Source organism: Tachypleus tridentatus, chromosome 4 (genome assembly GCF_004210375.1).
Source record: "Tachypleus tridentatus isolate NWPU-2018 chromosome 4, ASM421037v1, whole genome shotgun sequence".
NCBI lineage: Eukaryota > Metazoa > Arthropoda > Merostomata > Xiphosura > Limulidae > Tachypleus > Tachypleus tridentatus.
The window spans coordinates 39245523-39317611 of NC_134828.1; the positions used below are offsets into that span (position 1 = coordinate 39245523).

The following is a 72089-nucleotide window of genomic DNA, read 5'->3' on the forward strand; positions in this document are numbered from 1 at the left end:
CATTCCAAACAATATTCATACTGCGAATCTGATAACAGATTATATGTCAAAATTCCAACAAAAGTATAAATTATTACTTTCATGGTTGTTTGTTTGTTTGTTTTTAATTTCGCGCAAAGCTACACGAGGGCTATCTACGCTAGCCGTCCTTAATTTAGCAGTGTAAGACCAGAGGAAAGGCAACTAGTCATCACCCTCCCTCCAAATGTTGGGTTACTTTTCCACCAACGAATAGTGGGATTGACTGTTAAATTATAACGCTCCCATGGCTGAAAGAGCGAGCAAGAATTTAAGAAAGATTCGAACCCGCGACACTCAGATTATGAATCGCACGCCTTAACTCACCTGATCATACCTTCCTAAGATTTCTGTAGTTTGAAATTTTAGATCATTTTACATTATTTTATGAAGTTTTTCTATTTAATTGATATCTTGTCTTACAAATCGAATGTTTTTGTGTCACGTAATGTGTCAAACAATTAAGAAAAATGAAGAAAATAATAATTTTCAGCACTATAATCAGACTTTACAGTTTATTTTCTCTGTAGTAAACTTATTTGGAAAAAACAAAATGTACCAGGCATGGTAATGAGTCAGAAATTCCAAGTGTAATATTTTATATACAAATATATACAACACAGGAATAAATTTCCAAGTTTTTACATTCACTCTTCATCGCTGTAAAATATTAGAAGAAAAACACGAAACATGAATTTGGAAGGATTTTGACAGCAGGCGGCTCGACATGGCCAAGCGTGTTAAAGCGTTCGACTTGTAACCCGAGGGTCGCGGGTTCGAATCCCGGTCGCGCCAAACATGCTCGCCCTTTCAGCCGGGGGGCCGTTATAATGTTACGGTCAATCCCACTATTCGTTTGTAAAAGAGTAGCCCAAGAGTTGGCGGTGGGTGGTGATGACTAGCTGCCTTCCCTCTCGTCTTACACTGCTAAATTAGGGACAGCTAGTGCATATAGCCCTCGTGTCGCTTTGCGCGAAATTCAAAACAAACAAAGAGACAGTATACGTAATATAGGGGACCTGATATGTTTGTTCAATATAAAGGATTTGGACCACATGGTTGTTTTTCTGATTTCCATTATGAATGGCGACATTTTATTGTTTATTTCTATCTAAGTTTTATAGATAAATAAATATATTACTGGGAAGGAAGTCTGAGCAAAATATGATCTGAAAAACTGGAAAAGAATTTGTTTATTTAATTCAAATGCGAATGAATTTTTTTATATATTTATATTTACATTAAAAATAATAATGATATTTAATTAAAAATTATTCTCGGTATATATTTCCCTCAGAAAAAAAGTAAAATATATATATTGGATTTGCCAAATGAGGTTTTGATTTTGGTCAGTAGTCCTACAGATGATCCGTGATGACAAGAAAACCCGCTTGTAGAGAAAATTATATATGTAAAAACGGCTGGTATGAGCAGAGAAAGCAAGGTGTAGAGGAGCGAACAACGTTTCGACATTCTTCGGTCATCGTCTTTGTGAACCTGACAATGACCAAAGAAGGTCGAAACGTTGTTCGCTCCTTTGCATAGTGCTTTTTCTATCCATATCAGCCATTTTTTACATATATAAGTTCTACAGATGATATGGACTCAGAAATTTCTTTTGATCAAACTTTCGAAATTCTGAATAAGCTCACAAAATAAAGCTGAAGGATAGAGGTATCGTTTTTTGTTGTTTTTTTTTAATTTCGCGCTACGCTACTCGAGGGCTATCTACACAAGCCGTCCGTAATTTTGCAGTGTAAGACTAGAGGAAAGGTAGCTAGTCATCACCACCGCCAATTCTTGGGCTACTCTTTTACCAACGAATAGTAGGAGTAACCATAACATTTTAACGTCCTCACAGTTGAAAGGGTGAGCATATTTTGTGTGACTGGGATTCGAACCCGCGACCCTCAGGTTACTAGTCGAACGCCTTAAATCACCTGACCATGCCGGGCCAGAGGTATCGTTGAGCTGATGTTTTCACAGTAATATTATGTAGAATTCTATTTAGATAAAATTTGAAAGGAGTTTGTCAATTTAAAAATGTTACTTTTTCTCACTAAATAATAGGTCAAAGTAGATCTAAGCTAAACAAAAATTGTACGTTTTTAAATTTTTTAATTTATATGAATGCTACCGAAGTACTCAGGTAACGGCACTATTTCACATTTACTGAAGTCTGACTCTAGGCATAATTCAAGTGTTTGTCTGTAGTGTTGTTGTTTCCAGCGGAACAGTGATAAGTTTACGGGCTTACAATGATAAAACCCAGGGTTTGATTCCACTTAATGGCTACAGAAGGTAGTCCGACGTGTTTCTGCTATAAAACAAACAAACTATTTAGCTCTGTTATAATAAAACTTGTTTGTTTTGAAGTTAAGCACAAAGCTACACAATGGGCTACCTGTGGCCTGTCCATCACGAGTATCGAAACCCGGTTTCTAACGTTTTCCGTCCGCAAACATTCTGTTGTCTCACTGGGGGGCATAAAATTGGAGCTCTATTTTTCAATGACACCAACTAAGCTCTCCAGTAAATATCGGAATATGGAACGCAGATTAAAAAGCAAAATCAACACAATGAGTCAGTCGTTGACAGACATAAATCTTACATTAATTTAGTTTTATAGGAAACCCGTCTGGAAGTAAAACCTTTTAAGGTTTCAGAAATGTGGTTGAACTATAATGTTGTTAGACCCTACTTATCTTTCCAAATAATAGATTAAACACCACGTTACAAATGTATATATTTATTTTATTTTATAGGTCATATCTTTATATGTCCTCGTTTCAAAACCATAATTATCCAGTTTTGTGGAAGCAAGACATTTAGAAGTTTGTTTGTTTTTATAGCAGAAACACGTCGGACTACCTTCTGTAGCCACTAAGTGGAATCAAACCCTGAGTTTTGTCATTGTAAGCCCGTAAACTTATCACTGTTCCGCTGGAAAAAACAAAACTACAGACAAACACTTGAATTATGCCTAGGGTCAGACTTCAGTAAATGTGAAATTGTTCCGTTATCTGAGTACTTCTATTAATTGTATAAAGCATTAAAACGATGTTATAGTGTTATGATTTTTTTTACTTCTCAGAAATATGACGAAACAACAAACTGATTGCTGTTTAATTTTGTTTAGAATACTTTCAGACACATTTTGTTTATTAAATTATATTTGAAATACTAACATGCACTATCAAAGTCACTGCCCTCATTTTAATTTGTTTACTTGTTAAGTTTTCACTATAGTTATGGTTAGAAATTGTTAGAATCGGTTTATTCAGGTGTTAAATCTTAAGCACTAAAAAAAGTGACATTTCTGACACCAGGTGAATTATTTTAGAGCTCATAGACTCTAAATGTACGAATGAACAATTGTTTGTTTGTTTTGAATTTCGTACAAAGCTACACGAGGGTTATCTGCACTAGTCGTCCCTAATTTAATAATGTAAAACTAGAGAGAAGGCAGCTAGTCATCACCACTCACTTGGGTAACTCTTTTATCATCGAATAGTTGGATTGATCATATCTTTATAATGGCCCCACATCTGAAATGGTGAGCAGGAATGGGCAAGATACTAAATAGGCATAATAAAAACATGTCTGCTAAAAAATCAGCAATGATACAGTTTTACTTTGTTTCTCTATCCAACAAGCCCAAAAAGAAAGATAAGAAACCATCGCTGATATACCAAACCAGAAACTGCCCAAGCCACCAAGCTATTCGACTTTCTCCACCATGTTTCAATGGAGATAACTCTACAATTGTTTTATTAGTAATGTCAGTTTAAACCTAAATTTATTCATTGTGTTTCTGAACAATACACGATGTCATCATTTAGTTGTAATAACTAATAGTAGTTAACAAAAGAAAAATTATAATTCTAGAGTAAACGATGTTGTCATTTCCCCTTGAAGTTAATTTTTACAGAAGTTTGGTATTCCTTTAAAAAGCTTAAGTACATGGTAAAACTGGAATTACGTTCAATAACAGAGTGATATTAGATTATTGTTACCTGTATAACACATGTAGAATGCTCATTGTTTCGTACAGCAGTGTCTTTAGGGAGCTAAACTCTATGTAATATTTATGGAGTGAAGGAGCATTACCTAGAAGAGTGCAAATATATATACGGATGATTCAGATATATTGGGTTGAGGAATAATTCGTGAGCGTTTTATCAAGTTAAAAAAAATATATTCATAAATGAAACGCTTTCGCATGTTATTTCATGTCATTTGGTAGATAATTTTTTGCTCTAATAGATGGTGTGTTTGATTTTCATATGTCTTTAATTTTTGCTTTCATTTTCAGCTCATTAAATGGAATGTCAAGTGGACAGAATCGAGCATTTTCGACACCATCTGCTTTTCGCATTTAATTTCTTGCAATTTCGTTTAAAACAATGCATACTATATACCTAGGTATTACATGAAATAAAGTATCATAATAAATGTTTTGGGTGTAATGTGTTCATGCATTGAAGTATTGTATAGTCTTGCATGTAATGCTTGAATGAAATTATTTAAAAACGCTCACGAATTATTCCTCAACCTAATACATAGACTAATATTGCTTCCAATATTAATATTTAATGTTACATTGTAAAATGAGTATTTGACTTCAATATCACTGCAGTTAAAAAAAATAAGTCATATATTCCTGTATGATATTACGGAGTTCGTTTATTTATCTTAAGGGCAAGGCATGGCAGATGGTTAGGAGTACTCGACTCGCAGTCTGTGTGTCGCACGTTCTAATCCCCGGTTTGATAAATTTATTTCACCTACACATGAAAATCAAAAATTAATTAGTGATTGTAAGTTTAGTTCTTAAGTAAGATTACATTTCAGTCTTATTTAAAGTAAACTAACGCGACATAAGTGTAATGAAAGAATATTTCTCAAGTAACATTTTAGCATACGTTTGACAAATAACAAAATGTATGTAGTTTTTATGAGCTATATGCTAAAAACAAGTTGACAAAAGGCCTGGCTTGGCCAAGTGGTGAAGGCGTTCAACTCGTAATCTGAGGGTCGCGGGTTTGAATCTCCATCGCACCAAACATGCTCGCCCTTTAAGCCATGGGGGAGTTATAATGTGACGGTCAACCCCACTATTCGTTGGTCTTACATTGCTAAATTAGGAACGGCTAGCGCAGATAGCCCTAGTGTAGCTTTGCGCAAAATTCAAAACAAACCAAGTCCGTTATCTTACCACTGACCCACATGAAACATTTCGACTTCAAATAACTAATAAAACTGAAACTAATTGTAGTAGACCAACTCAGTTTATTTCACGCTGAAACAGTTATTATTGAAGTAACTAATGATATGAATGACATCTGCCTGGTTCTCCCCGGTGGTGAGTGAAGACAGCGCTGTGAAAACATCTAGTGAGGGGTTTACATAAAATAATCTTAATTTTCTTATAGATCGCTGTTGATCAACTTACTTTTGTATTAGCATAATATACTTCCATATATAAGTGTTAAAATCTCTTGGATTTGTTTGTGTTTAAGCTTTGTGCTTAATTCAGAACAACAACAACAATATTGCTGGGCCTAATCCAGAAATCATGTATACAGTTTTGACATATACTGGATTCGATGCAAGTAATATAAAAAATAAACTGTTAGCGGTATCCTACCAATATACAGTCATGTGAAAAAGTTAGGACATCCTATGAAAGCCTGTATATTTTTGTAACATTTTTGATATATAGATATTTAATCTCAATATTAACAATACTGAGAGATTATAGGAATATAACTAAACAATTAAAACTGAAGAAAAGACTTTTCAAGATCTTCTGTAAATGTAATTCACCAAACATGCTCGCTTTTTCAGCCGTGGGGTCGTTATAATGTGACGGTCAATCCTACTATTCATTGGTAAAAGAGTAGTCCAAGAGTTGGCGGTGGATGGTGATTACTAGCTGCCTTCCCTCTAGTCTTACACTGCTGAATTAGAGACGGCTAGCGCAGATAGCCCTCGAGCAGTTATGCGCGAAATTCAAAAACAAACCATCGTGCAAATTATCTCGAGGACATCTGTGCTAGCGTTTTCTCAGTTCGTGCCGATACGTAAGAGAATCTAATCAGTTAATAACACTCACTGACAGCTCCTGTGTGGGACTGGTGGACGACAGCGGTCTTTTGAACGCCGTTTATGGGCGTCTTGAACAGTTCCATTTGTTTCAAGCTTATCTCTATGCGAGTAATCGTGAGTCGCGTAGGTGGATCTATTTGAAACTCCCTTCTAAACTATCTCTACACTTCAGCTATGTTCTCACACTTCCAGCAAAACTTTAAGATACATTTCCTTTTCTCAAAGCTTAGTCTTGCTTTCACCAATACTTCAAATCAGTTGCACCTGTAAAAGAAGAAAGTTTGAGTGAGTTATGATCATTCAAAGTGTATATACATGTTTTTGGGATACCCTGTAGATTTAAAATTTGAATTTAATGTTATTTAAGTTTTTAATTCAAAAATCAAACTTTGCTTTGCTTTAACGTAATTATTTTTTATAAAGTTTACTAATTTTATTTTAATTTTAATTTTTTTACCGGTTATTTGGTGCAGATAGCCAAGTTGTTTTGCGCCATAAAACGCTAAGCAACCAACCAACCATACATTCATGGAGAGCTACAAGATGAAGCAATATAGGATTTTTTTTTGTTTATTTATAACAATTATTAAATATCATTTCATTATTGGTTCTTACTTTTACAATAACCTACTGTTGTTATCCAAAGGAAAATATCTTTCTTCAGAGTGTTTAAATGAATTTCGAAAAAAAAAAAAGAAACTGTTTACGAAAACAATGTTTAGAGCTCGGATATCTCCACGTTTCATACATCAAGGCCTGGCATGGCCAGGTTCGTTAGGGCGTTCGTCTCGTCATCTCAGAGTTGCGAGTTCGAATCCCCGTCGCACCAAACATGTTCGCACTTTCAGTCGTGGGAGCGTTATAATGTGACGGTCAATCCCACTATTCGTTGGTAAAGGAGTAACCCAAGAGTTGGCGGTCATGACTAGCTGCCTTCCCTCTAGTCTTACACTGCTAAATTAGGGAAGGCTAGCGCAGATAGTCCTCGAGTAGCTTTGGGCGAAATTGAAAACAAACAAACAATCCTTCATCAAAAAACCTACTCCAAAACTGTCCGTGTCTATTTTATTTCATTGTAGGTTTACACTGAATATTTTATTGTTTGGAGAGTGGTCTATATTTATATATTCCCTTGAATGTACGATGACGTTATGAGTGTTAGTGTGTTTTCTTATAACAAAGCCACATCGGGGTATCTGCTGAGCTTACCAATGGGAATCGAACCCCTGATTTTAGCTTTGTACTGGTGGGGGGGGGGTGACGTTATGAAAAGAAAAACATTTTACACAGAAAATCAAAGCAGTAATCGTAAAATAAATGGAAGAAAATTTTCAACTCCACTTTTAAAAATGTTATCCTATCTATTGAAAATTTGAGTTACTTTATAAAAATTTATAGTGGGAAGAATAGGGGAGAACGAAAATTGATAAAAATTACAAACTTGTATTCGTCTTTCTTATAGCAAAGCCACATCGGACTATCTGCTGAGCCCACCCAGGGGAATCGAACCCCTAATTTTAGTGTTGTAAATCCGTAGACTTACCGCTGTACTAGCGGGTGGCATTTGTATTCGATACGTTAATAATTTTTTAATTTGCGTTATTTCTTATATAACTGTAACTGGATCCTTATAAACATGTAAATTGTAGCTTTAAAATAAACTAAGTGATATGTGTTCTAACGAAACTTAAATATATGATGAATTAAATGCTTCTACGGAATTTACTCCATTTTCTTCGAATTCTCGCCTGGTAAGAAAACAAAATAAAATCCTATTCTTTTAACTCTTATATACATTTACAATATTCAGCGCGTGTCTCGTTCTTGTAGAGAGAAATGATGAAACTGTTCGTTAATTCCTGCTGAGGACTATATTTTTCATTTGAAACATCACCAAAAAAATTGGGGACTCTTCAATTGCACGAGTCACTTTGTGATTACTGTTGTACTTCTAACGCTGGAGAATAGGGAGTACTAGAAACGTTCATAAAGGTTCTATCATTTCACTGGGATTACGCCTTGTATTAATGATTCTCGTTGTATTGTCCTACGTTTATCAACAAATTTCCTTGTTACTTTTACAGCATATTTGTATATTGTATAATCAAACAGACCTTAGTAAACCATATAAAATGAAACGGATGTTTTCATATTTAAGTCATTTAGAAACTTGCAACGTTGTGTGTCATCTTAATAGTCACCGTGACACTTCTAGTTGTAAGGAACAAAATATTGTAACGTACAACTTAGATTCAAAACACTTTCCAGGATTCAAGCCACGTTACAAATACCTGTTGTTGCACGAGGTGCATGTTATTGGAACATTTCACGCTGACCTTAAGAACACGATAGAATCGTGAGTACAGTTAGATTATAGAAGAGGTTTCGATCAAAGTTTATTAACATTCATAATTGGCTTATTTTGTATGAAACAAGCTCTTATTGAAGCAGATTTGGAAAAAATTTGTTGGCTTACGAAAATGACTAAAATATGTGTGAGCTCAGTAACAACCAGTAAGATAGTTTGGTCTTGTATTATAATGATTTGCGTACATAATGTATTTTTTTCTAGCAGATTAGGTTTCCGTTTTATTTTTGACTGAAACTAAATACTTCAGTAATTACATTCTACACTTGCAGTTAAGTTTTTTTTAAATATATTATTTATTTCATAACCAAAATGTAAACAGAGTCATTGTGATACACATAAAAAGATTTCAATTCGTCTTAGAACTCGGTGGCTTTTTTTGTCATTTGGATTCTTTATTCACATTGTACAAACTTTAGGGCTGTGGGCAAGCTATACGAATGACGGCTAAATCCTTATAGTCGATCAGAGAAAAGTATCTCAAATGTTGGTAGTGAGTAGGGCTGATTAGCTACCTTCCCTCCAATAGAGTCCTTATGCATCTATAATAGAAGACCTTAAGCAAATAAATTTTTGAACAAGAAGTCTGAATTTGAAATGGTGATGTGAAATTTGTTAAAAGAAATAACAACAAAACAAAATACACGACATTGCTACTAAACAGTCAATGGTTACTACAGAGTGAAGTCAATAACCCATCTTTAATGTCATCTTATTACTGAGTTTGTCAGAGGTATACCAGATCTGTAAAGGTAATCCTTTCCTTGAAGGTTGCTCGACGTAAATTTTATTACACTATTCACTTTCAATTGAGTGAACGAAAATAAATTTTAGAATAAAACACTTGTGTATTTTTAATAGATATGTTCAACATTTACTTACGGTTGTAAGACAAATAATTACAACTTTTGGTTTAACACATGTATCAAAACCTTTCCTTGATTTTAACTATGAAACTCACTGGCAACCAAACATGTCATTTACTTAAATGTTTATGCATGGTCCGCCATCTTTGTTTTTAAGTTCAAAACTACAGAACAGATTACCTGTGTGCACCCACCGCATGTATCGAAACCCAGTTTTTTGCGTCATAAGTTTGTTTTTCTGGTAAAGATTCACTGTATATTTTTAAGGACTTAATTTCATTTATTTTTACTAGTTAACTCATAAGTTAAGTAAACTTCTATACTGATGCTGGTTTATTTATTCATTTTCTTTAGAACCCCCCTCTGGTACAACACTAAAATCAGGGGTTCGATTTCCCTCGGTGGGTTCAGCAGATAGCCCAATGCGGCTTTGCTATAAAAAAGTTTGTTTTTGGAATTTCGTACAAAGCTACTCGAGGGCTATCTGTGCTAGCCGTCCCTAATTTAGCAGTGTAAGACTAGAGGGAAGGCAGCTAGTTATCACCACCCACCGACAACTCTTGGGCTACTCTTTTACCAACGAATAGTGGGATCGACCGTAACATTATACACCCCCCACGGCTTGGAGGGCGAGCATGTTTAGCGCGACGCGAGCGCGAACCCGCAACCCTCGAATTACGAGTCGCACGCCTTACGCGCTTGGCCATGCCAAGCCTGCTATAAAAAAACACACTTCTTTTGTTTACCATCAACTTTGTAATCTGCTGAGAGTAATGACTAAAATGTAACACTGAGAGTACGTTCGTATCGATATATTTATATTTTAAGAAATATTACGATAAAACATATTGGAATATACCTATTCAAAATAAAGTATATTCAGTGTTGTACATGTTAGATTAACAATAACAGTGGATAAGAGGTAAGGTTACGGACGTACAAAGCAAAACACAGGGTTTCGATTCCTGCGACGTACAAAGTACAGGTAGTCTCACTCGTGGCTTTGCGCTGAGAGAAAGATTTATTATGTAGTACAAGGTAAAGAAGTAAAACTCTTATACAGGTGGCAAAACCTTTGACTGATCTAATTCTTCTTTATTAATTTTAAAACTCTTGAAATACACTCATAATGTTTGTTTTAATTTGTTATCAGTTCACACTAATATAATATAATAACATAAGCTTACCTTTGTGAAATAATTTAATTTTAATTTTTTAAGTAACCTTTGATACCACCAAATAGTCCTTTCTATGTCACTGCGCAAGGGAAATTACTTGAATTTTGTACTAATACATTCGTTTCCTTAAATGTTCCCTTGCCGGCGCAGCGGCAGGTCTTTGTATTTACAACGTTGAAAGTTAGGAGCTCGCTTGTTCTCGGTGGACACAGCAGATAGCCCGATGTGACTTTGCTATAAAAAAAAATAAGAATATACTGGTTTAATAAATTAATTAATACTAAGGTAAGAACTCTAGTTCATGAACCATGTGAGGAGCGTTTGTTCATTGATTCGTCCCAAAAAATTCTAAGGTTTTCCCCTTCAAAATGGTAATACTTATACACATGTTCCTGCTACCCTTTCGGTTCACTTAAAGGAAACATACAAACATCTCAAGCTACTTCTTAATACGGTTAAATACACAGAATATAATTGGCTGCTTTGTGAAGTCTTAAAAGTCATTTGTATATTGTTGGGTCAACAATCTGGTTACACAAAGTTTCCATTGTTTTGGGTTTATGGGATACCAAAACACGAAATCAGCACTGGATAAAGAAGTAACAGCCACGCAGAGTCAGACTGATACAATAATAGAAAAAAACTTGAACATGAACATTTGAATGACGTAAAAATGTCCCATTAGCTCCACTTTACATAAAAATGGGCGTGATAAATCAGTTTCTAAAGACCTCAGAGAAAAATGGTGATTGTTTTATGTGATTCCCAGCTATTTCAAAATAGAAATTTAAATAAGAGGTTTTTGTTGTATCTCAGTTTACAAAGTGGTCTTCCTGATGAATAGTTTGAAACTACAATAAAGAAAGTTGAAAAAGAACCATGGATTGCCTTTAAAGATGTTATTTACAATTTTTAAGGAAACAACATTGACCCATATTACGAAAATATTTTCAATAAGATGCTCGATAATTTTAAAGAGCTGGGTTGTAATATGAATTCAAAAGTTCATTTCTTACACTCTCATATTGACTATTTCCCTGAAAATATCCGTACCGTCAGTGAAGAGCAAGGGAAAAGGTTTCATCAAGACATTAGGAAAATGGAAAGAAGGTACCAAGAAAGGTGGAATATTAGCATGATGGCTGATTACTGCTGGTCATTCAAACGAGGTGCTCCAGATGCATTACATAAAAGAGAGACTAAAACATAGATTTTACACACAAGATCAGGATGAATGAGGATTCATATTTATTTGGCATCAATGTGATTTCCTTTTCATAAGTTTGTTTGTATTTTTGTTAATACATATAACAACACCCCTATGGCACAGCAGTATGTCTGCGGACTTAAGAAAAATGTCATTTAACAGCTTGGCACTACTTCATGCGGATGTACACCCTGCCGTATAAAAAGGATTGTCTAGAGCATGATAGTCAGAGTAGAGTTAATGAATGTCTGGTGATTGGGAGTTATATTAGTTTGGACAGTTGGATGTGATACTTCGTGCTGGTATAGTTCGTTCGCTATGCTTTCAGTTACTGCCTTTCTATTGTATTGGGAGTTGGAATGCTAACTCCAATAAGTTTAGTAAGGTAACTTACCAATAAGGTAAGTTTTAATCTTACTTACTCCCAAATGGTAATACCTTATTTCCTTATTTTATTTTTATTTCAATTAATTCTTTATTTGGGAAAGCAGTCACCTTCCCACAACTAATTTCTATTTCTAATTCTTTATCTATTACTATTCTTTATTTCTTGTGTGAGACTGGTGAATGGAGGTTAAGACTGATAGATAGTGTATCCCCACCGCTATGTGAGTACTACCATATAGTTACCTCCAAAACCTATTATCTATCATTGTGGCTTGTAACTTGGGATATTTTAAGTTGATGCAGTGTTTTTAGTTTTATTTGTTTTTGTTTCGGCTTGTTTTTGAGTTAAAATAACAAATTATATAAATACTTAGAGATTTGGATTTACTGTTTTTAACGCAGTTCTTCCTTATGATTTTACTATTTAACTTCATTAAAATCTAATTAGTTTCACTAATATATATGTATATACATATATATGGCCAGTACATAGCATCGTCAACACATTTTTCTCGATACGATATATGTGCAAACAGGTGGTAGGTTTGATCTGAAAAGGTTTATTATGTTGGCTTAACGTTAAGCCTTGTCCTGATGAAAGGCTTAAGATCAAGATATGGAATGAACTGACATTTAACGATTTGTCAGCCAACTCCTTTCTGTCTGACAGATAAAAACGATAAAGTTAAACTGGCCAGTAGTTTGTGAACTTCCGTCAGAAGAAGAAATAACTATATTGATAATACATATTTGATTTATAAAATACGATCTAAACTTCCGGTCTTTTATCTGACCTGTGAGTCCTTCACTGGATATAATTCTGTTGGATGATCTTCAGAGGAGACAGATATAAAGTAGCAGAACAACTTATCGTAATACGTATGTCCGAATATAATTGTTAAAGTGTTAACAATATTTCAATAAGAATATTAACAAGTGTTTAAAAACGTACAAAATAAGGAAAATTTAAGTCTTACAGTTATGTCATTTATTTGCTCAGCAGGTGTAATAATAATAATAATAATTTAAGTAGCTACTGACTATAATTAACTTTAACATTTATATAGCTGTAGTTATATCTCTTCTTTATTATCGGACACCCCTCGAAAGTTTGATGTTCGTAATGTCATTTCCATTATGTTCCAGTGGATTTTTGGTATTTATGAAAAGGTTCTTTTTCACTTTCTTAAAGTAACTATATAGTAAAACATCTGTACGAATCTTGGAGAGTTGAATGTGATACTCCAAGGCATCATCCTTAGTTATAAGCACTCACTATTTATCTTATGGCCATTCAAAAGCGGAAGCACTTAGGATAAACAGTAAACAACAAAGACATATTTTTACCTAGGACTATATTTCCCTCTGAGTATCATCAGAAGATTTTTTTACGTCTTCTACCATTGTGGACCACTTTATAGTGACACTTGAATCTAAACTGTTCAGAACATTACTTCATACATATTATGCAGTACGACATGGTAAAAAGAAAATGTTAATATGCTACTTCCAATGCCACACAAGTATACAGAGATATAGGAATAATTTCATACTCTGAGGACTAGTAGGAGTTACACACTTATTCATGGACTACTCATGAATTTTTCATGATTACTGTTCATTACTGATACAATGTGTGTGTTTTAAAGTTATCACTCTATATAAATCAGTAGAGGTTAATTATGTTTCGACTTAAATGTTCAATTATAAAATCTGTGACACTTTTTTTACCGTTCAGGAATTTTATCATCCTAATTTAATACGGATATAAATTTAATCAAGCACTTGTAGTAGAGCTTTTTTTATGTGAAGAAAATGGCCAATGTCAGCGCATCACCCGGATGTGATACATGTGCAAACAAGTAGCGTGAAATAAATATATCACTAGCATCATTAAAGCATAACTAGTGAAAATTGAACACACGATGATTTTAATTAATCCTGATGTATTCAGATCGTAAAGTTGTTCAAGCATCTTTAGCACAGCAGTTACTGAAAGTGTTATTCAGCAAATAAAGTAATAATGGTCAGCCTAGGAAATGAAACACATTAAAGTCTACATATTGTAATAAAAGGGCGCATCTGTTAGCTTGCGTGTATGTTTGAGCACTATGGCTCAAAAAGGAAAGAACCTAGAAACCTGAAACCTGCACCCATACTAAATAGACCCTAAGAGTGTGCAGCTGGGTATTATTACTTGTTCATGTTAGTGCGCGCGTGCGTGTGTGCATCTTTTTATGCGAAAAACACATAGAAAAGAACTGTGATTGCTATAGCCCCAAGGAGAACCTAGAAACCTGAAATTTTGCACTCATACTAAGTGGACTCTGAGAGTATTTAACTAGGTATTACTTATCCTCTCCACTTACGTGCACACATGCATATGAGAATGCTTTTAATGAGGCAATCTAGCAAAATCCACATAGGAACTAAGTTGTTTATATATACAAAAGTCAGTGCGTTTCGGAACAACATATTCCAAATATTTTATGTCATGTTGCTTAGCAATAAAAATATATAAGTTATACTTTTATTCTAATATGGTTCAGAATACATACACTATCAATCTAATAGCCCCACGCTAGTACAGCGGTATGTTTCCGGATTTACAACGCTACAATCAGGTGATTCCCATCACTGGGCTCAGCAGATAGCACGATGTGGCTTTGCTATAGGAAAACACACACACACACAGACACACACACATCAATCTAATAACCTGAGTGAAGCGAGTATACAAATAAAACAGAAATGTATTTTCATACAACAAATAAAGTATTAGTGGGATTTTAACCATACTGGCTAGCTTCAATATTTGTTATAGTGAGCTCTCAGGCTACTACAGTTGGAGGAAAACATTTATATTTATCACAAAAAATAAAATAATAATGTTAACACTTTAATGTTGAGTGAAACCGAGCCCTGGAATAGTATTTCACGGATTTTAGATTACTCATGCTAAAAATAATTCCAACCATACGTATTCAAGTGAAATAAAAAACAAACTTAGATCAACTTGTACATGTCTATACCACCTCTTGATGTGAGTATTACCTAAGTTTAGAAGGACATGACACGTAACAGATCTAAACACGTATCAGCACTACATAGCATAATAATAATAGTGCGTAACTTTGTCTAAAGTAGATTTAAAAAAATTACCCCTTTTATTTCTATGTTTACGAGTATATCACTAATTGCAAGCAGAACACGTAAACGAAAGTTTAGAATAATTAATTAATGAACTGAAATGTGTATTTTTTCTTATCATCTTACTTCACAATTCTAAAGTTTTCTCTATTCACTTAAACATTTTTTGCTCTCCTAGTAATTCTGTAGTTTAAAACTATAACGTTTTTACTAAGAGGAGAACTCAGTTGCTATGTTTTATTTTTAATTAAAAGTCTCATAGCAATACATGTATATGTAAAATAATAATAATTGTTTGTTTTTGAATTTCGCGCAAAGCTACACGAAGACTATCTGCGCTGGCCGTCCCTAATTTAGCAGTGTAAGACTAGAGGGAAGGCACCTAGTCATCACCACCCATCGATAACTGTTGGGCTACTCTTTTACCAACGAATAGTGGGATTGACCGTAACATTATAACGCCCCTACGGCTAAAAGAGCGAGCATGTTTGGTGAGACGGGGATTTGAACCCGCGACCCGCAAATGACAAGTCGAACGCCTTAACCTACATTGCCATACCGGGCTAAAATAATAATAAATCAGATTTTAAATAGTCACAGGAGTTAAATGTGTATAACTATGACCGATAATAAACTGTTGAGATGCATAAAATATATAATGTAAAATTGAAAATATAAAATACTCATTTGATATCTAGCTACAGTCTGTACTATCTATAAAAATATACGAGCTAATGTCAGTCATGAGTTTCTACCTGTATCAATAAAAGTAGTTAACTGAAATACTTATCTGAGGTGAATGTACTGAAAACATTTCAGTTTACTGTCGTATATACACTAAGAGCTAAAAATATTCTACAACTGCCGTTCGGAATTTCACCCAACTTCCAGTGAAGGTTATAATATATTAGGGTTAATAATTAGTCAAAGAACATTACATTTCATGATTACATTGACTGGAACGATAACACTGTTTCCTTCACCACTAAAGAAAATGAAATATAAAACATCGATTTTACGTACGAGAGAGAAAAACACATTTGCTCAACATTGTCCTACATAGTGTACTAGAATACAAAATTAAAATAACAATTACATATGTGTGTATGTGTGTGATAGAAAGAACAGTTATTCAGCTTTCAATGAACCACAAAAAGTTCACTAACAACTGCTTATATATGTGTATGAGACAAAGAGAGCTGTTCAAATTTGACAATAAAGTGAGTGGACCATAAAAACAAAGAGAAATACGTTTATATGAGAAGGGAAAAAGTTATTCAACCTTGCCAATAGAGTGAGTGGACCATAAAAACAAAGAGAAATACGTTTATATGAGAAGGGAAAAAGTTATTCAACCTTGCCAATAGAGTGAGTGGACCATAAAACAAAGAGAAATACGTTTATATGAGAAGGGAAAAAGTTATTCAACCTTGCCAATAGAGTGAGTGGACCATAAAAACAAAGAGAAATACGTTTATATGAGAAGGGAAAAAGTTATTCAACCTTGCCAATAGAGTGAGTGGACCATAAAAACAAAGAGAAATACGTTTATATGAGAAGGGAAAAAGTTATTCAACCTTGCCAATAGAGTGAGTGGACCATAAAAACAAAGAGAAATACGTTTATATGAGAAGGGAAAAAGTTATTCAACCTTGCCAATAGAGTGAGCGGACCATAAAAACAAAGAGAAATACGTTTATATGAGAAGGGAAAAAGTTATTCAACCTTGCCAATAGAGTGAGTGGACCATAAAACAAAGAGAAATACGTTTATATGAGAAGGGAAAAGTTATTCAACCTTGCTAATAGAGTGAGCGGACCATAAAACAAAGAGAAATACGTTTATATGAGAAGGGAAAAGTTATTCAACCTTGCCAATAGAGTGAGTGGACCATAAAACAAAGAGAAATACGTTTATATGAGAAGGGAAAAAGTTATTCAACCTTGCCAATAGAGTGAGTGGACCATAAAAACAAAGAGAAATACGTTTATATGAGAAGGGAAAAAGTTATTCAACCTTGCCAATAGAGTGAGTGGACCATGAAAACAAAGAAAAATACGTTTATATGAGAAGGGAAAAAGTTATTCAACCTTGCCAATAGAGTGAGCGGACCATAAAAGAACGACGTGCATATGAGAAACTGTCAATCTAAGAGACAAGGAAAATTGTACAGAAATTATATATATTTATAATAAAGATACAGTTTCTAGCAATGATAAATCAAGCTAATTGAACCTTAAAAGTTCGAACAACAGCTACATAGATACGTTAAAAGGAAAGAGATATTTTATACCACATTAGCAAAGTCCAGTGCTATGCAAACTTCAAACAGAACTACATATGTGTGCGGAAAAAGACTTAGATTTCATCTAATGAAACTGTGTGAATCATGAAACAGAAAATAGAAGCGAGCAGGTAACCGTATACGAGACAGACAGGTGTTCAAGCTTCTGCCTGTAAAGTTATGGAATCATAAAAGTGCTGTACAACAGCTATGTGTGTTTAAGATAAACACACGTTCAACCTTCATCAGTAAAGCTCAGTGGACCATACCAATTAAAACAGATTTATCAAAGTTTTCCACAAACTAAAAGCGAAGATCCTTTTTTCATTGTCTTTGCTAAATCTGTACGAGTGGTTTAGACACACCTGCTAGATCAAGATAACTTCTAATTCACGTGCAGCTAAAGTGATAGTAAAGATAACTAGGAGAAAAACTATCTCTATCCACACATGTAATTAACACATATCAGTTTTCGATAGCAGAACAGCGTGTCATATAAGTAAATAAAACATATACATATATATAAATTTAACATGCTTTGGTACCAAAATAAGAACTGTGGAAACATGTTTATTTGAAACGATCGAAATGTTCGATAATTTTATGGCTCCAGAGTAAACGCACCATATTGAGATTATATTTATGTAACAATATTTTTCTGTTGTTTCGTCGTTTTGCAAACATTATTCAATTGGCCAACATACTTTCAGTTCTAGTCAGATTGGCTTAAAACTTGGTATGAGTATTAGTTGTTCTAATATACCCGTTTTTCATTTTCGTTTTCTTTGTTTTGGCTTTCCTAAGGATATTATGTGTCAAGAGTTAAACAATCTAAAAATGTAGAACACTTAGCGGAGATACTAAACTGACAAACTGTGAATAATGGATTACTGGAGGCACACAACAAGGCATGACGAGTGAAGCTTCCTTCTGCTGATAGAATAAAACATTTAGTAAAATAACAAATAAGATATTTGACTCGGATTTAGCCCACTGTTCGAGGTGATGTATTGGTGTACGAGGTATATTTTCCGACAGTGGCACAGCGGTACGTCCGAGTTTTGATAATCGTAGCTGACAGTGCCTAAATAGCCCATTGTGTAGTTTGGTGTTTAATTACAACAACCTGTAGGGGAACCTTTAAAAGAATCAACAAATTTCATTATTACCGATCATATTTGCTTCATATATTTCTATTTTACTGTCAGTACAGATGAGATACGACGAATCAAAATAAGCTTCTACTCACTCGTTGTCAACAGTTCACCCTGAAACTGTGCTTTCTTTGGTCAAAGAATGGTGGCTTTTGAAGTGGCTGTAAGATATAACAGATTTCTTTTGCAATGTTTTTCATATAACATTATTAGAAGTACTTCAATTCTCACAACTGAAGGAGTTTACCAGTGGTAAATATGACAATTACACTTTTTCTGTAGGTGATCAGTCAGGTTTGTTTGTTTTGTTTTGTTTTTTAAGTCTCGCGCAACGCTACACGAAGGCTATCTGCGCTGGCCGTCCCTACTTTAGCAGTGCAAGACTAGAGGGAAGGCAACTAGTCATCACCACCCACCGCTAACTCTTTGGCTACTCTTTTACCAACGAATAGTTGGATTGACCGTCATATTATAACGCCACCACGGCTGAAAGGGCGAGCATGTTTGATGTGACTGGGATTCGAACCCACAACCCTCAGATTACGAGTTGAGTGCCTTAACCATCAGTCAGGTTACAGTTTGATAGATAAATTAACGAATGACTACTGAAGGAGTCTGGCAGTGGTAAATGTGGCAACCAGGTAGAAATTTGATTGCTTTACTAACCAATGGCAAATACATGCTACGATTAAACAGGCTGGTGGTTAGGTGCAATCATGAGTTCAAATCATCGTCATTTAAAACTTCAGTATTTCATTAGTGAAAGCGTTACTTTCACGTTGAAATACTTTATTTATTTATAAAATATGATTATAACTTCATTCTTCTGCTTTTCTTCTTTTTTCAAACAGTTTCTCAGTATGAATAAAAAACATGTGTGCAGTTCTTCACATTTAATGTCCCTGTGTGCAGTTCTTTTTTCACATCTAATGTCCCAGACTTGGCCTGGTTTATTGGAGCTTTATTTAAAGAAGTTTTTTCCAGAACATCCGCGTTTGATATTACGATTATTCTATATTCGTAAGGTTGTCATCAGGAGAGACAACGTATTTTAACGTCAATATAATCAACGCAAGGTTAAAGCATTTTTTATTGTTGTTTGCTATTAAGCATAAAGCTACATCAGTGGGCTATTTGTGTTTAGTCCATCTCGTATTTAGAGTAACTAGATTTTCTTAGTGTTATAAGCTCTCAACTTGCCTCTGAGTCACTGGGTGCCAAAATATTTGGTGACTGAAGTAATAAGACAATAGAAAAGGCGAGTTCAATGTCATATTTAATTAAATGTATCCAGATTGAACGTATAGTGAAATTCACACAACAAACATTTTAACAATTGCTACGATTCATATTCTATATGGTTTTCAATCATGTTACGTACCACACTTTCAGCAAATACACACTACCTGGTATCTTATAATGTATTTCAGATCTGTCCAGATAGAGGGCGCTTTACGGTAAACCTAAGACCAAAAATAAATAAGAATGGGACTTGGTAATGTCCCTAGTCACGTGCGTGAAAACATTTTGCTGATCGTTATGTCCCTGAGAGTGTGACCAAGTACTGTGATAAGAGTGAGTGCATGAAGTTTGTTTCATTCAAAACTCCTTTTCTCTGAGGAATATTTCAAATTAGATCAGCGACTGTTCTTCTTTGTTCACATCTGTTTAACCTCATCATCATAATAGTTCGATGTTTACCCGTCGACATCACCTTGATGCTGCAAAAGCGTTGTTACCATGGTTGTTTCAATATTTTATGAGAACAGTTAAAATGTTCAGGCATAAATTCGCAAGAGTCATAATACTTTGTGACATATCTAGTGCTGTTTTTTATACAATTCCATCATATTTCCTCGTGATGCGAATCATATATTACATCAACTGGTTACCTCAGCTATCAAATGTTTTAGCTTTATGATAGTTTTCCACGTTTTAACAGTAGATTTGTAGGCAACTTAACTTTATAACAACCCTATACATAACAACAAGCTAGAGATATTTTTATTCCATTAGACAAATAAACATATAAGTGTGTAAAACGTAAGAAAACTCAACATGTAAACAAACACAGTAATTACTGTAGTCTTTAAACTACTTTTTAAACATAAGCACTCGTGTGTAATTAACATGTTTAGAAAATAAACACATATATTTAATTGTTTAAATAGAGAAGAAATGGGGCTTTAAAATTACAGTAATTAATCATTTACAAACATTATTTTAAAGATATCAAATAAAGCACATAATCCAATACACACAGTTACACTAATTGCATACTAATTGTTAAAATAAACATTGATCTTCTGTTAAATATTCTATCTCAGTAAGAGTTAAACTCAAACATAAAAAGATACATTTACATGTGATTGTAGTAGACTATTATACGTTATCTAAAATTTTCTATTTAGATTCATTATAAAAGAATATGTAAAAACATGACTAGAAAGTCGTTGTACTCCATACTGGAATTATTAGGTAGCATGTTTGCAAAGTATTTTGTATACAGTATGGAATAGAAGTAAATATATAAGCTCCGAATTATTAAAAAAAAAAACACACCTAAAAATACAACTGTCATCCGGAAGTGTGATATTTTGTTTTAAAATGAATTGATGAGTACAAGTAGAATTGACTAAATCTTTCTGAGCATTAATTTATCAAATAACAAAGCACTACATTCCCTCCATATTGTTGAACCCCGCTAGGTGAGAGGTAAGTTTACGGGCTTATAACACTAAAATCTGAAGTTCAATTCCCGAAAATGGACAGTGTATATAGCCTAACTTTTGAATAACATCACTCGGTACTGTTTTCTCTGCTGCTTGAAGAAGTTCCATTTTGAACAACGCATGCGCTTATGATGTATGAAAGTTTGGGAGATATCTCGAGAGTCTCACTACGTTCTTAACGAGCTAATTCAAGACTTCATTCTTCACGTGTATCTGACGGTGACAACCAGAAAGTATCAATGTCCAGAAATAACGTGTTTAAGATATGTTGTCCTTAAATATAAACGTGTAGATATTTAGAGATGAAATCAGGCTATAAGAATACCTAGTGTGCCCAGTTTTCATTCTCAGATATTGTGAGGACGAATACCTACCTGACTTGATCCACGAAGAAAGCGAGCCATCAATAAAGTCATCGCTAGTTTTGTGTATGGTCGTTTTCTATGTCGTTCTGAGTGTCAAAATGTTTGAAGTCGAGTTGCAGTATATACAACAATCAGTTCTGTTGTTTTTCATTGGTCAAGAACTAAAGCTTCAGAAAAGTGAGATGTCTTCACACTGAATCTACTTGGAATTTCTTAAGAAGTAAATTATTTGACTTTCATGTTTTCTAAATCTTTCGTTTAATAACAATGACTGTTAAAACTTTAAAAAAAACTTTCAAGATAAATATAAGTACTGTGTTTTCTTGAAGGTTACCAGATACTTTTGTAACGATTTTTATATTCAGGACTGCAAGTATTCTAATGATTCCAGAAAAAAGCATCGACATGTTAATCTAAATGTTATTTTAGTAATTTATTTTGGAGCCCGTGCTCACGTTAAACGGTTTACTCTTACAAAGTGACTGGTTTTAAAAAATCGTAACATATTTTGTATTAAAATTGTAAAATTAACTGGCTAACTATGAAATGTACAAGGACGTCTTGATGAATAGGTTATTTCTACATAAACATTAAGAAACTTGAGTTATCTCAGTGAAAACTATTCTACGACATCAGTAATGTCTTTCAGGATAAATATATTTCATTTGCTGGGAGACTTGAATTATAAGAAAAGATGTTATTATTCTTTTGAATGAAGTCAGTTAACAGGGTTTTATTATGTAGATTAAGAATAAACTTAATCAGAAGTGTCTTATAATTATAATAGTTTCACATTCCATTTCTTCTTAAAAGACAAAATGTGTTTATGTCGTATAGAGTTATGAAATAAACTTTGATTTGTTGTACATTATTTCATAAGGATAAAAGAAGCAATGTAACAATATTTGGATTTTGAACGCTATACCTGAGAGGACTTAAGATATTGATTGAGTGAGAGTTAATTAAACTTATAAAGTGAATCAAGTGGTAGACAAGATGAATGAAACATCACTAGGATTAAATAACGGACTATCGACAACAATTTCTATCTTGGAACTGATATCCACAGGTGTGGGTATTACGCTATTAAGTGCGCTAGGGATAATCGGTAACATTATATCTCTTCTTGTATTATCTCGACCTCAGATGCAATCCGCAATCAACTGCAGTCTTCAAGGCTTAGCTATTTTCGACACAGGAGTTTTGTTATGTGCGTTAATAATGTTAGGCTTAACAACATTAGGGAAATTAATACATTGGTTACGTTTCTATACCTGGATTGTCTTTCCGTTTATAGTGCCAGTGGTTTATCCAATAGCCTTGATTGCTCAAACTGGATCAGTGTGGATGACGGTTGTTGTGACTATTGAACGATATGTGGCTGTTTGTCATCCATTCAGAGCTAAATCTCTCTTCACATACAAGCGTTCGAGCTTTTACAATATCATTGTAACTGTGATTGCAGTGTGTTACAATATACCTCGCTTTTGGGAAGTTCAAAGGATAGAGAGATGGGATTCTTTCACAAACTCAACAGTGTATGACATCCAGCCATCATCATTCCGCGAAAATAAACTTTACTTTGAAATTTATTACATTTGGATGTACCTCCTGATGATGTATTTCCTTCCATTGCTTACTCTTGCCATCCTCAACACTTTTATCTGGCACACAGTGAATCAAGCTAACAAAGATCGTCAAAAACTCAGCTTTCGGCAGCGGAAGGAGATTAGCCTGTCTATAATGTTGCTCTGTGTTGTAATTGTATTTCTCTTCTGTAATATCACTGCATTCTTTGTGAACATTCTGGAATACTTCGACGTTTACTGGGATTCTTTGGCTCATTGTTCCAATCTCTTAGTGACACTTAACTCTTCTGTTAACTTTATTATATACTGCATCTTTGGACATAAGTTCAAACAAACGCTATTTTCCATATTCTGCAAACAAAAACTACTGCGAATTCAGACTTTATCGTCAGATCGTGGTATTTCTATAAGACTTCAATCCAAAAGATTTCGTCAGTCGCATCTTCATGCTTGTCATCAAGAAAGAAGAAAAGAAAGTGCGGAGCTATAATAATGGCGAAGCCTAAAGTAATCTTTTTTGTACGTGTTTATCATCAGATATCGCCAGTATAATAAACCCTAGGGCTAAGTAGTAAATATTGTTTTGTTTAGGTTTTCATCAAATGTTACCAATCACTCGGATGAGGACACTGAACCAGCCCTAAAGTAATATCTTCATTCCTTAATTTGTTTCAATAGGAAATTTATTCAGTAGTTATTTATTCCATGAAATAACTCATGGAAAATTACCGGTGGATAGATGAAATGGAATACCACTAGTTATTTAATATTCAGCACTTGAGTGTCCAAAACGTTGCTTCAGATCTTGAAATCAGAATCAGATAACTGCCATTATAATGTTCAGTGCTTGAAATATTGGCTCATATTACACGTAATTTTTTTTTTACATGTAAACAGACGGCGTGCCACTTTTACCAAATGTTGATTCATTGTAATACAATGAGCTTTTGTCGTGAAACTGATTTCCATTGTTTTTGGGTAACACATGGTTGTATTATTCTTTGAATAATATCAACCTCTTTTTTATTTCTCTAAAGCTGTATTATGGATAACTTCAGCTCGAATTGTATCCTATTCTAATTTGACAGACAAGTTAGAAAGCTCCTGGAAAACAGGCTTAGTCATCTCTAATTTAAGGATGATGATCAGAAGATCAAAAAGTGATATTGATCCTTCCGTTCTTCAGTTCAAAGTACAGGAACGTCAAAACCACGTGTAAGAGGAACAAGTTACACATTGATCTATTATAGAACTTTTTTCTGCTAATCCTGAAAATCGTGTTTACTATGAAAACATAAAAGTGAAGACTAATCTATCATTTCATCTGTCATTATATCATATCGGCTTCAAAGAATTGCACACTTTTCACTAATCCTGAACAAGGATAAGTCGGAAGAATAAGGCTAGGATTCGTTTATTGGTGGAGTATATAATATACGTATGGTGTTTTTAAGTATCTTTTGCCTGAAAATTTTATGTAAATACAGGATTACTACATGAGTAAAAGACATTTAAAAACTGCAAACATGTATTCTTATTTAAGTTTCACCTGGCATACAGTTATATAAAATCATTATTTGAATTGCCCCCTGTGGAGCAGCGGTATATCAGAGGACCTATAACGCTAAAACTGAGTTTCGATACCCGTGGTGGGCAGCTTTGTGTGGCTTTGTGCTTAATTCCAAACAAACAAACAAAAAATATTTGAACTAGAAGCTTAGTTGCTTCTTGGTGGGACAGCGGTAAGTTGAATAAATTATCGCTAAAATCTGGGGCTCGATTGCCCAAGGTGGCCACAACAGATAGCTCAAAATGAGTTTGATCTAAAACAAACAAACCAATCACAATTCATTTACGAAATATATTTTTGTTTTCGAGTGTGCTCAGTTACTATATTTTTTCTTATTTGTCTAATAAGGATACCCAACATTGGTTAAGACTTTCGACTCATAATCCGAGGGTAGCGGGTTCAAATCCCAGCCACACCAAACATACTCGCTCTTTCAGCCGTGAGGGTATTATAATGTGACGGTCAATCCCACTAGTAGCCAAAGAGTTGGTGGTGAGTGGTGACGACTAGCTGACCTCTCTGTAATCTTACACTGCTAAATTAGGGACGGCTACCGTAGATAGTCCTCGTGTAGCTTAGCGCGAAATTAACAAACAAACCAAAAAGGATATCAATTCTGAATACTTTCTATGTTTGAATATTGTGAACAAATAATAAAAAATTGACAGATAAACAATGTTCTAAAAATTATAGTGTTTCCTTTTCGACTCTAGAACTTTATCAGTAATTCGTATAAACAAAATAACTGAGTAAACTTTTGAGTATTTTTAATGAAAATATCTAACATGTTTTGCCCCGATCTTTTAAATTATATACATTGTTTTGTTTGAAATAGGTATGAAATGAAAAAAAGAACTATGTTAAGAGGAAATAATAGGGTGTTTCATTGGGCACAAAGTGGTTGATCTTTGTTTTTACATCGTTAAAGGTTAGTGGAAATTTTACTCTCGTGCTGAGCACGACCGAAAATCAGTTAAGCCTAACTGGGATAATTGGTCAGAATAACATTGGTTGACAGCACAAAAATCTGAAGCAATTTAACAGTAACATAATCTTCATAAACTATGAAAATAAGACGGAAAGCCAATAAATAATACCAGGCCTAAATAAATATATTAAATGATATTTACAATTTTCCACAGCAATAGCTATGAAAACTTTACAGTAACTTACAGATTTGAAATTCTAATTACCAAGTGGGACTGGTTCATATTTTCTTAGCTACTTTTTATCATGAATATAACATACTTTTTTTTATCAAAGTGATATTTCGAAAGAATTTACAAATTGATAATCCTGTATCTCAAGACAACTGATACGGGGTTAAAACTTTTATTACAATAAAGTACAGAACAACGTTTCGACCAGAGGGGTGGGGGTTAGCTTGTCAATGGTACCTGACGCTTCAAAAACTCCGTTCACGATGACCAGCAACTCACTTAAAGTAATAACGTCTTCATTAGAAGGTTGGTACGGGTATTAAAATTTTAACTAAAATAAAGTACAGAACAACGTTTCGACCTTTTTAGGTTACCTTCAGGTTAACGAAGAGAGTTTGCAACTGACTGTTGCTGGGCACTTGGTCGAAACGTTGTTCTGTACTTTATTTTAATTACAGTTTTAACACCCATATCAACCGTCTTATGAATACATTGTTACTTCAAGAACTCTTCTAGCCTTTTTTATATCTAAGTGATAAGATTGACTCTCACTTTTACAGAGAGACAACGGACAAATATACTGAGCAACAACGTCACGAAAGTCTTGAACTTGCAGCTCACAAAGGCTAACTATTAGATAATGCTTAGCCTTACACTGATAGTATAGAGATAAAATATGATTAATATATATAAGAGCAGAGTCAGCTGGTTCAATGAATAGAAAAATCAAACGCTTTGACTAAAAAATGTTTAAAGATATTTTAAAAAAATCATGAAGCATTTTTACTATCAGATATTTTTTGTGTAACGTTATTAACATCAAAATAGCTTACAGAGAGGAAAAAGAGTTTTGAATCTTCTGATTGATAAACATTGTAAAAGGTTTGTGTATATTTTATTTCTGACAAGGCTGTTAAGGGTGTCTGCCACCGTCTCTAATTTCTAATTGCTAACCAGACTTATTGTACACTAAATTTCTTGCTGAAAGATGTTATTTTAGTTTGTAAGTAATTTTGAAACTAGTGAAGCACTTTACTTTAAAAACAATAAGTTATCATGCTTAAATGTGGACCTAAGTTTCCGTGGTCCGCTTCAAATTAACGCAATGAAACTGCGCGTCGCACTTATGGCTCGTTAGTGAGTTATATAAATGAAAGCCAAGTTTACCATTAGATTAGTAGCTCACGAGCTAAGCCACTTGAAAATTAGGGACAACTAGCGCATACAACTGTTCTTAGCGTTTATGAAAAATTCAACAAATGCAATGAATAATCTAAAACACAGTGCTAATAAGAGGCAGTATTCCGGATAATTCGAATCATCCACTAGTCTCTTCAGAGTTCTATTGTACACAGATACGTTGAACCACTCCTTGACTTTAACGCCAGGATAAGAATTGATGTAACATAAGAAAGTCGCCATATCAACATTCATTTTTATTCCAAGTACCCTCACTATAATATTGTCATCTGACCTTTCTTCATCTGTCCTATGACCTTGTAGAATATATTTCCATTATTATTTGTTTCTATCGGGGTCTCAACCATATAAACAGCTTCTGTTCCTGAATACAGCATATTTAGAGCACACTTATCCACAAGTGTTTTCCATTCATATGGAACTGTGTTTTACACTCTAATTAAGTTTTACTCATCAGCACAACCAATAGTATCAACGAATATACTTTGATATACAGATTTCGATCATTCTGAATAGACATTTCCTAACGTAAGATCTGAATTTCATAAGGAAGGAATTTTTTTCTTATGAAATTGTCTTTCCCTACACGCTGCTTTGCATAAGTTCAGAATTTTAGTAATGCCTCAAACAACTGAGAGTTTTTGTTTAAAAAGGGTATTCTTAGCTTTATAAGCCTTCGGGCTTACAATTATTGAGGGAATCAAATATTGATATCTGATACATTCAGATGTTGCTTCTATGCAGGTGGAACTCTTATAAATACAGCACTATGTATATAAAACATAAAGTTCTCATTATCTACGAGTAATGGCGATCAGAATGTCGATTATACACTGAAAGCACTAGATTCCTTTAAATTGTACGTTTATGGTTTTAATTTGCCGTGTTTTTATTTAGATAGTTTCTGAATGTGTCAAACAAGTCATGAATTTTATCACCTAGTATACTTTTTCAGAATTGCATTATGGATATTTTGAATTTTAATGCTAGCAGTTAAAATGCGTTATGTGATACTCTTTCATAAGATTCCAGTTTAGATTACTTAAAAAAATATTTGTTTTGAAGAACGCTAAGGCATCATTATCTCATGCTGAGTAAAATTATGAGTACCCAAACATTTAATAGGTTATTTGCACTCTGTTAACAAGGATAAAAGAAACTCCGAATTCTACCATAATAGTTTACATATTTATTATGCTAGAATTTGGAGTTTCTTATATCCTTGTTAACAGAGTGCAAATAACCTATTAAATAACTTAGCATAATAAATATGTAAACTTACTGGATGAACTCTTACTCTGAGAGAATACGTAACGAATCTACAGAGTTTCTCTACAACATTTACTTATCTCGTGCAAATAATATGAAACATTAAAGAAATTTCTAGATCTCCCGTATATTGATTTATTCCATTACGATGGATTATAATGATATTGGAAACAAAACTTTGGAGATGAAAATTTTTGGGTTTGGCTATCGCGAGTGATTAAAATTGGATTACACTAGCCACCTACTTACAAAGGTGTATTATTGAATTTTATCAACGAGAAAGATAATCCTTTAAATTGTTTTAGAGAAAGGATTAGCTCGGCATATAAGCTTAAATTTGTTCAGACTGTACAGAAAGCATGATAACTGGCACACGTATATATTTTTAAATTTTTTTTTTTTATAAAATCAAGATCCATCACTGATTTTGACCCAAACTGGAGCTAACTCATTCCGCTAATGCTAATTGAAAACTAGCATTGTCAAAATGCTTCAAATACACAAAGTAATTACTTTTAAGTATCTAAACTTTGTCTTATAGAGATTCGCGTAAATCAAGGTTTATAGAGGACGTTTTTCAGACAGCCGCCATATTGAATTTTAAAACGTATCTCATAGAAAATTAGTTTTTATTTTGCAAATTTACGCTATGAATGTCATTTTAATAATTAAAACCACATGTTCTGGCTAGAAAAGTTGAATGAAACATTTAACTTAGTATATGAAGCTTTCTATTTTGCAACTTGCTAGTAGTTAATGAGTCCAGTAGACAGATTTCATCACGTGACAATAAAATCCCAGAAGACATCATACTTAAGACTTCTAAAAATATCCAATCTTTACTGTAAAATATGCTATAAAAATTATATGATTTACTATTATTTTAATACATTACAGTCTACATCAATGTGTATAATAAACAATGTGAAATATTTCAACCATCATGAGCTTTCAAAACATTAATATTGGTGAAATTTTCCTGTTCAGAAACACACTGTGGTGAAGAACAAGTTAGTCATGCGGCATTTGGTGAGATCCTTATGTATATTCTTACAAGGGTATGGATGAGCTTATTGCGAAGATTGACAGCCTTTGGTAGGGTCGTCTACAAAGATTGACCCATTGTTGGTTACATAACGATTATTCTCATATATAATAAGCTTGGTAAGCACATCTTTTGTATGCTGCTCAAGAGCAGCCTTTATGGTGCTTGGTTGGCCTGGCTCACGTTACTAATTAGGCCAGTGCAAATGTAAATTAACGCAGCGAACAATTCAATCGATGTAATGTCCTTCAACATGATTTCTCGTGATATTTCTGAAAGGTCTGTAAATGCTGTAGTTACACCAATAAGCTGCCTTCCAAGTCTCAAATGCAGATTGTTTCCATCATTTATCAAAATTTGACACAGTATTGGAGCCAATAAAAGCATTGGAATGCCATCATTACACATTCTTCCAATTCTAAACCAAATCTAAGGGACTACGCATTGATATAATAACACTAAGTCAATATATAATATGTGATGATAGTGATAGTGTTTAATTAAATAACTGAAGGAAGTAATTAGTTATGAGTGAAGCGGTCTCTTCAGTTATTATCACCATCTGCTCAGAAATGTAGTTAACGCATTTCCTGGAAAAAAGTGTGGTGACGTTTTGTTCTGTATGACATCTCTGACATTTTTCATAGTTAATAAATAATATCATTTAATGTTCTAATTAGTTCATAGTCAACTGGAGATGAACATCCGTTCGTTTGTTAATGGCATGTAACAACAATATCCTTCAGGCAGTACACCAGAAATATATTATAACCATTTAACCTAGAGTTCCAGATTTGTTAGTACTGTCCCAACATTCTAAGCTTTCGTTTCAATGGTACACAATTACGACATCAGATATTAGGCTTTCATATTATTAACAATATTCCTGTTATAAAAGTTCTAGATGAGGTTTCCTATACAGAACTGACGACGTAATTTGGCGAGATTAGCAAACAATCACAAAACTAGTTATGAGAAGAAAGTGTAGGTTTGTTTGTTTGATTTCGGATATCCTCTCAAAATTACTCCTAAGCTATCCGCTTCATGGTCCCTTATTTTGTACTAGCAGACAAGAAAGATGTCAATACTATTTTCTGAAAGGACTATAAGATTGAATTATTGTTCTAGGGAAAAAATCAAAACAACTCATTAATACATTTATACATTATATTAAAATGCGTTTGAATATGACAATCAGGAAGGTAGTTTGACAACCAGTGACGACATAAAGTCGTAGTGGAATAAAATATATCAGAACTACACTTTGATACTGTTGCCATCGAAATTTGACCAGTTTGGGGAAGATATGCAATGCAAAATATTCATGCGTTAAGATAAAAAAAGATTTGTTCAGTTTGGTGATTTAGAATTTTTAAGACGAAAATATCTATACCTTATAATTAATGGGAATGAATGATAAAGGAATGTTGAACAAAATCAAGACACGAAAATTATTTACAAATGTACATGTAACAGCTCATGCTCTAACCATTACAAGAAACGTGTGATATCTTGAAAACTGTTAAGCACAAAAGTCTGTGACAGGATCCATATACATGTTCCAGGCAACATTACGTACATAGCGAAGAAATATCTTAATCTGAGAAAGCAACCTTAGTTAAAAGTACACAAGCTGTTTCCACAAAATATCTGTCTACCCATTGCTGGAGAAAGAAGCAAAACATAATGGTCAAGTTGTAATTTTGTGTGATAAGACTGTTGAAACAGTCGGTTGGAAACTGTCGTACTCAAAGACTAATTGGCTTATAGAAGGACATCAGGGATGGTAGTGTGCTTTGGACATGAAATTTTTACTGCAGAATCTTTTTCAATGGAATCTATACTTCAGAGCTATTTTCCTAGCACGTTCATCAAAAAAGGTAATGATATATAATATAGAAACATAATTGCATGTAAAATGTAGGGAATTCTAAAATTAATTTTTTGTACAACTGAAATTGTTTTTCCTTATGGAATATTACAAACACAAATTAATTTTTTGTAGAACTGAAATTGTTTTTACGTGTGAAATGTTACAAACACAAATTAATTTTTGCAGTACTGAAATTGTTTTTACATGTGAAATGTTACAAACACAAATTAATTTTTGCAGTACTGAAATTGTTTTTACGTGTGAAATGTTACAAACACAAATCAATTTTTGTAGCACTGAAATCGTTTTTACTTCTGCAGTGATTTTTTAAAAATTTCAACATTCACTTATAAGCATCATAACTAATACTAACTTATTGTTTTTTAATGTAATCATAATAAGAGAACTTAAGTAAGCTTAAAGTGTGATACAGAACAAATTACGTGCTTTTTTTCTGAAAACCGATATAATTTCATTTTATTTTAAGGGTGTTCTCTGTTTACCTTTCAGTCTTTTGCTGGAACAGCGATAAATCTACAGATTTACAAAGCTTAAATCATGGGTTCGATTCTTCTAGGTGGACACAGCAGATAACTCGATGTGGCTTTGCTATAAGAAAACGCACACATACATGCTCTTACCTTTACACAATTATTTCGTAAGTTTCTTTTTATGCTGTTGGTTTCCAAAATTATTAACTAATATCATCACCCACAGCCAACAAAATGTTTTTTTTTGTTTCGTTTTCAACCCTGGCATGGCCAAGCGTGTTAAGGGTCGCAGGTTTGTACACCCGTCGCGCAAAACATACTCGCCCTTTCAGCCGTTAGGGCGTTATAATGTGACGATCAATCCCACTATTCGTTGGTAAAAGTGTAGCCCAAGAGTTGGCGGTGGGTGGTGACGACTAGCTGCCTTCCCTTTAGTCTTACACAGCTAAATTATGGACGGCTAGCGTAGATAGCCCTCGATTAGCTTTGCGCGAAATTCAAACAAACAAACAAACAAACAATTAATCTGCCAACTGTTCTGGCAAGTATCGGAAATTTTTCTTGTAATAATGAACTTCCAGCGAGACAAACAACTAGACAATTTGGCTGTATATTTAGACATTAATATTAAGTCAATGACATTTGGATGTCATGAAGGAAGAGTATTTTTACTTGAAACAAGGATGCATGTCAGTACGTCATTGACTTTTACTGTATCCTGACAATAATTTTACTAAATGTATAGTTGAATGTAAAAAGATTGAAATGAATTATTTTTAATAATGTTTCTAAAGGATGTTAAAAAATACAAAGAGAGAAAATCTTTTTTTACAATACAAACACCAGAACGTTATTTAAGGTCATTTTAATCATCAAATGTTGAAATCATTTTTCAGGCACATTATTTAGTCATATTTAACAGATTAATTTCCAAATGACCACTACTTATAAAGAAAATATTTTCAACTTTTACCTATAGCATACACACATGACCTTAACCATTGAAATGTCACTACTGTAAGCCTGTTGTCTCTTAAATGCTATTTAATATGCTGTCACATATTAGTCTATTATTATGGTCAATACAGCTGGTTCAACAAACTTATGTTTAACTAGAGAAATATAATAAAGCAGATCATAGAACGAATAAAAAGATAAATGGTTGAGGAAAGCAGGCCAATTTATATTATACAAACTAAACGAGTTAAACAAAACTAACCAACGTGACAGCTGGGAAGGGGCTTGGGCTAAAGACTAGCGAGTTTGAAGTGCAGACCTGAGTGTTCACAGCTGCCACAAAAACATGATCCCCACAGTGGGGAGGGAGAAGAAGTGGGCTATAGAGTGACAGTGAAATGTCACTCTTCTGTGAGATCAAAGCAGCCCTAACAGTGAAATCTATTAACAAGCTGTCAGAGACGGTTATGAGCAGCTAATTCTTGTGTAGGTTTGTGCGACAAAAGACAACAACATTAAAAACAAAAAAAAACAAACAAGTATCAAATAGTTAGACATCCGAATACCAGGTGTAGCTTTGGCAACAGTACAAAAGGAATTCAATTTCCGTAGTTACGAAGTTTATAGAACCGAAAACAATCATCACCTTCACTTAAAATTAAGTAGCTCAGACAATCTTTATGTTAATATGCAAGTGTGATATTTAGGACTGAAGTGATATAATTTGTTTGTTTCTTATGAATTTCGCGCAAAGCTACTCAAGGGCCATCTGCGCTAGCCGTTTGTAATTTAGCGGTGTAAGACTAGAGGGAAGGCAACTAGTCATCACCACCCACCACCAACTCTTGGGCTACTCTTTTACCAACGAATAGTGGGATTAACGGTAACATTATAACGCCCCCACGGCTAAAAGGGCGAGCATGTTTTGTGCGACAGAGATTCGAAACCGCGACTCTCATATTTAGAGTCGAACTTAACCCAACTGGCTATACGGGGCCATTTTAAAGAGTTTACCAGATCCAAGGTTGTTGTAAAGATGTGTGTGGTTTAATGTAAGTAGGCTTTAGATTGATCGGATTACGAGCATAGTTAAGCATGGTAAAGAAAGATGTGCAACTCTAGACAAACGCCCGGCATGGCCAGGTTGTAAAGGCACTCAACTCTTAATCTGAGGGTCGCGGATTCGATTCCCCATCTCACCAAACATACTCGCTCTCTTAACAGTGGGGGTGTTATAATGTGACTGTCAATCCCACTATTCGTTGGTAAAAGAGTAGCCCAAAAGTTGGCAGTGAGTGGTGATGACAAGCTGCCCTCCCTCTAGTCTTACACTGTTAAATTAGAGACGGCTAGCGCAGATAGCCCTCGTGTAGCTTTTCACAAAATTAAAAAAAAACATAAATAATATGCCCGTGTACTATTTTTGTTTTTTTATTAAACTTTACACTTTTTATTTTTATTACAATGTCAATATTCACTACGTTTATTATAACAGTTACGCATTTAATCTATTATCATTTTGTATCTTCCCAATTGTAGATTTTTAACTGCTTTTTGGTCAGTCCTGCTACCAGTCTTTAGGCCCAACATAGCCGGATGGTTAGGGCGCTCGACTTGTAATATGAGGGTTGCGAGTTCGAATTTCCGTCGCACCAAATATGCTCGCCCTTTCAGCCGTGGGAGCGTTATTATGTAACAGTCAATTCCACTATTCGTTGGTAAAATGTAGCCCAAGAGTTCGCGGTGGGTAACGATGACTAGCTGTCTTCCATCTAGTTTTACACTGCTAAATTAGGGACAGCTAGCGGAGATAGCCCTCGTAAAGTTTTGTGCGAAATTCAAAACAAACAAACCAGAGTCTATAGTTAAACTGTAACACGTGTCGCAGCATTTTGTTTCACTTGTGAGGCTGTTGTGAAGTTTCACTTTTGGAACCCTTTACTGAGTTTTTATTGATTACAACAAGGACTGTGGAGAACTGTGCCACGCACTTCAACTACCATTAAATCTACCACAGTACATGAAACAGAATGTTATTGTTTATGTGCTCCGTAAGTAATATGTATTTTGTTCTTTCTTGACTGTTATTTTCGTTATCAATATAAGTTAAAAAATTTACTATAGCTGTTGTTATAATGTTAAATTATATGATTATTAGAATTTTATTACATAGGTTATTATACATTATTCGCATAATATGTCGATTTAGAACTGATATAAATCTCCAGAACTTGTCCAATCTTGGAAAATATTATGACCGAAAGTATATCTCTTACAATAAGGGCACTCACCTGTGAAACAATGTACTCCAATCTTTATAAGTCAGAGTGCAAAACCAGTTAATTTGGTTTGCTATGACGAATACTAGATTTAATTTTAGCTATGATGTATGTAGTTGGCTTTGATCAGCAGGAGAGATTAATTACATGTTTGTGTGAAGTGTAATATTCTTACTTTCATCTCTCACCATCCCTGATACTTTTGTTGTTACAAACGATCGATTTATTGTCAGTGGTCTTCAACTCTTTGCTAATGGCCAAAAGCTCAGATATTGTTAATACGAGCATAAACGAGTGCCGCTTTGCTCTGGAGATCATTGGCCTTTTCGTGACTTACTAAGGCCTCAATGTAGCAATAAATCTGCTCTGTTATTTCTAACGGCTGTTATAGTTATTCCAAGAGGAATTATTTATTACGAGAACGAACAAAACCCTGTTATGGCACCTGTCCATTGCTAGGAATCGAGCCCCAGAAATTAACGTTGTAAGTTCCTACGGTTACTGATGATCATCCGGGGGGACGAATATTTATTTTCTTGTTTGTTCTTTTGTTTTTGATATTCGCGCAAAGCTACTCAAGGGCTATCTACGCCAACCGTTCCTAATTTAGCAGGGTAGGACTAGAGGGAAGACAGCTAGTTATCACAATCCACCGTCAACTTTTGGGATACTCTTTTACCAACGAATAGTGTGATTGACTGTCCCATTATAACGCTCTCACGGCCGAAAGGTCGAGTATGTTTGATGTGATGGGGATTGGAACCCACGACCCTTAGATTACGAGTCAAACGCCTTAACCGACCTGACCATGCTGGGCCATTTATTTTTTCTAATAATAAGTCAACCCAACTCGTATTGCACAGCCCTTAGTGAAAATTATATTAATGCTAATAAATATTTATATACATAAAGAACCATAAACTACAAAAACAAATATCTGCATGTCAAAAGGTTTGGGATTCGAGACCAGATGTCACTGAACACACTTTACACCTTCAGTGATAATCCAGTTATTCGGTTAAAAGTGTTAAACAAAGTGTTTTTGGTGACGAATGCTGCTAGCCAGAAAATGAAATTAGGGATGGTATAAACATTCTATTGACTGTTAGCTTACATTCAACGTTTTGATAACTTATCTATATCTTAAAGATTGCTGTTAAAGTAGGTAGGGAAGGGGGTTTCGATTTTATGGAAACCAGATTTCCCCGACAGTATAACCAGAAGTTGTTACAAATCGATAAATAAAACGAAGGGAAATGAATCTCGGCCATATTAACGCACGCGCATTATATTTGGTACTGATAAGTAGAATTCGAATTGATTTCGCAAGTTGTTAATATAATTATGACATAATAAAATGGTAAATCACTGAAGAAAGATATTACTGAAGTAAGTATTACCTCACATGTGATAAAAATTAATAAAACATGGTGTTCTGTTTGTCATTAAGTACAAAGCTACACAAAAGGCTGTCTGTACTTTGCCCATCACGGGGATCGAAACCATGTTTTTAAGTCCACAGACATACTGCTGTGCCACTTGGGGGTAACATGTTAAGTTATACATACATCCATTAACTTGTTTCTCGACTGTCTCAAAAACAAAACATAAGTATTTTGTTTGTCATAACTTAGTTCTTTGTAGTGGTTTCTAGCGTTGGAATTTCTGAGATATATCGCTGTACTATTTGAAGAGGGAAGCCGAGTTAAACCGGGAGATTTACGTATGAATATAATACTATTGAAAGAAATATTTTATCTACGTTCACTTTGGAAATACGTTCACGATAGAAAAAAAAAATAGTATTTTAACAATTATAATTTATGAATCATTAAATATTTCGTAACTGCGTGAGACGAGAGAGGCTTAAGTTGATTTGTTTGTTTTTTAATTTCGCGCAAAGCTACACGAGGGGGTATCTGCAATAGCCGTTCCTAATTGAGCAGTGTAAGACTAAAGGGAAGGCATCTAGTCGTCACCACCCACCGCCAACTTTTGGGCTACTCATTTACCTTCGAATAATGGGATTGACCGTCACATTATAACGCCTCCACGGCTGAAACGGCGAGCATGTTTGGTGTGACGGGGATTTGAACCCATATTGTTAGATTGTTTGTTTAGAATTAAAGAGTGGCTTAGGATTAGCTCGTAAACCATCTAGTCAAGAAACCCGGAGTTCGAAACGTAATGCGACTGAACACTTTGAACCAGTCAACTCTTACGATCGTTTCAGAAAGTGGAACAAAGTTCTTGTGACGAGTGTGAATGATTTCGACTGATTTTCTATCAATAGTTCAAAGTTATGAGCAACAACAACAACAATTAGGTTTGTTACTTCAGGTGCTGAACAGGTTCAAAACCATTTCTAATTTTTAAGTAAAGTGCATTTGAAGACTTTGTCACATAACAAAGAACGAGAATTCTTTTAACATAAAATCATTGCAAATGTCTTCCGGTTCGTTCAAATATTTTGTAACTCTGCTACAAAATAAAACAACGATAACACAATATAACAAATTTTGTTACTGGATAGTATGTGTTATTTCTTAATTGCCTATGTTGTAAAAGTACACAAAATGGTCATTATTCCCTTCAAACTATGCTTTTGTAACCTGGATAATGAAATTTAGAAATTAACCTATTTTCTATGTAAAAACGGGCAAATTTGCACATTTTCATTTATATAAGGTCTGAATAAAATAACATATATATCAAGATTTAGATGTATTTATGCTAAATGTATACGAAAATGAACAAAAATGTTTGGAAGTGAGTAGTTTTCCAAGATTTGCGACTGTAATGTAAATCACTTTCACGTATCAGCCCTCGAATATAGTCTCCCATCATGTTTTCGTTATACACTTCTTGGTAGCGACGTTCAAAGCTCAGTATATCTTGGTGGAAACGCTCACCTTGCTCCTCTGAATATGTTCCCATGTTCTCCTTGAATTTATCAAGATGAACGTCAAGGATATGGACTTTCAGGGACATCCTGCAACCCCTTTTGCCGTGGTTCTTCACCAGAGCCTCAACCAGTTCCACATAAGTTCCGGCCTTGTGATTACCCAAGAAGCCCCAAACCACAACGACAAAGCTCCCCCAAGCTGTATGTTCCTTCCTACTGAGTTTTTGGGGAATTCTGTTCACTCCAGGATCTTCTTTATTTGTGGCCCAACGAAGACATCAGCTTTGACCTTTGCCTCAGACAGCTTAGGGAAGAAGTCTCGAAGGTACCTGAAGGCTGCAGACTCTTTATCAAGAGCTATGACAAATTGTTTCATAAGGTCCACTAGTGGCCCACAGTTGACATTGTGCCTCCCCACAGAGAACTCAGTCCGTTGTGGCAAGTGTTTTCTGTTGTAGTGCGCTGCGGTGTCCCTGCTGTCTCAAAGACAAAGATAAAAGGGAAACGTGGTAAAGCCTTTTTGGAGACCCATCAGGAATACCATCATTTTGAAGTATCCAATAACCTCCCAACCATACTAATCATACTTCAAGACTTCTAGCAAGGTATTGATGCTGTTGTATTCTTCTTTGAGGTGCACCGAATGAGCCAGGGGAAGAGACGGTTACTTATTCCCGTTATGGAGCAGCACAGCTTTGAGGCTTCTACAACATTCTAGAAAGTTCTTGGAAACTCTTGTAAGTTCGAGAAAATTCTCTATCAGCTACTCAGCACTAAATCTACCTGGAATGTTCTGGAAAATGGGTAAATTTGAAAATTTCATTACCCAGGTCACAAAACCAAAGTTTGAAGAGAAAAATAGGTCTTTTCTATTTACTTTAGGCATTAACAATTGGGAAATTATACTTTCTGCCCAGGAACAAAAAAAAAAAATAAAACTTTTGTTACATAGTGTAATATATGTATGTAAAATTTAAATATAATAAGTTTTTACTATGTATTTTTGTAATACATAGACAAATGCTACTATGATTTAGAAATAAGATAATTCTAAATAGAGATGTTTTAATTTTGAGCCCAGAGACAAAAAAAAAACTTCTTTTGCACAAAGCCACACAAGGGCTATCCGCACTTGCCGTACCTAATTTAGCAGTGTCACACCAGAGGAAAGGCAGCTAGTCATCACCACCCACCGCTAGCTCTTGGGCTACTCTTTTGCCAACGAATAGTGGGATTGACCGTCATGTTATGACGCCCCACAGCTGAAAGAACGAGCATATTGTGACAGGGATTCAAATCAGCGACTCTCGGATTACGAGTCGAGTGCCTTAATCGCCTGGCCATGTTGGATCTAATCCAGAAGAAGTCAGGTTGAAATAGCTTGTTAAAAATTTAAATAAATGTCAGCTACCGACTTTCCTCACATACTACATTATTAATTCTCTGATTGCGAGTCGAGCGCCCCTAACTACTTAGCCATAATAGGTCTAATAAATACTGAAGGACCATTTATTTCTTAAGCAATTTATATATACCACATATTTACGATTTAGGAATTAATTCGATAGATTGATTAAACATTAACTGGTCGATGCCATTAATGAATTTTTACATAAAATGCAAAACCTATTTATAAAATAATGGAACTAAAGCTTGGATGATTTTCAGACACACAAACATAATTCATATATACTTACAAAAGTATTCAAATAATAAACGAGTTAATTCTTTAACGTTATTGACACTGAAGTTTAAACTAAATCTAGAAAGGTCCTGTTTATATGTAAATTATCCAAAAGTTATGCAGTAAACACTAAAACTAAATATGTTAAAGATCTGATAAGATTGGGACGCTCGTAGGATAATCTTATATAAACTATTTTCGTGGTGAAACATAAAAAAAGAGAACAAATCCCACGGAAAATGCGACAACAGAACAAAATAGGTTATTGATAGATCTTTACTAAGCTGAATTTATCATGATTTTAAAACAGTTCATTCAGTTATTAACTCAGTTTGTTAAATTAAATATTTATACACGTGACTAATATGTTAACGTATTTAATTTCTTTTATTTAAGTCATCTTAATAATTTTGTTAGCTTCACAAATGCACTTCTTTTTTACCACTTTTGTTTTTAATGTAAATGTTTTAGTGGATTTTTCATAGGAAATAGGAGTCATTTAAAAATTAGGTTTACAGTAATTTTCTTCTCTTGAACATGCGTAATCTGAAGTTTATATTTATTTATTTGTTTCTCAACAATTTCACTTGCTTCGTGAAAAAGAAACATTTGATCCGACACATTTTGTAATGTACAGTAAAAATGTATTTGTTCTCGCATGCGATGTGAAGCCTTACCTTCTCATATATGCTTTCGATATAAAATATTTTATTTTGTTTTATTTCTTTGTACATAAATCGTGCTTACTTTTAGTCATGCTATTTTGAAACGGTATATACGTTCTTTAAATTTCTCCCTGTTATTAATAAGGTTATTTCACTTTTACACTATGCTCTATATTTCACACCAGATATGTAAAATGTATGCCAGTGGTTAGTTTTCCGTGATGAAAATATTTTAAGAAATGTTTACTGTTGAGTAATTTTTGAAACATTTCAGGCACTTAAATTGCCAAATGCTTTACGCCAGAAACGTTTGTTTGTTTTGTGAATTTCGCACAAAGCTACACGATAGCTGTTATTAATTTAGCACTGTAATGTTAGAGAGAAGGCAGCTAATCATCCACCCAGCTCCAACACTATAACACCTTTACAGCTGAAAGAGCAGTATATTTGATATGACGGGGATACGAACCAGCGACTCTCAGACTACGAGGGAAATGCCTTAACCACCTGGCCATGCCAGGCCTCGCCTGAAGTGTAATATAATGTTATGCTATAGAGTTTTTTCAAGTTCACCTAGCAATTCTTCTTGTTATTTTTGTTTAATTGAAGTAATGTTTGATCATCCTGACTTGTCCAGAATATTCTCCTACAAAGGAGACAGCAGACACCAAACTTTTTTTGATTTTCACTGCCTTCATCATCCATCCTCTTTCTTGTAGTAATAGGCCTAGCATTTAATCACACTACTCTTGAAATACCAAAAGTTATTGCAGTCAGACAAAAATTATATAAATTAAATTAATAATCATGTTTGGCGTCTTTCTAGTTAGTATGTTTATTTGTTTTAAATTATGTCCAATAACTTACCAGTGACCATAATTGGATTTGTTTCTTTGTTTGGTTGCTAAGCGCAAAACTACACGATGGGCTGTGCCGACCCCAATAATTGAAGCTCGGTTTTGTAGGAGTGGGTCCTCTACTTAACTCTGAACCACTGTATGGCTCATAATTAGCAAACATACGTTTTGTTTAGCATTGAATTAATAATGACGATTGTCCGTAATGAATTATCTCTTATATTTGGTGAGGAGTATATTTTTACCAATCGTAAATCATATATATAAATGTGTCTGTGTATGTGTATATATAAACATACCATTGTGACCGTGTTTAAACGTGTTGAACGTATTTTAATATGCAGTTTGTTAGCATGTATATAAATCAATAATTGTGTGCAGCAGATACTTTGTTGTCCTGTTTATAAGTAACAAATTATGTGTAGTATATTATTTGTAAGCGTGTCTGTAACTCGTGAATTGTCTGCAGTATGTTCATTTCAAACGTATTTATAAGCATGAATTATTTGCAGTGTTTGTAAGCCGTGAATTATTTGCAGTGTTTGTAAGCCATGAATTATTTGCAGTGTTTGTAAGCCGTGAATTATTTGCAGTGTTTGTAAGCCATGAATTATTTGCAGCATAATGCATTATAAACGTATTTATATTCCGTGAATTATTTTCGGCATATAGCTAATAAACATCTGAGTCAGTTATGAGCTATTATGGCCCGGCATGGCCAAGCGTGTTAAGGCGTGCGACTCGTAATCTGAGGGTCGCGGGCTCGCATCCCCGTCGCGCCAAACATGCTCGCCCTCTCAGCCGTGGGGGCGTTATAATGTGACGGTCAATCCCACTATTCGTTGGTAAAAGTAAGTTGGTAAAAGAGTTGGCGGTGGGTGGTGATGACTAGCTGCCTTCCCTCTAGTCTTACACTGCTAAATTAGGGACGGCTAGCACAGAGAAGCTTTGTGCGAAATTCCAAAACAAACAAACAATGAGCTATTATAAATATATAGCTCATAACAGTATATTGATATGGAGCTGGATATAGTGTTTATTGGCCATTAATTTGTTTATCTTAAAACAAAAACTATACAATGGGTTATTTGAACATTTTCCTTTGCTTGGAATCGAACTTTGCGTTTTAGTGTCCATAAACTTACTGTTGACCACCATGGATCATTAATTATGTTTAACATCTAGTTAACTTCATTGCTTATTAGTTGTGAATTATGTCCACTATCGTAGCTAACAATGTTACATTTTGTCCAACGTGGAGGTAACGAACCTATTTTTCTCATGAAGTTAAATTTCCCGAACACGAGTTAACAGCAAGACCTAGATTTATGAAGATTGCGTTATTGCGTGTGGCGACTAATGTCGTAGGTAAACATGTTTATCACAAAGAGGTTTAGAGAAAATTTAGTTAAACGTATTTTAACACTTTATTAATGCGTTCCATTAGATAGAATAAGTAACAAAACATTTAAATACATTGTATTGCATATATTAACGTTAAAACGCTTGACAGAAGAATTAGGTTATTTTAAAAATTACTTTTTAACAAGTAACATATCCTTAAAAGTGAGGTAGATTAAAACTCACCAAATATATTTAAGTAGATGAATGTTTAACGACAACTAGTTTGAGCTTCTGTCATATAAAACACATTATTCATTTGCATGCATATCAGTATATTTACTTAGTTCAATATTTTTGACGTCTGGTCTTTTACCTATTTTATGATTTTATCAGATTCCATTGCTGCTATAGTATTCCCTCTTGTAATTGGTGTACATGCACAAATGTGCCGTATAGTTCAACATAAGTAATTCTTCTAATGGAAGGTATACAGAGTATTTTAATAGTTTCTTTACAGGCAAGGTTCTGCGAGGGATTAATATATATCTGTATATATATATATATTACGTATTGAAATAAATTAAATATAATAAGTCTCTAGCGTATGACACAGGGAAACAATATCAAACCCACATTCAAGCTTAATGATATATCAGATTGTTTAACAATAAAATATCACTTTAGATGATTAAATTTCTCCTCACACTATCTTTCTCTCTTTATATATACATAGCAACAATGTAACTTTTCTTGTTTATACTTACATATACTATACAGATAAATCACTGTGAAATGATTGGTTGATTTATAACTTGGAATCTTCTATAAAAATCAACAAACACACAAGTATATTCACTTCTCACATCTTTATGAAAGTTCTAAAGACGAGAGTTATGTGTGACGACGTTTAATATCTCATCGTTGTACTGTACTATATGTTAGGTGGGTTTACTGTGATTGCATGGATTTGTTGAATACGTGTAATATTCCTTACATTTATAAAAGGATACTTAAACAAATCATATGTTCCGAGCCAGGCATGGCCAGGTGGTTAAGGTACTCTAGTCGTAATCTAAGGATCGCGGGTTCGAATCCCCTTCCCACCAAACATGCTCGTCATTTCAGCCGTGGGGACGTTATAAAGTAACAGTCAATCCCACTATTCGATGGTAAAAGAGTAGCCCAAGAGTTGGCGGTGGGTGGTGATGGCTAGCTGCCTTTCCTTTAGTCTTACACTGCTACATTAGGGACGGTTATTGCAAATACCCCTCGTGTACCTTTGGGCGAAATTCAAAACAAACCAAACCAATCAAAGGTTCCATAAGATGTCAATGTAAACTTGTATTTGTTGCAACATTTAGAAACCAATACTTCAACCTTAAGTTCCACGTGTTTTATCTAATACTTGAGTTTCACTCGTTGTTTACATTCTGAGGTTGTTCTTATGTTAAAGAAGCATAACTGTGAAATCTATTGAAATGAAAATACACAGAAGAAAGTGTCTACAGGATTATCTTTGCGATACTTCAATAGTAGGGTTTCAGGCTTTATGAGATTTTAATATATATGTTCAAATCCCATTCGTGAAAAAATGTCAAAATGTAAGATGTCATAAAGTAACCAAACTGGAAAGGAGAGATAACAAAGACACAAAGTTGTATGTATAATTTTATGACATTTTTATGTGAGTAATGATAATCTATAATTTAATGTAATTAAAACGAAACCTTTCTTTTCTCTAGTATGAACTAGTGACGAATCTAGTAATGTTGTGTGTTGCTTGTATTGATCCTATCCTTAGAACTTGTATTTCCTTAATTTGACAGTTTTGGTTACTATCGTTATTGTACCGATATCTATACGGTTGCCATAGAAACAACAACATCGTCGCTTTTCATACGGTTGATCTTTCAGAATTTAGCGGTTTCTTGTCGTCGTTTTGGAATCTCGTAAGGAATGGTTCGTACCTGTTAGGGTAGTTTACAAATAAATTAATGTGGTTTGATAATTTATTTACAAAACTATATATTTCTATTGGAATTTTGTATTGTATAAAAATATTAAGGTTATTTTAAACTGCTTCTGACTCCATTTTATAAAACATAAACAAATATTTAACTCTTAATTTACGAATAGATTTTTTTTCTCAGGAAGGTATTTTATAAATGAAACTTTCGTTTTTATAATTTAACATAATCGTGATGGACAGAAGTGTTCTTTTCGTGTATTACCAATTTATGATCCGATACAGTGGAATAGATTTACAACGCTAAAAACTGGTTTCCACAACCATGACAGGCAGAGCTTTGTATTTACTGCACACAAACGAATTATTTATTTTGATTACACACAGTACTTATCTGTTTTAGAATCAGCCAACAGTATCTGTAACTTAAGAGGTTTGTCAGACTATTTGAAGTGAATAATGTGATTAGCTGTGATTTAATAGAAAGGTGAAAATTGGTGTTCAATAACGTCACACCTTCATCCTCGAACCATTTCATCCAGTGCCTAAAACATTAGCAATAACTTGATACCGAATACGTTTTATCAATATTCTCAGAAGGTTTTCTGATCTACGTTTAGATAATGCATCTCAGATACTAAAATCAGAAATTAAAAACTAGTTTATCAAGATGGAAAAAAATTAATATAGAAATGACGAAAAAACCGAATACAAGTATGTGTATATTCAGTTTCTATTTGTATAATGTGAAGTGACATGCTTCGACATTTCTGAAAGTCTCTTTCCATTTTGTGTTGAAAACGAGAGAAAAAATTAATATCGAATCAGATTTTACAATTTTCGTGTTTTACAATTTTGTTTATAACAGATATAAGTTATTTTCTCTTCACAAATAATTTCGCGATTTTTTATGAAGTTAAGTTTTATCAGTGAACGTATGATTGTTTATTTGTTGTCAAGCTTCGAGCTATACGGTGGGCTATCTGTATTCTTCCCACACGGACATCAAAATACGGTTTTTAACGTTCTACGTTTTCAGAATTACCACTGAGAGGCCTGGAATGGCCAGGTGGTTAAGGCACTCCACTTATGATTTGAGGGTCGCGGGCTCAAATCCTCGTCACACCAAACATGCTCGCCCTTTCAGCCGTGTGGACGTCATAATGTGACGGTCAATGCCTTTATTCGTTGGTAAAAGAGTAGCCCAAGAGTTGGCAGTGGATGGTAACAACTAGATGCCTTCCTTTTAGTCTTACAATGCTAAATTAGAGACAGCTAATGCAGATAGCCCTCGTGTAGCTTTGCGCGAAATTCAAAACAAACTAAAATTACCGCTGGGCCACTAGTTGGGAGGAATATCAAAATGTTATATGTACACTACTGTATTTATACCATGTGAAACTACAAGCAAAAATCTGAATTAAAATGTAAAAAAATATGATTTGAGTTTATAATATTTTAAAGAAATACAAATAAGTTTCAGACAATTTGTAACAATACGTTAAAATTATAAATTTATATTATTATACAATGAAAACAATCCACATAGAAAAGTATTAAAAACCAACTCAAGGGAAGATATTTCTCAGTCATCCCGTGTATCTTTACTTACCACAAACTTTCAGTGTAGATAAATAAACTAATTTTTTGAATATTTTTTAGCATTTTGAAATGGAACTGTTTGTTAAGTGTATACAAACACTTGAAATGTTCTTCATTTTTCGTATAAATACTTCTGAACAACAATAATTTAGTTTTATATTTAATTAGGACCAAAGTTTCCTGTAAAAGTCCGGTTAAAATGATGTTTCTGAGGAAACTAATTCGGATGGCAAACTCTTGGCTTTATATTTTAGGACTCGTTGGGCTTAACCTTTTGACTGGTGCGAAAGGCGTTACTATGCGAAGTAAGTACTTGATGTTCACTTTATAAAAAAGTCACTTCTATTAACAATATTCACATTTTATATCTCTTGCCACTGTTTATATTTCCATGTGACTCTTATGTTTTCTTTAGCGTTTAACTTATTTTCATCCCAAAAATTTATTAAGTCCACGTGATTTTATAGATACCATTTTAGTTCCGCTCTATAATACCAGTTTTTGTAAGGTCACTTTTGAGAACTATTTTGATTTCTTTATTATATAGATTTTTAACGTTCTAATTATTTTAATTTCATATTATTTTGTCTTCCTGATTTTAATTCATAATTTTTGAATGTTTTTCTCTTTGCTTTATGTATTATCTCGTCAGATATTTTTGCATGCATTTCCGAAAACAAGCACGGAAAAATACGAGGAACAAGACATTACTAATCTTGTTTGTAGAGTACCCTTCGAGCAGTATCCATTTTGATATCATAATCGTGACTTACAAATTACGTCATTTATAGCTAACAGAAAATAACTTCTCGTATTAAAACTTAAATACCTTAAAACATAGATAATTAAATATTACACTCTCCAAGAAAAAAACAGTTTAATTATAAATCTGGTGCAAATATTGATGTCATAAGACAGTTTAATCATTAGCTGGATTTATATACTGATATCATAAAATATTCCCTCTTTAGATCACGAGATTACATTTCATGTGGCCATAAAGTTACATTTTTCGCAACATTAATAATATCTGTACGTCATTGCTAGAGGAAAGTGGTGTCAGTGTTATTTATTTTAGAGCAAAGGCACAATAGATTATCTACTGTGTACACCGTGAGAAATCCAATCCTGGATTTTAACGTTGTTAGTCCGTCGATGTGCCGCTGTTCCACCGGAGAACAAGCGTGGTTTCAATATTAAACTATGCCTACACTTCATTTAATTCGAATATCCAATACAGCGAATGCTAAAATCAAGTAGTATTTTTATGTCAGACTCTATGATAGTGCGTTTTATTAAAAATTAAAATAATACATTTAATAGTGAGAAAATCTACACTTTAAAAGGTAATTAGGATATACATATAAGATATACCATACAATCAAATTTTTTAACATGGACAAAAGTCATACAAAGAAAATTATGTTGATTAAAAAATATATTGTTTAACATACATGCAAACGTAAGAATACACTAACTGGTACTAAAATGCGATTCTTACAATCTCATAATAACTATGAACTGCAAAATTTCTCAGTAAAATTTATTACGATTTAAAACCTCTTTGGTTGTGTTATGTTGTAGATAAACGGTTGTAAATGAGTGTCGCGTTTTATTTTTATTTGTATATCTCTTTTCATATTCTTTCAACAGGCAAATATAGTTCCTTGTTATGCCACTTGAAGATTCGTAGTTTTAATCCACTGTCCTTATTTATGTGTACTAGCTAATTGTACCCGTTTAAGAAGTAATTACTGTGTTAAATGTTAGATACATTTTCGTTTCCTTTATTTTCTTTTTTTCTTAAGTCTTCCATGGTTTCACTAGATGGTAATTTTATACCCTGTTTTATGGAAGGTAATAACTGACTCATTTAGCTAATCAAGTTCTTGTATTTTTATATTAGAACACAAAATCTATAAAAATGTAGAAGTGTGCCCTATTTTAGAACGTTTTTTTTATCTCCTTCCTCGGGGTGAAAATTCTGAAGTAAAATAGTCCACATACACCATTGGAGAGTTTTCAGTTTCTGTACGAAACCTTACAGTAATCGATCCAACCATCTCTGGGTAAAGGATGTTAACACACACACGCGCATAATGGATAATCTTTATAGTAACATTTTGTTTTCCATTCATCACACGTTTTTTTTACTCGAACGTTTCGTAATTATATTTTAATAAGTTTCCTGCAAATCATTTCATTTTGTATAACTTACACACTTTGCAAAAATTCAGTATCTCCGTTACTTATTAGAAATATTTTTATCACTTAGAAACCACATTAATAGTGGTCTTTTTATAATAAATTATAATACTTATTGCTCTAATGATAAACCAAAACAATACCATTTTGTTATATACGTAAAAAAACAAACAAACTTCTAATACGTTGGGCCAATCTTCCATAAATATCTGTCTCACACACAACTGTAAATTGTTTGTGCATTGATGCTTTCAAATATGCTTTTGTGTGGATTAGTAATCACATCCATTGAGTACAACCTTAAAAAGATCAAAGGCTGGTGTGTTTTATAAACTTAAGAATAAAACCTTATGAAAAGGAAACTTGAGTCAAGACTGAAACGAGAGCGCCGAGTAAGATGAAAGTATTTTCACAAAACATTTAGAAACCAAATGAATCATGTGATCTAATTTTACATTAACTAAGGAAGAGTCTCATTAGACTTTATGTTGTCTACAGGTATAACTATGTCAGTATCGAGTCATACAAATTGTGGGAAAATTTTGAGAGTTCAGGAACGACGTGTTTGTTGGCCCCTCAAGAAAATACGACGTACTACAACGCTAGTCGCAGTTGTGGAAACCTTGGCGCAAGATTAGTTCTACTACCAACGCAAACAATAGTTGACAACGTTCAATCTTACTTGTTGAGCTTGCAGCTAAACGCTACAACGTATTTCTGGGTAGGCCAGTTAGAAGACTCCACAGATCCACCCAGCTTCTGGCCGAAGAAAATGGCACTTTCTGAAAATGAATATGTTTCTCTCTTAGCTGAAAAGATGTCAAACGCCATTTCCTTTAGTTTGCTATATCGAGATGCCTTGGCTGTATCCCAACTTGTCTGCGAACAATACAATATTGGTAGGTAGAGTTTTATATTAATATCCGTGTACTTCTTATCTTTGTATATGAATTAATCTGGATAACGATATACATGTTATGCACTTTGATATAATATGGTTAAATCTTTATATATCAAGTTGTTGTGTTTTTTTTTGTCTGTACTATGCTGCTATAAAGGTAGTTTATATATATTAACATTTGCATTCATAAATCACTGTGTTACATATTTACAAATTAACATTTTAATGATTTTGTTTCTGTTTTATATGTGCATTTAGCAGTATGGTATTGGTTGCGGTTTAAAACAAGGAAAGATCCTTTTTACATAACAAGCACAGATATATATCGGTAAGTGAGATGTAAACTAACAAGCACAGATATATATCGGTAAGTGAGATGTAAACTAACAAGCACAGATATATATCGGTAAGTGAGATGTAAACTAACAAGCACAGATATATATCGGTAAGTGAGATGTAAACTAACAAGCACAGATATATATCGGTAAGTGAGATGTAAACGAAATAGTCGTAATGAATCAAGGTAATGAATGGATGAATGATATGAATCAAGGTAAGCAGAAATGAATGGATGAATGATATGAATCAAGGTAAGCAGAAATGAATGGATGAATGATATGAATCAAGGTAAGCAGAAATGAATGGATGAATGATATGAATCAAGGTAAGCAGAAATGAATGGATGAATGATATGAATCAAGGTAAGCAGAAATGAATGGATGAATGATTCTTTTAAATGTTTCAAAGGAAGTAAGTTTTTTATCATATAGAATATAAAAGCACGAGGAGGGGTAATTCATGTAACACTACACTTCATTCCTACTAGTCTACATTTATATACATGAAAATAATACAATCCAACAAACAAGCTCATCAAAAGAACGTTTTCTACAAATACAGTAAGTATCGTAAGAAAGACTGTATTTGTTAAGACGACATCGGATGAAATGTAATAAACTAGAGTACGATCCTGCTAAGCCTAATTAATTACTTAGAAACGTACTAGGTCCTTACTGTTTTATACTTTACATTTTGGCAACTAACCTGCTTCCATCATCAGTGAAGTCCAGAGAAGGATTATTTTGCGCTAATACAGACCACGTTTCGATCACAAATCGTCTATCAGAAAGACTAGTGTGCTATTCACTCCCATTATTAGACCTTAACTAAACTAATTTATTTGAATGGTTTCCAGATTTTGCTGACTTCTATGTTAGGTTGGCTGAGTGTATTATCGGTTGGGTGGACATAAAAGGCTTTGTTTCTCTTTATTTTTCTCGTAAGTGGTTCGTATCCCATTAGCTTGACATTAGATTCCTATAGTAAAGGTGTGCATCACATTTCAGTGAGTTATCCACTGCTATCCTCACATCAGAATTATTCAAATGAGATAAAAATTTAATTAAAGCATAATCGTTTATTAATACTTACGTTTAATTCAGTTTTTACACATAAGGGTACAGTTAAAAGTACGAGTAATAGATTAAAAACGTTGTGAGAGATAAAAGTTAAACTGTTTAAAGATCTGAAAGAAACAGGAGTGATATTTCAATTATAATCAGCCTCTACAAATTTCTAAACTGTAGTTCAATTTTTAGCAGTAATATAACTATTTATTTAAGTTGAGTAAAACTCAGATTAGTAAAACAAAAACTGATTTAGGAAGATTTGTATCATATGATTTATAAAAATAGTGTATGAGAAAGTAAAGTTAAAAATGAACACTTGACATGACCAGCTGTTTAAAGATGGATATGGAAACATAAAGAAACAAGGCTCACATGGAATAATTGTTACTATGAGGGAACAGTTACTAAAGTTGCCAGTGCAACACCAGACCATGTCAACTCAAGTGTTCATGGGATCCACCAGCTTCAGTTCCAGATTTGACCACCTAGAAGGTTTTCTCTTCCAGACTTCACTACACACGAGCATTTGCACTGGCCACTTCTCAAAGCTCTTTCGACGTCTCGGTACAATTCCTTTGACGACAAGTTTAGGCCGATGGGCCTGCTTGGTCCTTATTTAGGCCTATATCACACGGAAATGCATCGTCGTGTAACATGTCAGCAATCATAAAAAAAGACAGAGATGATTGGCTAATATGTATTCATGACAATGTTTCTCATTTATATGTATTTTTTTTTACGAATCGGCAATGCTTGTTTACACAGCTGGGGTATCAGATTGCAGTGTCTGTGTAACGTGGCTCTCCTTCCCTTATCTGCTCTCATGTCATATGATGTTCATATATATATATATCATATGTACACATTTTGCCAAATATATATTCATTTCCTGCTACACTCAATATACATCTTTTTCACCATGTTAACTGGGTTTGACATTGTCAGCTTTATGGTTATGGCCTTACCTAAGGTCATTTGTCTGCCTAATATCCGGCGCACCATTAGTGTTTGAAGAATGTCATTACAAGAGAAATTATTTACACACTAAATGAAAGGGGGCTAGCAGCAGCAATGTTGACGGTTAAGTGTATTAAATACATTATGGATATTACCGTTCTGTATATTGCACATTCTCATTGCTTTACTTAAAGCATGTAATTTTGTTTCCCTAGCGGCAATATTTTATAATTTTTTCCCTTTGAATTTATTATCTTTACGTTACGATGGCTTTATCGTACACCTTAGTTTTAAGACATACTGGCAGTTTAAAACAAATATGCATTTATCAATCGTCCAGCAAGTTGCTTTTTTCATTTTGGTATTAATCTATGTTTTAATACTGGCATCACCAGGTGGGTGGGACGCTAGACTCGCAATTCGATGGTCGTGGGTTCGAATCCCTTTCAGATCAAACAAGCTCGACTTTTCAGTCGTTGGTGAAATAGTAGTTCAAGAGTTGGCAGTGGTTGGTGATTACTACTTGCCTTCCCTCAGTACTAAATTATGGATGGCTAGCGCAGATAGCTCTCTTGTAGCTTTATACAAAATTCAAAAAACAAACTTTAATCACTAATGTCAAATCAATAAAGTGAAATATACAGATCGTGTTTTACTCCGATACTAAATAGTTCTAGTTCAAATGTAACATATACGTTTCTTCCTTAAATATTCAATGTAAATAAATTTACCACGTGTTGAAGATGACGTACGTGCTATATTCTGGCTTCACGTATGTGACGAATTTGCTAAGGTTCACATGTTCATATCGGATTTTACAGTAATTGGTTACTTTACTAATAGCCAATTGGAACTCTCTGGATTATCTTTCAGACCTCAAATTTCTTTGGAAGGTGCAAAAGATGAAACATAAACACCTAGCAGGATTTGGATTTGGCTGGTTTGGAGCACTTTTCAGCGATTATAACGTGGACTCGTTCACAAGGAGTCCACTACATACGGAAAAGTGTGTTGTTCAATTACTGAATAGTAGGGACTTCAAGTTGTTCAACTGTTAGCATAAAGTTTAATATAAGTTAACTTTGGATCCAAATATGGTATTTTATATTAAGATGTGCTTAGTATGATGGCAAAAGAAGGTTATTGAATTCACAGCTATGTTATACGAAGTGATTTCAGTCAATCAAGTGGAAAACAACATCGTACAATAGGCATTATTGACAACAACATTAAGGTAAACCTTAAAGATTTCCATTTTATTTTCTATAGAGCCTCCGCTTAGTGATAAAACTAAAGGCTTATAATGCTAAAGGTTAGAATACGATACCCAGGGCGGTCTGAAAACACATAGCTCATTGTGTGATTTTGAGCTTAACAGTAAACAAACAGTTTTATATACAAACAAAATAAACAAGCTCCTGTCACTATATTGTTCACTTCCAATAACTTTCAAAATTTTTTATTCAACTGTCGGCACAAAAAGTGGTTAAATGTAACTGATAAGGTTACATTATCATTTCTATTAATTCATTACCAATACCTTGCGTTCTACGTCGCATCCTGTATCACTTGTAACTAATTGAAAACAATTTCCACATCATTTGCTAGTTATTAAGTGCAATGATGTACATTGTGCTGTGTGTAATATACCAACAACAGGGATCGAACCACGAATTTTAGCGTCATAACTCATTAAAACTACTTTTTAATAATTAGTGGGACAGAAAAGCCCACAGAAAAAGCATATATTCAAAAACATCAACAAGTCATAATAAAACTTTTTTGCATCAAAAAGGTTACAAAGTAATGTAAAACGGCCTTGGTTCGTTCATGAAACACAATAAAAGAGAATTAGGTTAAATGTACCTTAATTTTGAATTTTCAGTGCATTAAAGTAATGTATATTGTGTTTGTTTCATAAATTTGTTATCTTTAAAAACTATCGTTTCAAATCAATAATGTTTTTCAGAAAATGTAGTACAATGTATGAAACTTTCAATTTGAACAATTAAACGGATTTTCTTAGTGTATAATAAAAGATCAGAAACGAGTCTTAAGAAGTCGTGTGATGAAGATTTACGAAAAAGTGAAAACTAGCACTGAAATAAATTTTGTATTGGTCCAGCATGGTCACGTGGGTTAGGGCGTTCAACTCGGAATTTGAGGGCCGCGGGTTCGAATCCCCATCGTATTAAACAAACTAACCCTTTCAGCGGTGAAGACATTATAATGTAACGGTCAATCCCACTATTCGTTGGTAAAAGAGAAGCCCAAGAGTTGGCGGTGCCTTACCCGTAGTCTCACACTGCAAAATTAGGTACAGCTAGTGCAGATAGCCCTTAAGTAGGTTTGCGCGAAATTCAAAACAAGCAAACAAAATTTTATATTATTTAGGCTCAAATATCTTTAAGAAAAATTATTCATTATACACTTCAAGCACTGCATATGACACCACATACTCCAAATGTTGCATAAGATAATCATATTTTTCAAACCTTTCTCAGTGATTCTGTAGCAAAGCGCTGTTTGCTAGAGATAAAGTCAGTTGTTAGGTTTTGTTTTCTAGCTGTTCTGATGGAGTGAAAACTCTACGTGCTTGGTAACTATGCCTCTCTGGTTACAATATTCTGGAATATGAAATACAAACATTACAAATATATCCTGAGTTTAAGGTACTAACTCTAATGCAAAGAAAAACAAAGAGGTACCTCTTGCCAAAAGTAAATGGGTCTTTGTAGCAGAGAAAAACAAATGTGTAACAGAAAGTCCCTGTTACTCTTTCTACGCTTGAAGATATTAAACCAGTTTACTTTTTCTCATGAAGTTTAATCATTTATACGTATATATAAACTGAGTATCTGTTATACTCTGGTGTATTTTACTGTTAATAATTATATATCCAGATCTCTACTACTTCTCTAACTCACACTAAGCTTTTACCTCATGGGGTTTTAAATATTTCCTTCTGTGCCAGTTTATCTGTTTTTCATATCGCAAAGTCACTTCAGGCTGTGTCCATCGAAGGGAATTGAACCCCTGATTTTGGTTGTAACTCCGAAGAGTTACCGCTAGCCCAGAGGGGGACTGAAACATTTCTAATAGCAACCTAAACATTATTTTTATTTACTTATACCAACTACATTGTTAGTTACGTGTCAATAAATATTAACTTATTTTTCTACCATGAATCATAATTTTGATTTAAAGTTCACCCAGCAGGTTTAAGACCTGAACAGAGCGTGGAACAGTGATTTGTGAATCCCATCTTCACATCTTAAAAATGCCAGACAAATCCCATTTGTGATCTGGTGTTGACTAATTTCCTTCCCTTTATTCTATCAGTTAAAAATTTGGTATGTCTGTCACAGGTATCAGTTGTGTAGCTTTGCACGAACATTCAAAATAAACAAACTAATATTTTTCAAAACGTAATTATTTATTGAGCTACTGATTATGACGTTTGTGTTTTTTCTCCCCAATTTAACGGTTTCTTCCTGAGTAAAATTACCACCGCTATGACAAACAAATGTAATCTTGGTGACACGATCATTGTTAAGCTTGGACGTAAAGTAAAAATTCAAGATGTACCTTTTACACACTTGTCAAACTAATGTTTCGTTTTGTTTCTCTTTGATTTTAACTTAATCTAGAGAGCAAACATGATGCTATCTTTCGTAAACGTACACTTACCTTTGAACTGGAAGAGGTATGTGATGGTCAATGGCTGGGATTATGAATGAAGCTCAGAGTTGTTCTGACCTGAGCATCACAGGTGCTCTTTACTTTGTCCGATTCTTGTAGAACCTGTAGAACCACATCAGTTACACTGGTAATAAACATCTTTAGCTAAAATTATACACCATAAAATTGAAACCACCAATTGAGTGTTCGAATCAGATGAAAGGTTGAAACGTTCTGAGGTCGTGTTGGGACGTCTCGTGAGGTTAACCCCACAAGTTATCAACCTGCATCACTGTGTCTGCAGCCGAGAAAGAAACTTAGTATTATTATACTGTTTAGATTATAATCAACTAATGGGAGGTCAAGGCAACGTCGGTAAGAGTGCAGCGTTACCAAAGGTATGTGACATTTCTTGTAACAATTTGTGTGTCTGATCAAACGCTACTGTTACTATTCGTGTATTTACTCAATAACTATTCCATACAAGTAGTTAATAACATCATTATAGAACAGTATGCAAACATTTTGCTTACATAGTTTAGCAAGATGTGTTGAAAAAAATGAAATTAGTCAAAACACATATAAACGTGAATTTTGACATTTATCCAGGGGTTTAAGCAGGTCGTGCTTAGAAGTTAGACTCAAAGAGCATTGTATATGCAAAAACGGCTCATTTGGGTTGAGAAAATATTTTACGTAGAATAGCGAATAACGTTACTACCTTCTTCGGTCATCGTCAGGTTCACAAAGAAAGAAAGAGGTAACTGACCGGAAGCTGACCACATATTTGGAATGGATTGTGTAACTGAGTGTCGGAATGTAGAGGGCGGTGTTAGATGTTTGAATATATAATTTTATTTTATTATATTTAATATAGGTATAAAGGCGTTCCTTTATATTGGTTGTTCACTCTTCTACGTAAAATATTTTCTCAACCTGAACGAGCCGTTCTTGCATATATATTTCTCTACAAGTGGGTTTTCTTGACATCACTCAAAGAGCTTTGGTTGAGGTTGAGAAAGATGAGAAAACGGTTGTTTTTGGTCAGTCTCTGAAGAACTAGAGGACTGCAATCATTAATAAATGATTGGAGCTTGCGGACTCTTTCCTAAGTTCATGTGATATGGGTATTACAGGACCTCCTATTGCTAAGAAATTTTATAATTGTATATATAACAGAAACAGGTGAAAGGTCAGAAAGAAAGGGGCCAGTTGGGGGTTTGGGTGGAAAAGGGGTATAGAAGACAGTAGTTTAACAAAAAATGAAGAAAAAGAATAAACTAGAAGAGATAAAGAGAAAAAACAGCAAAACCTATTTCTAAACCTATAGGTTAGCAGTAATAAATGGTAATTTTTTATGTTTACAATGGTATGAGTAAATACATGAGAGAAATATATAAAACTGATAGATATACGAAAGGAAAGCGAAGTGCGAGAACAGCAACACCATCAAGGACAATCACATTCAGTTGCGTGTAATATTTGGTGACAAGATTAAGTGTCTCAGCATGTCCTTTTAATCCGGAATATTTGATCACAAGATTAAGTGTCTCAGCATGTCCTTTTAACCCGAAATGTTTGATTACAAGATTAAGTGACGCAACATGTTCTTTTAACCCGGAATGTTTGATCAGAAGAGGAAGTGTCTCTGTATGTCCTTTTAACCTGAAATGGCTTAGCCCGTGACACGGTGACACAGTAGAGAATCCTTGTGTGTATTGGATGGAAGTCTGGAAGAGTATTGTCGACAATCTTTAACACCAGTTCAGATTTGTAGAAAATTAAACTCTACATAAAGTCGAGAATCTAGAAAAGTCGAGAAAATTCTAGTTACCTTTGTACAAGTGCTACACCACATACACAAAAACTGATATATGCAGATAAGACAGTAAAATGTTATAGAGCTAACATGGTTGAGAGCTTCACGGAAAATCTTTTTAGAGAGTTGTTTAAAATATCCTAGGAGAAGCAGATATTATTTGTCTTCAGTGATAGCATTTGCCTCTTTAACATTCAAAAGCGTGACATTGAATAAAACGTTAAAGCGTAAAACGCCAGCAGCGACTCTGGGAGTAAAGAAAACGTCACAAGCACCTCAGTGTGTCAGCCTAAGTACGTTTTGGGAGAAAGACATTAGTATATGGATAACATTGCAATCAACTGTGCCTTCAAGATGACTACAGTTTTACTTAGACCAGCACTGAGAGGACACCTCAAAACGTATGTAAAGGCTTTGAAAACATGATTTTCTTCATCTCATTCGGTTGATTAGTGTAAAAGGAACACCAGTTTTGACTTAATATAGATGACAGCTAGCCCTGAGGAGAGGATCAGAAATAAACATTGAGGGCTGCGAGATTAGTCAGTTAGTTTAAACTATTTTGGTATAGAAGACAGCTAGCCTTAAGGAGAGGATCAGAAATAATCATTGAGGGTTGCCAGATTAGTTAGTTAGTTTAAATCATCTTGGTATAGAAGACAGCTAGCCTAGAGGAAAGGTTCAGAAATAAACATTGAGGGCTGCCAGTTTAATTAGTTAGTTTAAACTATCTTGCTGCATATCTTGTTGAATATAACATTAAACTTGTAAAAGCTGTAAAAAAACTGCATAAGGTATTAGTGTTTAATTATTTATGTACTGTTACAAGTACAGAGTCTTACGAGCATAAAATAGATTTTATCAAGTGCGGAAGACTATAAGACTCTTCTGGAACTATCAGCGTATCAAGCATTATCAGATGAGTTACCATTCGGATCAGTAATCACTGATTTTCTTCTGGTACATGGAGGCAAAATGGAGGTGGAAAAATTAACATACTCAACTAATATTCATTAGTGACATATTTAAGAGAACTAGAGAAGTTTCGTTCTGATTAAATAAGAAACTTTTATAGTTTATTGTTTGCAGAACTTTGTATACTAAGAGTGGTGAGGACTCTAACAATCACACTCTCATCCGTAATATGATGTCTGGCTGGATAAGCTTTTCACATTCTCAGTTATAAAATTTGTAGGATGTGAGTAGACTGACGGAAGTTATTTAAGGTCGTATTTTACTGTGGTTTAATTAAATGGCAATAGAAAGATGGTTTACTGGCTGAATATTTGGCTAAGAATTTCCCCTTCCTATAAATCTAATAAGTGGTATTTCGTCAGATATGAGTATTCTTGGGTAAGCATAAAAATATTTAAGACGGTTGAAACTATCACAGTGAAATACCTGAGTTTTTAAGAGCAGTTATAAAATAGTTAGTAATACAAGACCCTTTAACTGAAATATCTTCGTAGAGTTGAAAAGTACATCACCTAGAAATAACTGTTATAAATAATTCGTCATGAAAAGTTGTTTCTGAGAATTCATTTACAAGTTAAAATAAAAGTGTTACAGGTAATATACTCTGAAAGTGGTTCTGTCGATACAATAGGAATCATATTTTTGCTGCCCGTAACTTTTAAAGTAGCGTCATCTATCGTGAACTTTTAAAATAATGTGTGTAAATTACCGTTTTTGTTCATACTTCAATAGTGCTGGTTTAACTATCGACACAAAATTTATACCATGTTGTACAATAAATTCATTGAATCGTATAGACAGCGAGCTTCTCCTGGTGGTATAAATATAAAACTGGGAAAATACCTCGAAAATGATCGTCGTTGTATTAGCACAGTTTGTTTTATTTGTGTACATTATTAGTGTACATATTTTGGACATCGAAAAAATGTTAATGATTCTATAACAGAAGTTTTGATTGAACCAAATATTATAATGTAAACTGTAGTTTTATGGAACATGTGCTTTTACGTATTATACTCGGAGTTCGATTAATGTACAAAAAAGAGAAACAAAGACTCAATGAAAACCTACCTTTTAAAGGCTATTTGATACAATAAACCAGTATTGTTGATTTTATTGAACATTTCGTGACGTAAAAGTTACAGAAACAAACACAATATATAAGATTAATATTCACAAAACACAAATATGTTGCAAAGAAGACACATTAAAGAATATAGGAAAGAATGGATTAGCGAAAACATTATCATGTAAAATTTACGTAATTTTGTTAAAATGAAACATATAATTAGCCAGGAATATTTTTAAATGTATAGAGACAACGTAAAAAAATAGACATTCCAGAGCTAAATATGAATGAATTCGAGGCTATGTATACTTTGCCGTTAAATAATGAAGTTATTTAAGAAACTAGTGTTTGGGCATTTGTTGCTGTTATTATATTACTAGGTCAAAAGCCAGGTTAAAATTAGCCTTGAAGAAATGTGAATAAAAAATTTCAATGTAATGATATTTAATGAATACCGGGTTATTAATATCATATGTAAATATTTGTTTAAATCATGTGAACGTTTCTACGTCATTTCTGTTGTTCGGAACGTTCGATCCGCGACTGTAGCCGTTATCAAATATTACATACATAACAAACAAGTGAAACAAAATCGAATGTTACTGCGCAGTAATAAGATGACACCGGAAATAAGACTACTTTCTTTGCTTGTTTTAGCACAAAACTACACAATGGACAATCTGTGACGTGTCACCTTCGGATATCGAACGTGGAATTATTATAAGTTCCGATAAGCCTACTTTGTTTGTTTGTTTGATGTTAACAAAAAAAAAAAGTTACATAACTAATTATCTGCACTGTACCCACTGCGAGATCCCATTCTAGATAGCACGGCATAGCCAGGTGATCAGAGCACTTGACTCGTAATATGAAGGTCGCGGGTTCGAATCTCCTTCGCACCCAACATCCTCTCCATATCAGCTGTGGGGGCGTTATAATGTGTCGATCAATCCCACTATTCGTTGGTAATAGAGTAGCCCAAGAGTTGGCGGTGGGTGGTGATGACTAACTACTTACTTGTAGCCTTACACTCTTAAATTAGGGAGGGAGGAGCAAATAGCCTCCGTGAAGCTTTGCGCGAAATTCACAAAACAAACAAACAGTATTATAAGCTTTTTAGCTTACCGCTGAACCACCGACCATAAACCTACTTGGTATTCACTTTTCTACACTGCAAGCGTTTGATTTTACATCCGAGTATCATTTCAAATAGTGTCTGAAATAAAAACATTCCGTTCGTTTGAAAGTATGCTGTTTTGAAATTGTAATGACAAAATTATTGTGTACCTTTTATCACAGTAATTACGTACCTTATGTTTTGTAAAATGAAACAGTCTGCCTTACTAAATTATTATATTTTTTTAAGGGCACACATTATTTTTAAATAGTTTGTATCGATTCATAGAAATACAGTCTTGTCTATTTGTACTGACATCTCAAACTATTTGTAGCAAAGCTTCGAATCTCGACGTTTATAAAAATGTATAGATTGAAAATAATTCGTATAATCTGATTATCTTGTTTGTCCCTAAATCTATTTTATGTAACAGGATAAATAATTGTATTGACGCAATGTTAGAGATTATTCTATAAATAATTGTATTGACGCAATGTTAGAGATTATTCTTTTTAAAAATATATTAAATATTAAAAATATACATTTTTACAACTTAAGATCATTAGATGTATTGTTTTTTTCGGTAACAAAATAAAAAGGTAACATAATCGTTTGATATACGTATTTGTGATTATAGAATGATTTGAACATTTTTGCTATTACGTTTGAATAATTAAAAAAAAAACATGTTTGAGCAGACGCCATTACTGCTGTTTTTATGTTTACAGACGTAATAATTTGTCACAGATAATTATTAACACTTTTTGTATTTGCAGTTAAAGTAAATGCTTATCAAAAACACAAATTATATATAAAATAATAAAATAAAGGTATTAACATTCTGTGTATTTGTTGTTTCTCAGTTCAAGTCATAAGGTGAGGTGGTTGAGGCACTCCAAGTCCCTGAAAGTCGCAGGTTCGAATCCCCATCACTCCGAAACAATCTCGCCTTTTCAACTGAGGGCACGTTGTAATGTATAGTCAATTTAACTATTTGTTGGTAAGAGTAACCCAAAAGTTGGCTGTGTGCCTTCCCCCTAGTCTTACTCTTATACATTAGGGATGACTAGTCCAGATAGTTCTTGTGTAGCTTTGCGCGAAATTCAAGATAAACCAATCAAGTTATAAGAATTCGTTATTCTCACTGTGTCGAGGATTCAAGCCGTAGATTTTAAAATTGTAAGGTTCATTTTAAGAAAACCCTTAAAACCTGGGCCTTTACAAGGATATTCATACGAGAATACCTATTCTGTTGGAGATATTCGCATGAACATATTAAATGGAAACCATTTCATTATTGTTGACTCCATGAACTGTCAGTCAGTTCGACGCTTTCATACCGTGTCACATTTTTTTGAAATTATTGGATATTTCAGCTTTGTAATTCTTTCACTGTTTATATGAATTCCGAGAGTATTGATCGATTTCTTGAGTGATATTAAGCATATAGCTACATAAAGAGCTATCTGTACTCTGCCCATCGCAGGTATCGAACCTCGGTTTCTCAGTGGAGCGGGCCACTGGGGAGTCAGTGAATTACAAGAGTAAAACAATAAATCAATGTGTAAACGTAATTCTTGAATGAATTTACTTCTAAGATACAGAACACATTCTAATGTTTACATAAAACTCTTTTAACAAATCTACAGATTTTTATGAAAGTCCCCGTTGGTACAGCGGTAAGTCTACGGATTTACAACGCTAAAACCAGGGATTCGATTCCCCTTGGTAGACGCAAAAAATAGCCCAATGTGGCTTTATTATAAGAAAACACAAAGGCACACACACACTTCATAGAAATGTATGATGATCGGAAAAATATGAATAAGTAAGTATTAACAGGTAAGAATTGTGGCAATAAGATATTGATTGCTTTCTTGGAAATTAACCTGTAAGGTCACTTAACTCTATATGGTAGTTGGACTTTAACAACTGCAGAAATCACAAACCATGGTGATTATGAATTATTACAGTATAAGACTCGTTACGTTCACGCTTAGTTAAGTAAAATCTGTAAGATATTAATTTCAGTGTATCTACTATATTTAAATATAGAATTTCCATTATCAATAGATTAAGGTTTCTCGTTAGCCGAGTGGTTTACTGCAATTAAAATTATTCTAAAACTAATATGATTTACTTCTGGATAGATTCACGCTGAGAAAATTGTTTAACAAGTTTCTGACAACACCACTTCTGTTTCTCGATATTTTCTCCAAACAACATTCCCTGATTTAGATATATGTATTTGGTGTAGATAGCTACAAAACGTATAACAGACTACAGAATAAATATCGCTTCTTAATTTTTTTTGGTGTGATATATTCTGTTAGCTGTTACTTTAGGGACTTTCGAGTTTTCCTAACACTGTGTTTCAAAACATCTCACGAAAAATTGTATCTCAGTTGAGAAAAATTGGATTTTATTATTCATAAATTTTTAGGCTTATTTGTTTCAGCACAAAGCTGCATAACTGACTAGCTGTACTTTAACCCTCGTAGGTATCGAACTCAAAATTCTAGCGTAATAAACCATGGATGTTGTATTAAGTTACCAGACGACTCTATAAGCCATTACGCACGAACGTGTTTAGAATGAAAATACATGCTTGTATGAGAGCGATTATATCAACTTTTACATTATTGGAAAGGTACTGAAAGATATATAAAACAATTTCAACGATATTTATAAAGATATCAATTTATAAAATGTTGAATAATCACTTTTGTCAGCAACAGGATACATTTATCTGTATTCTAAATACGGCTGGTATGGGTATTAAAACTTTAATTATAAAAAGTACAGAATAAAGTTTCGACCTTCTTAGATCATCTTCAAGTTTTACTTCAAATGGGTTTCTCGTCATCATGAGATACATTTATCTTTTATATTCTTGTACAATTAATGTTGTTTGTTCAGTATCACATTTCACAGTTCCATCCGTACAACACAAAGAAACAAGAGATGATTTTGGGCGTATAGTATATAAGCCTTTCTTGCAACGGAAATTACAATGGTCGTGATTACAATGAAAAGTTAACAGAATTTAGGGTATTGCGTGTATAGAATGATTTAAGAAAACTTCGCAATTCACCGAATAGTATTTTACAATCGATGTGAATGAAAAGGTAAACTTATATTGGGTATTAGGCAACCATGTGAATGTAAATGCCACAATTTAACACCATAAACTTGAAATGATACAACTTAAGGTAGTTAAGAAAACACCTATGATTTCAAATATTCACACTTAAAGCCATAGACATCATTTAAACAACTGCAAGGTGCAACGAGAGCGTTACAATAAAAAGGTCCTTCTACAAGTCCCACAAGAAGCATTCTTGATCAGAAGGAACTCAGTTACAGTCTTGAGTTAAAAGTAATATTAAGAGTAAAACTAATTAGAATCACACGCCACTAAATTCCACCCTTTCAGGGGTGCCAGAAAAAAAGTTGTTTAACTATGTTTCAATGACCTTGTACTTGCTGACACCTTGAGTCAGGTTAACTGACAATGACGGTGATTAAAACTTGGTCAAAAGCTTTGATGGATCTTAAGTCTGCGGATTCACAACGCTAAAATCATGGGTTCGATTCCCCTCGATGGGCTCAGCAGATAGCCCGATGTGGCTTTGATATAAGAAAACACACACATTTTCTTGCAAAATAAAATATTTTAAATGTTTGTTTGTAACTGAGCAAAAAACTACACAATGGGCTATCTGTTCTCTGCCCATCACAGGTATCGAAACCCAGTTTCTAGATGTGTTAGTTCACAGATATATAGCTGTGTCGCATGTGGAGTCTTGTTAAATGTACAGCCCCAAACGTTCTTCATTAGTAAGTTCTTATTCGAAAAGCCACAAAAATGTTTGCAGAAGTTAAAATAATCTTCATAAAGAGGAAGATGTTCTTCAGTCATCAGTGATTTCTGCAACTTTTAAACAGATGTCCTGATTTACTTTAATCACGTTCTCAGCACAGCAGTTAATTAAAGGTTCACATCGTTGTGATGTCGTTTAACCTACGGATTTCTACTAACGGATCAGATCGTTAGAAGGTATAATAACTAGCACTGAAAGACATCACTTTGGTGATGATCCCCAATACATGTGCTTCGTTTTATATTAATAACTTACTGTTCACAAACATTGTTACAACAGCTGTTGTAATGTAGAACCGGAACACATGACAATTTTTATTTGGATAACGAATCTTTTATAATGTCAAATAGGTACGCTAGTTTTCTTTTGATGTTGTCTTATCTGTTTGTTTGTCTTTTTTTGCGTGTGGCGTTTCTTTCATTCAGTTTAACAATGTTACATCCACGGTCTTCGTCTTGAATTTCGTCTTTCCTGACTACATGTACCTGAAAGTACAGAAAATAGATTGAACATTTATAGTTAATTAGAGACCTTTAAACTCAATGGTAAAAAGAACAATGAAAGACTAGAGCACGTGCAGGTATTTGTTTTAAACTCAGAAAGCATGCGAGGAAGTCCGGTTCAGCGGTTCTCAGGCTTAGCTAATAAAGTAAGATTTGTTACCTCAGTCCATTTCTTAGCAACATCTCATTAGCTTACAACGGGGAAAATACATCGTGATCGATCTAACAGTTTTAAATACTAAACAAAATGTAACGTTCATAGGGCTGTAATTGTGAAATATTAGTTACATATCAATAGAAAAAATAATTATTATTAAAATAAGTGACGACTAGACACAAAAGAAATGTCGATAACATGACCAACTATATTCGATTCTTCTTAATTGGAAACGTTCCTGGATAACTGATAAAGTTTGTATTACTGTTCTTTGGATGATCTGCCATATTACACAAACATATCTTAAGTATCCAAACGTCTTTGACATATGCATACTGCTGACTCCCCATAAATGTAAAATACATATAATTCATTACACTAATTAACCATTCAATTAAAAATTTTCACATCAAAATGTACTGTTTCAAAGTGTTATTTAGAGACAGAAACATTCTTAGCTGAATTAAGTTTTCATTATCATGTGAAGAGTAAATTTGTTTTCTAAAATGATTATCACAATATTTAAATCCCTGTAGAAATATCAACAAAGGGTTATTTCTTACCATGAAACGCCTGAAACGTAAGAACACAGTTATCTATGTAAATAACTAACTCAACCAACTTTTACTGTTCGCATTAATCAAACCGAAAAACACAGGTATTTCTCAGTAAGATAGAACAAAAGGCTTCTGGCTGTCTCTTAGATTCCAGTTTACATTTGGGATCATATACTAACGAAAATAGTTCCTCCTTGCTACTATTTTAGGTTTAGCAAATATAACCGACCATAGTTCTCTTTAACATCTTCAACCACAGAGCGACATCTCTAGTTTACTTATAGAACTGAAATACAGTTAAATCTAAGATAAAATGTAAATAATTGTGAAAAAAAAAGAAAATAATAAAAATCACCAAAAATAATCTTATTGTTAGCCAGTTTTACAATCTTATTTTTCTATCTATTTAAAACAAAAATGTGCGATTTCCGACATCACTATACTAGAAAAATACAAATTAAAACATACGTATCTATATATAATAAATATACTTAGTATTCCGAAAATTATTTAATCTCGAAGTCTAAAGTTCAAGGGGGATCCAGTTGAATCTGAACTTTGATCAACGTGTGTTATTGGGTTATACTAGTTTCGGAGAGCTCCACTCCTCATCAGTAATCCAATAACACACGTTGATCAAAGTTCAGATTGAATTGGATCCCCCTTGAACTTAGCCTTCGAGATTAAATAATGTTTGGAATACTGAGTTTATTTATTACACCTGCTCTTGTGCAGGCTATATGACGTGAAGAACTGAAGAGTGGCCAATGACACTTTTTTCACTTCTGCTATCCAGGGTATAGGTTTTTCTCACAGTGACTACAAAGCACGTTCACACCAACATTATGTTGGACACATATCTCTAGACTGATAGCAAAATAGAGAAAATATTAACGAGTACTTTCCATTTTGTGGAACGCTAACTGTACATATTAACATGTTACTTGTTAAAACATTCATCAGAAATATTATATTCTTATACTGACAGTCCTCAAGTCGTTCTTCTAGCATCGAAATCTGTTCGCTTAGTGAGTGAACTCTTTCCCATGGGGAACCATAAAAAGGATAGTTCAAGACCTGGGTAGTACCCTCTAGACCTCTAGATGGTGATGCATGGTTTCTCTTGATGAATGATATTGATTCCGTTATTTTCTTTATTCTATGTTCAAGGTCTGTCAGGTTATGTTTTTTTTGGATCTGAAAAAAACAAAACATAGTATTAAATCTCATGATCTTAACACAGTAGATCATTATTCACGTATTAAACTATGAAAAAACATACATTCTCCTCCACATAAAAGAAGATGAATTGTCAAGCCACTTTGTCCAAAAGGTTTAATAAATTCTGAAGTTCGTTTTCTTATTTTTGGAATTGGAATGTGTCAACCTGAACAGCATTTTTGTTAACGTGGGCTAAAATGCTTCAGATTTAGACGTTCCTAGCAGCAACCTTTGTCATGAAGCGTCAATCCAGTACATAAAATAGAATATCGGATTTGTTTAATTCTTGTATAACGTAACCACAGCGGAAAGTGTGGAGCATTTCCAGCGCCAACGTGTATCAAAACACACACCTTACGATAAGCAGCCTAGCACGCTAGCTGCCAGACCACACGGGACCTTATGCTTCATGAGAGACATTCATGTTATATTTTTAAGTAGCATATATTTCGCATAACTTACGTACTTTTGTTATTCTTCTTGTATTTTAAAATTTCAGTATTTAAAAACGTATCTATCTATATGAGGAGCATACTTCAAAGTAATTTGCTCTTCACTGAAGATATCCATACCGTTCGGAAAAGGATAACAGTTAATATAAAACTGGCTAAAGAAATAAAATAGAAGAACAATGATAAATACCTATACATTTTGGGGTTGAAACTAAATAGTAGGAATGGTGATTTTCATAGATATTCCTTAAGGACTCAATAAATATATACTTCAAACATGATATACTCCATGCGATGGTCAGGATGACTTTGTTGGAAGAGACAGCAACAAAATTATTATCGGTAGGTATGCTTTTAACACTTATTCGTAATGTTCTTCCACAGCGTTTCATGAAATTAATTAATTGCAACTGCTATAGACTGCAGAAGTGTCTTACGGACCGAAGTTGAAAGGTCATAGGTTAAAGTAGGAAGTGAGTATAATTCAAAAAACGACTCTCCATTTCAGCCTTATGGTGGCTGTTTTTACAGTAGAAGCTTCAGGTGGGCTTATGCAGTATTCCAATATTGGCGATCTTTTTTCTTATTGCATTCCTCCATTGAGAGTGCTAGTGCGCTTTATACATATATAAGACGTATGTGTGCCATTCCTCCACACTGCGTGTATGTCTGTTGTGTCACAAAAATGTAATAGTTTTTTGTTTTGTGGTCTCATCTATAAAAGTAGTTAACTTACGTCAAAAGATGGTAAATACTGAATGGCCGTAATAGTGAAGGGTGGAGGAGTTGTGAACCTGAACTAACATTGATTCCCTTATTCCAAACTGTCATCCCACAAAGATTAGTTGAGATTGGTCCAGCGGCCTAGGAGTAGTTATATAAGGAACAAACAAGTACAGAAATTTGTGCTTTAAATATAAAAGAGGTTAACAGAATTCTACAGCAAATTTTGAAATTAATTTTCATAACGCATATCCATTATCCTTTGATAATTTGTTTGTTTGTTTGTTTTGAATTTCGCGCAAAGCTACACGAGGGTTATCTTCACTAGCTATCCCTAATTTAGCAGTGTAAGACTAGAGGGAAGGCAGCTAGTCATCACCACCCACCGCCAACTCGTGGGCTACTCTTTTTATCAACGAATAGTTGGATTGACTGTAACATTGTAATGCCCCCACGGCCGAGAGGGCGAGCATGTTTGGTGTGACGGGGATTCGAACCCGAGATATTCAGATTACGAGACAAGTGCTCTAACCACCTAGCCATGTTGGACCCATAATGTCGTTAACCAGTTTAAATAAATATTACTAACAACATAATTAGAAAATTCGCTTCCTAAAAAAATGAGCTACTGAAACTAATCAAATATATTATGCGCATGTATTCAGTTTAACTCGTATAACATACTTTTAATGATCCAAATGTAAAAGAAACACTATCCAAATATCAGATCTCAAAAAGTGATCGCCTGTTAACATAATAAATTCGTGGTGTTTGTAATATTTAATTACATACTTTAATATTTTAAATAGAGAAGAATTCGCTTTCAGTGTGAAAAGTAAACTGAAACTCAAATCGAGAAAAAGAAAACAATCAATAAATATTAACTAATAATTGAATGATTCGATGTAAAAAGATCAGCACTAAAAATGTATTTGTTCTGAACAAATTTTCCAGCCATACCTTTTCCAATACAAAAACTCTTTGGTTCAGTTCCTGGTAACCTTGAAGAAATCTCTGATATTCTGGATCGTCACGAAGATTTACTACAAACAAAAGACATGAACACTGTTTCATAATACGTTCACAATAACGAGGCGTTGTTAAACTGTTGCAAATTAGACTTTGAAAACGAAATAGAAGGAATAAATACAACTAGTTCACGACGATTCAAGTTAAACCTTTGATTTCAAACTCGGCTAGGCCTAAAATTACAGATAAATGGGCCAATAAATTTGTAACGTGATATCAAACAATAAGCTACATGAGCCTTTTCTTTGATGAAAATGGAAGTTTTTAATTGTACATAAAACACGTATTTCTATTGGCTGAACATTTTTTCGCCCGCTATAAATGTTATCCTGCATTTATTATCCAGTGTTTAAACGATAAAATATATTTTTATTAGAAAACAATTTTGTCCTCAGTGACCCAGTAGAAAGGTTACACATTTATAACGCTAAAATCCAGGGTTAGCAAGTAGTTTATTGTGTAACTTTGTGCTAAAGCAGTTTGTTTTGAATTTCACGCAAAACTACCTGTGTTAGCCATTTCTAATTCAACTATGAAGAAGGGAAGTCAGCATATTATCTCTACTCACAACCAGCTCTTGGGTATCTTTTATCAAAGAATAGTGGGATTGACCGTCACATTTTAAAGCCTTCACGGCAGAAAGGTTTGGTGTGACAAGAACTGGAATCCGCGACCCTCAGGTTGCGAGTCAAATGCCCTAACTACTTGACTATGCAAGGCCCAATGCTAAGACCCCTCCAGTGACACAGCGTTATATTTACAGACTTACAACATTAGAAACCGAGTTTCAATACCTATGATGGGCAAAGCACATATAGCCTATTGTGCAGTTTCGTGCTTAACTTCAAACTCTTAAAAACTGTCGCTAAATAAACATTATTTACTTCAATCATTCAAAACTTATGCATACAGGTAATTTGCACCTTTTTTTGCTCTTATGGATACCTAACTGTTATTCTGATATATTTAGGCTTTTCAAAGAAAGTATCAATGTTTCCAGCATTTAAAAAAAATGACTTGTTGCAATGTAGCCAGTGATTTTCTTTTCACTGTCTTTGACTCCATTAAAATTGGTCATTACAAACTTTTAGTTTCAACAACACAACAGCGATTGCAGGAAATATTTTCGTAATCATCCAAACGGGATACTGAAATAAGATTTAAAAGAAGGCTGCTACCAAAAATGAAGGTTACGAGTTTCTGTTTAGAATGAAAAAGAACAAAATTAATCTTTTGTATTAATACATTTTGTTATGCCTGCCTCTGTAGAAAATTTAACAAAATGGCTCTTTTTAAGTTTTTCGTGCAAAGCTGTACGAGAGCTCTGTGTGCACAGTCCACGGGTAATTTTGAACTGATAAATTAGGAATACAGTCAGCTAATAACATCCACCACCACTACTCGTGACTGGTCAGATAGTGGGATTTGACCTTCACTACAGCCTCAAACTACAGAACTCCTTTTTGCGGCAACCACACACAGATACCATTAACAATTTGGACACGCTGACCGTTAAAACACGCCCAGGCATATTTTACAAGAACAAACAACATATAGCATACAGCCACACATAAAGGATAGAATAAACATAACTATATTTAATATCTATGTGTAAAGCGGTTTTTGTGTTCGACGTGGTTATTTTGAAATATAGTGAAAAAAAATCCATGGCGCAAAGTACTGTTGGGTTACGTTTTTTTCTTTTCTTTAGGTCTGATAATGAGCACAGTTTATTGTTGCGTTATTTTTATAAGCAGATTGAAAGAAAAATATGTGAGAAGAAATATAAATCTCTAACTTTATAGCTCGGTAGAAAGAAGGAATAAAAATACTTTACTTCTGCAAGACTTTGCATCTGACTGCAGGATAAATCCGTTGTGGCATTGACATCTGTAGCTTCCTGGAGTGTTAATACAGTCATGTTCACAACTCTTTACTTTCTTGGAACACTCGTCTACGTCTAGTACAGATACACGAAATTATATCATGAACAATAACATTCTACGAGTCTGTAAAATATAATACAGATAATCAAAGATACACCATGAATAATAAAATCTTACGGGTAGATAAAATATAATACATATAATCAAAGATACACCATAAATAATAAAACCCTACGGGTAGGTAAAATATAATACAGATAATCAAAGATAAACCATGAATAATAAAATCTTACGGGTAGATAAAATATAATACAGATAATCAAAGATACACCATAAATAATAAAACCCTACGGGTAGGTAAAATATAATACAGATAATCAAAGATACACCATGAATAATAAAACCCTACGGGTAGGTAAAATATAATACAGATAATCAAAGATACACCATGAATAATAAGAATCCTACGAGTTAGTAAAATACGTCCCCCGCTGAAACAGCAGCAAGTCTTTGGATTTATAACGCTAAAACTAAAAGTTTGATTCCCCTCGGTGGATGCAGCAGAGAGCCCAATGTGACTTTGCTGTAAGAAACATAAACTATAAAATATAATATAGATAATCGAAGATACATAATGAATAATAAAATACAATTAGTCTGTGAAATGTAATGCAGATAATCGAAGTTATGTCATGAATAATACAAGTTTGCAGAATATAGGCATTTTAATAATTTGGTGGAATCCACTAACTTCTTAATTCATTGCTTGATTTTGACAAAACAATGAACGTCTTTTCCAAGGAATCTATCAGAAACAACTGTAGCAAACAACCATCTTTATATGATCTACACGTAGCGTAAAGTCCTTCTTTATCTCTAAAATGTTAACAGTGTTATTGATTACAATCCTTAAAATAAACCAAAATATTATCTTTCATTATATATTTTTCTTGTAACAAAACCACATTGGTTTATTATCGAGACCGCTTCTTGAAATTAAGCTCCGGACTTTATAGTTGTAAATCGGTAGACTTACCGCTGTTTCACCAGAGGACGCTTTGTATTGTTAAATTAACACATAATTTAAATATTAGCCAACATTTTCTAAGCTAATTGAATTGGGAGATACTAAGTTTACGTTAGGAAATATCGGTTATAGCTAAAGTAACAAACTGATGATTCAGGCCATTCTAACATTTGTAAGTTTTAGTTTACATGTGTATAGATTTAAGGCTGTCTGTTCTTCAAGTAATTTTGTTTTATAGAAC

General features: G+C 33.8%; 1 protein-coding gene, 1 long non-coding RNA gene and 1 pseudogene across 4 annotated transcripts in view; 2 read left to right on the forward strand and 1 right to left on the reverse strand.

Annotated features, from left to right (window-relative positions):
- Nucleotides 1-22754: 22754 nt before the first annotated feature.
- Nucleotides 22755-23899, forward strand: LOC143248106 (FMRFamide receptor pseudogene; annotated as a pseudogene).
- An 11063-nt stretch (nt 23900-34962) lies between these two features.
- Nucleotides 34963-49374, forward strand: LOC143248310 (uncharacterized). Its single transcript, XR_013026893.1, has 3 exons — nt 34963-35025; nt 46445-46581; nt 48980-49374. It is a non-coding gene; the product is annotated as an uncharacterized LOC143248310 (long non-coding RNA).
- Nucleotides 49375-61974: 12600 nt separating this feature from the next.
- Nucleotides 61975-72089, reverse strand: part of LOC143248891 (epidermal growth factor-like protein 7) — a 53643-nt gene continuing 43528 nt past the window's right edge. For all 3 annotated transcript variants that reach the window (XM_076497801.1, XM_076497802.1, XM_076497803.1), the window contains exons 5-8: nt 70773-70895; nt 68867-68949; nt 66497-66707; nt 61975-64778 (exon numbers count right to left, since the gene is read on the reverse strand). In XM_076497801.1, coding sequence (XP_076353916.1) covers nt 64729-64778; nt 66497-66707; nt 68867-68949; nt 70773-70895 — 467 coding nt within the window. In that variant the 3' untranslated portion in view covers nt 61975-64728. The remainder of the gene's footprint in view (nt 64779-66496; nt 66708-68866; nt 68950-70772; nt 70896-72089) is intronic.